The sequence below is a fragment of the Sorex araneus genome, chromosome X (assembly GCF_027595985.1).
Source record: "Sorex araneus isolate mSorAra2 chromosome X, mSorAra2.pri, whole genome shotgun sequence".
Taxonomy (NCBI): Eukaryota; Metazoa; Chordata; class Mammalia; order Eulipotyphla; family Soricidae; genus Sorex; species Sorex araneus.
Window position 1 is genome coordinate 245,390,052 of NC_073313.1, and position 72,089 is coordinate 245,462,140.

The window sequence follows — 72,089 nt, forward strand, 5'->3', positions numbered from 1 at the left end:
ACTGGCGGCAGATTCTTCAGGTGTTCGGGTATGACCTTGTCCGGACCAGGTGCTGTATGCATCTTTACCAACAAAATGACATGTCAGATTTCAGAAGGGAGAACGTTGGGAACGACATATTTATTCTGCAGAATTTGGTATGTGGGCAGGTGGACATGGATGTCAAAGAGATCTGAGTAGAAGTCGTGAATAATTCTCTCCATAACTCTTCTGGAAGATGTGATAGATCCATCGAAACGTCGGAGGGCAGTCATCTTAGTCTTGTAGTTGGCGAAGGACAGGCGAGCATTGTGAATACTTTTCCTGGCTTCTGCTGCACTGGCCAACACTGCTGCTCTTCTCTCTTTGAGGTCTTCCTTTCTCGCATCTCTGCACAGCTTTGTGAGCTTGGATGTTAGCTTGTGGTCGCCTGAGGCTCTCGCCAAACCACGTTGATGAATGAGCTCGAGTTTCCGAAAACAGGTGTCTGTTTGTGGCTTTCTCACTCTCAGCGTTCTTCACACAGTCATGGAGGTGCTGAAACAGTCAATCATATTTTTTGTCAATGTTGTCAAGGACAGTATCTTCCCACATTGCTGCAATAGTGCCAAAGAGCCCCCAGTTGGTGGTCATTCTGGGAGTTACCTTTTTAGACTTAAATTTTGCAGACCTTTCTCCCCGCTCTGTGAAATAGAATTTTGCATGAAGGAGACGGTGGTCCAATCCCATTTGGAATTTTGGGACAACAGCGACAACGGTCAGGCAAAACCTTCGATTGAATATGATGTCATCAAATTCATTGTGGAACTGTCCACTAGGAGACTCCCATGTCCAGCGTTTAGATTCAGCCTTCTGGAACATGGATGGTCTTGGTCGACATGATAAATTCAGACAGTCTCTCACCGTGATCGTTCCATTCTAGGCCATGGGTCCCAATGTGGAATTCTTCGGGTGACCTTTTTGGACAATCTTGGCATTAAAATCACCAAATGATCATCTAGAAAGTGTGTTCTTCTTTATAGAATGTCTCCAGTTCCACTTAGAACCTCTCAATTTCTTCTTCATTGTAGTTGGAAGTTGGTGCGTAGACGACGAAGATAGAAACTGCAGGCAGTAAGCCACATCTATTCAAGTAGTGACATCCACTACCCAGCCACTGCCATGTTCCAGGCCACTCTCCGAACACTTGGGCCGAACCTCACACACGAGTGAATTCCCACAAAACCAGGTAAGCATAACTTTGCAACCTTGAACTCTAGGTTCAATGAGACCTGGAAACAAGATCCTCTGTCTGCCTCCTCCAATATCTGGCATCTGAGGGAGGTATCAAACCCAAACACCCCACCCTACCCAAGCCAGATAAATGCCTCACTGGCCGACCTCCACTATATCCACTACCCAGCCACTGCCACCCTCCAGGCCGCTCTCCGACCGCGCGGCCGCAATGACACTTAATACCCATTATTCCCACACCATATTTGATAGGTTTAAATTTGGTGTGAACCATGTTAACAACTCTAAGGGCTGTTGGAAGCTGCCCTAAAAGCCTTCTTCCCTCTAGGAGAGCCTGGCAAGCTACCGAGAGTATCCCACCCACACGGCAGAGCCTAGCAAGCTACCTGTGGCGTATTCAATATGCTAACAACAGTAAAAACAATTGTTCTCATTCACCTGTCATCGAAAGAGCCCCCAATACGGCAGCGTTAAGAAAGATGAGCAAAGAGAGGCTGAAAAAAATCTCGGGGACGAACTAGACTGCCAAAACAAAGAAAGACTAAAATGATTGTACTTTCAATGCACGTACGCTGGCATTAGAAGCATCCATCGAGGACCTGATGGTGCAAGTGCAGAAGATCAAGTACGACATCATTGGTCTGACTGAAATGAGGAGATATCAATCACATCACACCATTTTTGACACTGGAGAAGAATTGTTCCTCGGAACATGTGACAACAGAGGCATTGGTGGCGTTGGTGTCCTTGTCAACACGAACGTGGCCATGAGCATCGATTCATTGGAATGCCTAAGAACCCGAATTGGACGATTATGCTTGAATATACTACTATGTGTACAAAATTTCTGAAAACAGAGCAAACTATTTTTTGGTTAGTTTAGGTTTGGTTATTCTGGATTTCTTCTTTTTTATTGGAGAACATATTTTTTCTTCCATATTAACATTTGGACCAATTATTTAATATTTGAATACACTTTACATGAATCTATCTCTGAAGGTTGGAGAAAAACATACTTATATCATTTGAAAATGTATTCAATATACATTTTAACAACCATTTCAAATTTTTTGAAGTACCTTACATAATGATAAAAAAAAGATACAATGCAGCTCATGCCAAAAACTAAAATAAAAGCTTTAGCAAATTAATCAGCTATTTTTAACAAAGCCAGAGAAAGGGTTCAAGAGTGTAGGAAGGAGTAAGTTGTGAATGGATTAGGAGAAAAGTAATAAAGAACCTTAAAAAGTTATGTCACAGAATAAGAGATACATTTGGGGAAAGCAAAGAATAGGGTCATTCTAGGGCAATTTGGATCGGAGAACATAGCCTCCCATACCCCAATAGCTGAGAATAACTCCCATCAATGTAACCACCTGCCTTTGCTTTCTATTCTCAGGGAACTCATTAGGATGGCTATTCCTGTTTTCTGTGTATCTCAGAACTGAGACATGGAATACTTTGATCCAGGTTGGGCCTTATCTTTTATCATTTGTGTTCTTATTTCAACTTTCCTCCCTGATGTATGTGACATCAGCGAAGGCACACTTGATCATGGCAACTTAAAGCAGAGTTCGAGTGCTTGTAATGCAGAGATCAAAATGTTAAGCATGTACATCTGGCCCTACCTTTTTCTTTCACTCACCCATAAATGACATATTTCCTACAATTGGAGTTTGGGAAAGAGAAACAGGTCTTGTCCAGGCTCAGTCACAGAAAACTGAGCTCCATCAAGTAAAATATTTCTCTGACTGACCATTCCTAAACCACAACAGCAACTGCTAAACTCTTACAGCTTTTGATGGTATCAAAACACATGTCAGCTAGGACCTTGGTGGAAAGATGCCAGCCAAAGAAGATGAATATCTACTTTACTAACCTGGTAGACAGAGATCTATAACTCTCTACTTCCCAACAAAAAAAAGAAATTAAAGACAGATTGGCCATAGCTAGAAAACTTTGGGCTCTTTACTTCTGAATTATTATTTTGTTCACAGTTATTCCACAAATCTCTCAAGCTTTATTTCCCCCAATGCAGAACACATATATTCAAAATAATGAAGTATGTATGCTCTGATGATAAGCACTTGCTAAGATCATTTTTATCTTAATATACATAAGGAGCAAATCAAGCTGACCTGTAAAAGAGACAGACTAATCAAGATATACCACAATTTAGACATCACACTATCATGATTTTGATCAACACCACTGTGTGGTATCTTCTCTGAGTACCAGTAAATAATTCCCAGATTTGCAAAACTTAAGATTAGCTTCTGTGATGAAATAACAAATCAGCAGACTCCTTTTTTTTTTCTTTTTGATGTCTGGAGTTTTTGTTTTGCTTGTCCAGATTTTATCTTTACAACATTATATATCTATGTGGACTTTTAGAACGACACTTGGACCAAACCCTGGAAAGGATAAAAGCATCATTTATATTTCATGTTTTCCAAAGAAGTAACATGAACTTAAATTTTTTAAGTAAGTGCATTTTGAAAGAAATCTTGCCTTCACATCTGGGACCCAGCAATTTTTTTCTGATCACATTTATATATTATTTATTTCATTTTCCTTTAAATTGGTAGGTGAATTTGACAGGCCTGGAAATAAAGGTCCTAATAGCAGTGTCAAGGGCCAAGGGCTGAACAAGCTTTCCTGCACCATCCCTGGGTCTCAACAAGAGCTGTACAAAATGTCTAATTTTAGTATCTGGCTTAACACCAAACACCTGGGAAATGGCATATAGCCAGAGATGAACACAAAGCCAAACAGTGGGTGAACAGGCGCATCTGTCTCCTCTTGTTTTCCCCTTCTTAGCTATTAGGTAAATAAGGTAGTTATTAGGTAAACAAGGTAGTTATTAAATGATGGTTTGTGCAAAGCCTACAATTTCAGAGTTCACATCTTATCTTACCAACCTTCATCGGGCTCTTCAGAAAATAACACAGTGATATTTGTTATGAAAACCAGTTCAACTTCTACTCATTGCTCTTTGAGGCTGATTTTCAACCTGTTCCCTTCTGCAACCAGAATGCATGCATGAAATATGTCAGGTGTCACATTTGCTGCAGTGGAAAATTCAGAACTGATACATTTTTATTTGCTGGCATCTGCAGGAGCATGTTGTAGGCCCCTCCACACAGGAACGTGTCAGAGCACTCAGGACTCCTGACTCCATTTCTTCACCCACAGAAACCACATTTCCTCTCACTCCTCACTTCTCCTATCCACAAGCCCTTTAACTACCCCTGAAATATGGAGCGATTTCCCGACATCTCCACAAATAAAAACTGAAAGCTTTCGTGGTCTCAGGTAACCGACCTGATAACCATAGGCATGCCTTGTGTGACCAAGAATATCACTCATCACTCTAGTGTGTCCAATCCAGGATTATTCGCAATAGAACATGGTATGTGGGCTTTGTAGACTAAGTCCTGGGTGCCTTGGGTACCACTGGAAGAAGGAACATATACAAAGGCAATGAACAAATACCAGATTTTACTTCATGTTTTATCTTTTCAAGTAAATAGCTTGTTTGCTCTTCTTTAAAGCCCTTAAGTATTGTTTATTCCCTGGAGGAAATGTGGCAATTTTAATTTTGACTCAGAGGAGTTATGCATAAGAATGATTTAAAATGAAATTAAGTAATATAATTGTGAGTGCATAAAGCATACATATCCCTAACAAATCCTCCTTAAATCCATAAAGTAGCTTTAGGTTTATCCTCGATTATATTAACAACAACTTTGCAGCTTTCAAATGACTTTGCCTACTGTATCTGTACTTCCTTTGGACCTCCATGTGTTCTTTCAGTTCTACATATCCTGTTCCAAAGGACATGTGGTCACATGGTGTATGAGACTTCTGAGCAGCATCCCACCATTTAAATGGGCAGCTATCTGCTCCAGAATCCCATCTCATACATCCCACCCAGGAATCTTCAGTTGACACTGCAAGTTGGGGACAGGTGAAGAACCTACTTTCCACTTACATACACACAACTCAGTGCCTGGGGGCGATAACAATTTTTACTAGTTTCCTGAGCTGCTGTGTCAAGAATCACACACTGACGTAAACAGCAGGGGTTTTCAGTGTCCTGCAAGAAGATTTTGTTCCTTCTGAAACTTCTCTCCCTGATTAGCAAAAAGCTACCTTGCCAATATGTGCTCATAAGATCTTTCCTCTATGCACATTCACCCATGGTATCTGTCTGTCCAAACTTCCTCTTATAATAATAAGCAAGACTGGATTAGAGCCTCTGGTCCTCATTTTGACATAATCAACTCTTGCAAGGCTCTATCTCTAAAGACTTTGAGAGACTATGAAATAAAGTCCTATTTCAAAGTAAGAATTTCCAGCTATGATACCACTTAATCTATACCATGGCTCATGGGTTAACAGAAAGAGGTGGAAACTAAAAAACATTTACTTCTCCTAATCAATTGCTCCTGATTCACATTTTATGAGAAGATGCTCAAGACATACTTGGTGATCCAACAAATATGCCCAGCAATGTTCACTGGCTGCTCTTCTCTCAGTACTGATTCTCCCTCTGTCTTTGCCTAACTTCCCCATCCATCACTGCATCTAGTTCCCAGGATCACAAATGTCAACAAAATATTACACTTAGGCTCTGCTCCTCAGAAGCTCAGGCTAAGACACATAGGCAATCTCACTTCCCTTTACAAGTGTTTAAAACATTCCTTCTCACAAAGAAACAGAAAAGTCAGATGACACATGACTTTCCCAGGGTCATGCATCTAGTAATCAACTAGTAATCTACAGAATGGAACTCCGATTTGAATCTTCTAAGTCCATCTCTGCATTGCCCAGGTAACATATTACCCCTAGCAATATCCATGCATGATCAGATAAAACTTAAAATCATCTTCTCAACCACTTAAAAATTCATTTTCTCAACCACTCATCTTCTCAACCACTGATAATACAGGTTAAGTATATAATTTATCTTCAAACTATTTAAGTTCTATTCCTCATCTGGTTTCCCAAACCTCAGGGCTTGGTACTTCTGTTCTAAAGCTTACCTGCTTTCTGAAAGGATTCACCTTTCCAACAGAACTTAAATAAATTACAATCCTTTCAATGGTACAATTATAAGCTATACCTTTCTAAGCAAACCACATCTCACAATCAAATTAGGGAGACTCATATCTTAATCAAAACTTAACAGTTTAATCGTTCATTAAACATGAGAGTAATTTAGTGTCCTGGTAAGCAATCATTATTGTTTCCTGAAAATCTGATGTGATGAGGTACAATAAATGCAAACTGAAATATTGCCTGTGGAAGATTATTTATTATTTCTCCTGGCTAAAAACATTCATAACTGAAATTTATTGGTCCATACTCCCTTCATTATAAATATTTTATGTTCTGCCTCAGGGATCCATGTCTTAGCATTTAAATGTCTCAATCTTGTGTCGGTAACAGGAAGAACAAGTTCTCTGGGTGGAATTTTTGCCCTTTACTTCAGAATGTTACAATAATAATAGGCTATAAATATGTTATAATTATGCCTTTGATCACTGCTGTAGTTTTCAAGTCAGAATGAATTAAACTCAAAACTAAAGCTGAGATGGTAGACAAAAATTACAGTAGTTATATTAATCTAAGACTTCGCTGTAAGCTGTATTAATACAGCAAAAATATTTAGAGTGGCCAGGATAGCATGCCATTTTCCATATAATTTCTACCTTTAGGGTAAGGAATATCTGTACCTACCTAGTACCTTTACATATCAATAGTGGTTCAGATTAAATTAAGTTTTATAGTCTGGTACTATTATATCCTAATCACCATATCAACCTTTGAAGTACTCAGCCACTATTAAAATATCCATTGTTCAAATGAGAGAGCTATGGTTCAGAGAGCTACAGATGTATAATTTTTGCTTTAATTTAAAAATATTCAAGAGGCTTGTTCTTCAAGCCAGGGTTTTCCCTGAACACGTGTCTCACTTGCTTGTCTCTCTTTGCTTGCTTCTTTCTGGAGAAGCCTGTGTTCTCTCTTGCACACACACTTCTTCTTTTTTCTCCCCTCATATCTTTCTTTTTAAAAAAAAATTATTGATAATGGACCAAACATGATGACCTCTCAGTATCTGTGTTGCAAGCCATAATGCCCAAAAGTAGAGAGAGAGTATGGGGATGATAGCTTCCCTTCACATCTTTCTAAATAAGTTTCAATTAAAAATTTTCTTCCTCCCCCAAATAAAATTAAACAATTAAGTCATAGGCTGTAGAAAAATTAAGCAACAATGTGAAATCAGGCTTTTACTCTCCATCCATTTCATCTTGTACAAGGCTGGCCAGAAAAGCTACAGAGAGGACGAATAGAGGGGACGTGAGCAGGTGACAAAGCAGATGATATGCAACCTTGTCAGCAGAAACCAGAATCCGAGATAGAGGGAATGTCCTGCGTGCCGGTAGATATTCCCTCAGATATCTCTCCCCGTGTAATGTCTGCAGAACACATCACTGACTGGTAGACCAGGATATATCTAACATGTTGTAGCTTTCCTGGAAGTCTCAGGCAGCTCTGAGACCAAGAGTTGACCTCACTGATATCAAGCTTATTATATCACAAGTGTGAATTGATATTTGCAAGTTCCAACTGGAGGACCTTTCATAAATCTTTATCTTACTCCTCTCCCAAACAAATTCTGGATATACACTTTTGAGATATACCCTACATGTGGAAAGTCACAGGAGAAAAAAAAAACTGAACTCTATCTTCAATGGAGATTGAAAAGAAATTGTATCTGGGCATGAAATTATCCAACTAGGAAGTACACGAAGGGAAAACTAGCCCCTCTTGATGTATATAACCGTACTGGTGGTTAAAACCTCCAGAGGAAACATTATCTACTCAAACAAAAGATGATTTTGATCACTGGCTTCCAGGTCTTCTCATATGTGAAATTTTCTGGTATAAACTTGTGAGTCTACATACTCTCTAGTATTTTACTTGAAATAATGGTTCTTCTTAACGTAAGCAGGTTTGCGTGTAAAGAGTATTGTGTGATCACAGATGGAAGAGATTGTTCAATGGACTGCAGCACATGGCCTGTATGTTGGAGATGCAGGATTGATCCCTGGCACCATACAGTTCCCTGAGAACTTCCAGAGCAAACCTGAAGCATCAAGCCTGAAGGAGCCCCTCAGCACGCCCCTCCTCCATCAAAACAAAAGGATCATCTGTGACCAGAGTGTTGAAAGCTCATCCTCTCGAATACTGTTGGCAGAACAAAGATGAAGTTGATGCTTATTACTTGTAAAATAATCATTCTGACAGTCTTAGCAGCATCTGAAAATAGGGAAAATGAGGTAAAGATACTCATGTTATATAGGAAACAGGCTAAAATGAGGGCTTGCTTAGGATGGTGGAGGCTTCGTGATAGAATACTGGTAAACACAGCATGGATATGACTTCAAAGAGAATCTTGAAAAGAAGTCTTCCTTTGATGCTAAATTATCCTGACAAAAATCATTTGCTCTGATGAGAGTGAATGAAATATCTAGATAAATGGATTTTCTAGAAGTTTCCTCAAATAAGCAATGAAGTTATTTAAAACAAGAACATCCTGGGAAATTTTCCTGAATAGTAGAATCATATATTAAATATAGTCCACAATTAAAAATGTTAACAGAGTATGCATTACAATAACAATAAACTTATAGGTATTATACCTTTGGTTCTAACATATGTTTGGGAACTCCTGGGCAAAACAAAATTGAGAAAATATTTTTAGAGTGGGACCTTTCAGTGTCTGTTTTGTGTCGATTTTCTTGTAATTTCCAAATAAGGGATATATGATGGAAAGTATTTCCTTAATATTTTTTGTGAGAAAAAATGTTACCCCTTTTTTCACTAAACCTTACCACAATACATTATTATTTTATTCTTCTGGAAATAAAATAAGGCAGGATTAATATCCTAGTGTTGAAGAAACTTTAGCATTTAAGTTTGAAGAATAAATTGTAGTAGCTGGGGAGGTGATTCAGTGCAGGCTACAATCGTCTCATGTGTGAGCCCCTGGATTATATCCCCCAGCAACATACACACACACAAACACATACACACATATGTGAGCATGCGCACACACACATTCATGTTGTAAGTAAAAAGTCAAAGCAGACAGCTTTATTTAAATTTTGGAATTTACTGTGATTTCAGCTTCCTTGCACATATGCTGTGCAAGTATGAGCAAATAATAAGTATGAGGCATCTGATCTAGTTCATGAACACAACCAGAAAACATCAGCGATTAGAATGAAAGTTACAACACCAGTTAGGGAGGAAAGTGAAGCAGATAATACAAAAGGGGTAGGATCTTCCCAGGGCAAACATGTTACTTATCTAATAAAATGAGTCAGAGTTCATTCTAAAGTCTTTAATTAACCCCATGGGGTCAGCTTTCAATAGTTACAATACATCAATAACATTATTGTCAAGTTTCTTTTTATTCTTACTTTGTCTTAAGCAATTAGCTAAATTACAAGATGGAGATTGGTTAACAGAACTTTTTCAATAAAGCAAGGCCAATAAGCAAAAACTGGTCCAAGAAATTGATCAGAATAAGGATCACAGGTTGAAGATCCTGGAAGAAGGGGACTCTGTTTCTTATCCCCACTCCTTAAGCTGGAAAAGGAAATTTTGAAGCTAAAATAAAGCTGGATGGATGTCCTCAAACCATATATAAATGGATTGAAGATAATATGTCTTCCAAACTTCATGTGGATAAAGGACTTATGAACTTCTTAGTGACGAGATTCTTACAGTAGTTATCTAGTGAAGTAAACTCATCCATTGATGAAACAGATTCTACCTGTTTCTATCAAAGGACAGTTAGAGCAGGAAAAACAATTCCTTCTTTCTTTCAAGCCTGTGATGCAGAAATTTCTTCATGATCATGCTGATCTACAAGTTAATACCCTAACTGCTGCTCCAACTTCTAAAAGAGGAGTCACTCTATTATCAAAGCATTTTCATGATTTGAAACAAAGAATTAAGATTGAGTTTTTGAGAAACAGTGCAGGGAATAAGTCAGAAGTTTAAAAATATCGATTCAAAATATTTAAATTAAATATTAACTTAGGAAAATTAAGTTTGATTATTATTCCAGGAAGCACTGGGTCAATTCCAGGAACTGAGATGCTTCCAAGACTACACATAAAAGTAATTTGTTTTGGAAATTACCACAAGTGTGTTGGGGGCAATGGGTAGATAAGATAGAGAAGGGACCAGTAAAACAACAATAGTTGGAAATGATGACTCTGGACAAGAACTGAGTTTGAAAGTAGGAAAAGGGATATACCTGATAACCTTTCAGCATCTGTATTGCAAACCATAATGCCCAAAATGAGAGAGAGAGAGGGAGAAAAAGAGAAAGAGAAAGAAGATTGGTGCTTGCCACAGAAGCAAGCTGGGGTGGGAGGGAGTTGGGGGTAGTGGGAGGTAAACTGGTGACACTGGTACTGGGAAATTACACTGGTGGAGGGATGAGTATTGGAACATTATATGACTGAAACCCAATCATAAATAGCTTTGTAATGTTCTATCTCAGAGTGATTCAATTTTTAAAAAATTAACTAATTTTTAAAAAGGTGATTTTTACTGTTCAATTGCAAATGAAATCACAGAGGAAGAAATGGCGTAGATATTCTGTAGAAATTAGTTACTGAGCTCAGATTTTGAAAGGGAATATGCAATTCTAAATAATGTTGGTTCCAATAATGATTGGTCTGAGAGTGGCAATGTTTGTCACGTAGAAACCTTCCAAGAAAGCAACAAAAGTAATTTAGACCGTTGTAGAAGTTGCTCAAAAGATACTATACCAAAAATGCCATAAACTTTTGCATTTCCCCTTCACCTATCTTCATTTCAACAACTTTCTACCATCTTCCTAAATCCTTCCCTAGAACTTTTCCTGAGCCCTTCCATTTTTCAGTCAAAATCCAAATGTCTATGATCACATATTTTTCTAGATCTTTACCTGTTGAAAATCAGTCTTCCCCCTGCCTGGATCCAAAACAAAATGTCAAAAACCCATTTGAAAGTTGCAAAAATAAAACTTTTTTTCTTAGAGTTTAAAAGAGTGGCAATGAAACAAAATCTCTGAACTTGGGGTATTATTTTCATTATCCTCCTACATATTAAAAAGATAACAAGAAACTGACCAAAAATTTGTATTTGAAGATATCAGGGGATTGTTACACAGTTTCAGAAAGTTATAGAATAAAATAAATTGTGGTTTACCAAAAAAAATGCACAAAAAATTTAATAAAAAATAACTTTAACTCTTTGTGGCTAGAGAGGTAGGACAAGGGTTAAGCCACTTGCCTTGCATGAGGCTGGCACTTTAATCTCTGCTGCTATAAATTGTCTTCCAATGCACTGCCAGTAATAACCTCTGAGCACAAAACTGGAGTACTCTCTGAGCACTGCAGGCTATGACAATCCTGCTCCTCAAGTTAACTCTTTTAAACCTTGATTAGAGGGGCTGAAGCGATAGCACAGCTGGTAGGGTGTTTGTCTTGCACTCGACCAGCCCAAGTTGGATTCCCAGCATCCCATATGGTCCCCCAAGCACTGCCAGGGGTAATTCCTGAGTGCAGAACCAGGAGTAACCCATGTGCATTGTTGGGTGTGACCCAAAAAGGAAAAAAAATACTTGATTAGAGTGAGTAGAAGTTAAAAAAAAAAAGAAGAAATGGTCCCTGAGACCATACAATACTGACTGATGACAATGGAAAAAGCATTACTTCCTGTGGAATTTCAAAGACAAAACAGTGTATGGAGTGATATTCCAGTGGGGGCAAGCACTTGCCTTGCACTCAGCTGACCCAGATTCAATCCCAGCATCTCATATGATCCCCTGAGAACAGACAGGAGTAATTTCTATGTGCAGAGTAACTCCAGAATTACTGGGTTACTCCAGAGCATTACTTCAGGGCATTCCTCCAGGTAACTCCAGAGCATTGCTGGATATAGCCTCAACATTTAAAAATAAAGTAAAAAAATTTAAAAATAAGGCATATTGCTAAGAGGCAATTAAATAGAAGGAATTAAATTACCTATCCTCTAGGTAAGGATAGGTAAGCTGCTGATCTGAAATAATTTGTGAAGTTCTCTAAGACTGATACAATTTGATGATAAATTGTATCATTAAAGCTGGGACCTGAGAGATAGTACAGTAAGGTTAGACGCTTGCCTTACACATATCTGACCCGCATATGGTCCCCAAGCACTGCCATGAGTGATTCTTCAGTGAAGGGGCAAAAGTAAATTCTGAGGACTGTTGGCCCCCCAAAAGGTGAGGAAAAAAAACTTAAACCAAACATTGCCAATAGCCTTTTAGGTGTTATGAGAACAATCAAGAGGGAAGATTTGGAGAGAGACAACTATTATTTTAAGAAAACTTGGGTGAAAGGAGATTTAATAAATTAAAGGCAACTTCGATATATGTTTATTTTAGCTAATATTTTGGGATCCTTTGTAGTAAGGTACTGTGTTGAGAGTTTAAACGATTATTACAAAACAACAAAGGCTCAAAAAAACCCGTTAGACTCCTCTCATTTCCCTCTTAGAGAGTCTCATCATCAATCAGATGACACATACAAACCAATGAAGTAATGTAACTTTCTTACATAGATAATGAAGTTGTAGAAAAGAATCCATAACTACATGCAACAGGATTTAAAGAGACTTAGAGAAATAGTGAACAAGCTATGAAGAAATGGTGCCATCCAACATAGGATAGCTACATAACTCAAGGAGTCAAGGGAAAAACACATTTCAGAACACTTAAGTCAAAGATAGTTTGGGGGGAAAGGAGAGGATCGGCATACCTATCTATACTCAGGGAGTACTCCTAGGAGTACTCTGTACTCAAAGATCACTTCTGGCAGTGCTGGCGGGAACATATGCACAGCCAGGGATTGAACCTGGGTCAGAAACATGTGAGGCAAGTATCTAATCCTCTGTACTGTGTCTCCAACCCCTCTTCTACAATTGGTGACAATGCTGTGTAATGAAATCCATTTAGTACAGTAGTATATGGAGGCTAGTTTCAGGAACATAAAGTTTTGTGAAGAGTGAATGATCGAAGAAAGGAGAATATCTTATATACATGTGTGACATTACTATGCTATTAAATGTGTGAAAACTGATAAGCTTAGTCTATTAAGACTTTAGTAAGATATCTGACATGTTTTCTAAAGAGTTTCTTTTTAATTCGAGGAATATGATCTAGGGGCTGGAGCGATAGCACAGCAATTAGGGTATTTGCCTTGCATGCGGCCAACTCGGGTTCAATTCCTAGCATCCCATATGGTCCCCCACTCATGGCCAGGAGTAATTCCTGAGTGCAGAGCACTGAATAAACCCTGTGCATTGCCAGGTGTGACCCAAAAAGAAAAAAAAATAAATATGACCTAGAAGCAAGAATAATTTCATAAATTAACAGTATGTTATAGAACTATATCCAAAGTTTACTGAAAACTGAATAAATATAAATCTAATGGGAGTTGTAAATGTACTACAATACCTTTAGTCTTTAACATAGCATTTTAACACAGACTTGCGTATATAGAGAAGAAAAGCTAACCAATCGTCATTTGTGGAATTCAGAGTGAGGTAGTGACTAACCAGGATGATTGAATTAAATTAAATAATTAATTGATTTAGCAATGTATAAAAATCCAGCCGGAAAAATGTAATGAATCTAATTTTAGTAAATCTTGGGGTCAGCTCCAAAGTTCAGAAAGTCAGTAGTGCAGGTTTGGAAAAGGGGAGACAATACTGATAAAATATTACTAGGACTCAGACAATTTAGTGTAAGGTAGAGACCATGTGAGTCAGAAGTGTGGTGAACTCTTGAGAATAGTTGACGAGATTTTAGTGGCATTAACTGAACAAAGGAAGTGATAATCAAAACCTGGGATTGTGCTAATCAAACCACACCAAATAAATTGGGCTTACTTTTAAATGTCATTTATGACTTGTGATATATGCTTAGAAGAATAAGACAAAAGTTACACAATAGGACCAACCACAAAAGCTAGTTTTGACTTTAATAACCAATGCACATGACAACTTGAATGTGACAATGTTGAGATTATAGCAAACAAAAGAAGAAGAATAACATATACGAAGGTTATATGTGAGTAGATGAGGTAACATTTGCTTCCTTAATCCCTCCCCCTGTGTTTCTAGGTAAGAATCCACCAGGACAGAAGAAGCAAAGCTCAGAACACCACTGAATTTTGAAAGACAAGAGCAGCATTTTCCCACAGTGATCTACATGGCTGTTACCATAAAAACTTATCATACGACCATAATTATGCATTTTTAACTATATTTCTTGCTATGTTATTATGCCAGTTGAAGATGGGACCATTTAATAAAGCATAGAAGTTATGCCCAAGTAATAATAATTGAAAATATCTGAAGCCTATGGGTTATTATTCAGAAGACCATTGGCATCAAAATCTTAACCAATTATATTATATACCGCCATATGAAGGAATAATTATCATTGACCTTTTATATTGAAAGGGATAATACAAGTTCATCTAGAAAATATCAAAAGAGATTTGATAGCACAGTGGTTGGGCATTCGCCTTTCACTCGGCCAACCTGAGTTTGATTCCTCCGCCCCTCTCGGAGAGCCCGGCAAGCTACCAAGAGTATCGAGTCCGCGAGGCAGAGCCTGGCAAGCTACCCGTGGCTTATTGGATATACCAAAAACAGTAACAATAAGTCTCTCAATGAGAGATGTTACTGGTGCCCACTCGAACAAATTGATGAGCAATAGGATGACAGTTACTGGTGCCCGCTCATTTTCTGAAAACAAAATAAACTGTCATGGACAGCCAAGTTTTCTGCAACTAAACACAAATATCATAGCAATAGAGTTTCAGTGTTTTAGCAGAAAAGTTATTTAAGCAACTCTAGCATCAATGGGTTTTTTAAGTAGTTTGTGAAGATTACTTAAAAATACTGGGCTTTCATAGTTCATTCTTTTTGTTGTTGTTGTTCAATATGTATTTATTGTGATGCAGTAATATAATCAACATAATACAAGACACTAAAGATAGAATCACAAATATCAGCAAAGACCCTTCCTTATTTACCTATGTGATAAATAATAATTAAAAATGTAATTTTCTAGTCACATATGAAGAAAAATAAAGCAGAGTAAGGTGCTCCAGTGATGAAAGAAAGAAACAAATATATGGATAGGATATTTGAGAAAGGCAATGAGGGTCAATGAGTCTACCACTTTAATATAGTAAACTCTAGATTTTCAATTTGGATCTCTTAAAATTAATAATTTCTTTCTTATGTTAATTATCTTCATCTCTTAAACTCATAAAAGTTTAAATCCAGAGTAATAGAGTAATAGATTATCTATGTTGGAATTTCTGTGGTAACATTTAAAGGCAGGATGTCCCTAGTATATAATTCACATCATAGTGTACATATTTTCATACATCTCATATAAAAAACACCTTTTTCCCCACAAAGTAATGTTTTATACTATTTTGAGTCCTCGTTTACTAAGTAAACTAAGTTTACTAAACTAAGTTTACTAAACTAAGTTTACTAAACTTAGTAAACTAAGTTTACTAAGTAAAATAGTATAAAACATTACTTCTAAACTCCTCTTTGAGGATGAGATACAAATGAGTATCTATGGTTCTTGCCCTTAAAAAGAAAACTTTATATCCCTTTAATATACTTAGTTATCTTAATTCAATGAAAATTTTATATTATATTGAATTATAAATTTTTATTTCATGGCATAAGAAGAATCAAGATATTTTGGTGCTGACACCTAATCAATATAAGCTAGATAAAGCAATGTAAGGAACCTAAATAATATTGTATATTAAACTTCTAGACTACAAAATGATTTTCTAGAGTCCATTTAGAAGCACAGACACAGTTATATATAATCAATGTATCATATTGTGCACCTAAAGTTTTCAAATTTTTTTTCCTTTTTTGGAGCTAGTGCTTTTATATTGTTGAAGTAGGATCAGAGACTTGAAAAAATTACTTTAAGAAACACTTTCCAGGTAACAAAAGCTAGAAAGTTGCTTTAACTTTCTAACTAACTTGCTTGACTTTCTAAAATGAATATCACCTTAGAGATAATTTACTTTTCCTGACACTAAAGCCACCAATACTAAGTTACAAAAACAATCTTAACAAGATTGAATTATTGGTGCAAGATCAGATACTTCTGTAATCAAGCAATTAAGTGATTGGTATGTATTCATTTCAAGACTGCACAACAAACATTAATTTCCTATTATCCTCTTATCCCTGGTCACACTAAAATTAAAAAAAAAAACTTAATAAAATCATGATCCTGGAAAATTTAAAGAAACCGCAATGACAATTTTAGACAATTCTACAAAACAAAACAAAGCAAAGAGAATCTGATAAGCAAAACCATGGCAATGATGGTCCAAAATACCTTAAGCTAAAAGGCAAAAGGGAGTTTGGTTTTCGAAGAACTACTCCAAGGTTCTCCAGTTTCAGCTAACAACTGAAAAGAGCAAGACGTGATTGTGCAAAAATAGCATAATCACACTGGGAAAGGCAACACAAACTATTCCTACTGCTGTCCCTCATAACTATAGAGAAACAGTGATGAAATCTAAGACCAGACCTCAGAACCCTCCACATACCTGTCCAGTCACATGCCCGAAGTATCTGACTCCTCTTACTGCTTCCAGACAGAGAGGAAATACCACACTGCAGAGTTTCCAAGCAGCTGCTAAAAGGCCTAGATAACACAACCCAGTTACAGAGGCGGTAAAGCCCTAAGGGACAATTTCTAACCAATGGGAGATAGATGTACGAGGACACCAGGCAGGGGGGAGATATCCTTCCCTTGACTCCTGGAATAAACTTGAGTCTCTGAGTTTTGTTTTCATTGCCCTCTGAGAATATCATCTCATTCTTGGGGCAGAAAGCGTATCTGCCTTATAAACTACTGCGATTTTTTTCTGTGGCTTCTTGTGAAGTATGTCTATAATGACAATATTTCATTATAAATTGTTTCTTTTTCTTCTCAGTTGCACTTCCCGTTTTTCTTTATCCTCTAACCCTGGGGTTGTACTTCCCAGACAAAGCATCACTACTTAAACTGTGACACAATTTTCCTAAGGATTGCTCTTGGTAAAATTGTGTCTCTCAAAGTTATATTGAAGTTTTAACTTCCAGTATCTCAGAATGTGTCCTTGTTAAAAAAGGATAATTTCCGAGAGTTAAAAGAAACAGAGGTCACAAAAGGGTGAGGCTAGCTCTTAATCCATTATGACTGCTCTTCTTATAAGTGGAAGGGGAGAATTATACACACACACACACAAACACACACACACACACACAAACTACTACTACTACTTGACTGAAAAGTCAATTGGAGTTGTACTGCCAAAGTAATTCAGTGGGTAATCAGAAGCTGGAAATAGTAAAGAAGGATCCTCTTCCAGATATTTCATGTTTTCATGAAAACAGCTTTTATTTATACTCTAATGCTCTAAAATTGATAGACAGTACATTTCTGTTGTTTCCAGGTATCCAGTTTGTGATAACTTCTTATCCTAAGAAATTAAGAAAGGATTCTAACAATTAGTATATCTAATGGTCTGGAGCACAAATCATTATTAGGATAGGAGTTTGGAGTCACATATCCATTTTCCTAAAAAGATCATGATCACAGTTATTGGTGCTCAGTAGAATGGTAATAACCCATGGCATATAATAGCATCACAATTAAGTTTTTATCAGTGGTAAACTAGATTGAGGTAGAGGAGGAGGGACAAGGCCTCCACCTACAGTCTGCAGTACTTAAGTTTGGGAATAAAATGGCAAACTAAAAATATAGTACAATAAACTTTTGATTGGGCTTTATAATTTACAAAAAGAAAATAATATTCTCAAGACAGTTAATTACTAACAAGGTGCTCTCTAAATCCAGAGGACCTTTATGGTAGCTTTAATGGAGATTATCTTTGAAGTCTCAGAATAGACTGATGAAAATCAAGAGTGGAATTAGATTAAAACAATGTGAGAGCTACAATGAAAACTAAATGTACAGTCTCAGTAATTTTCAACAACCATGTCAGGGCCCTGATACATAAGACAGACTCTAAGATATGGCAGGGAGATATCTGAGTGGAAAAACATCTTAGGAATTTTGAATTCTTGAATTCCTTTTAGGAGTCCTAGCTGATGCAGGGATCTTATCTTTCTCACCAGAGGTGAAGAGTCTCTGTTTGGCTGAGGACCATAGAATGACTACCTCAACACTGTAGAGTTATAAAATCAGAAAGCCTACTCTAATGTTTGCTCACTGCTTCTGAAACAATAGCCAGGTCCAATCTTAGCACATCTGAGCACAGAAGTACAGTCTTAGCTCTCAAGCCAAAGAACCCTTTAGAATCTAACTAATCTGGAGCAGCAGGAAGCAGATCTCAAGGGAGTGAGAGGGATCAGGGAGAGGAAGATAGTTTTGGATGGGAGAATGGACGTGCTCCTGACCCAGATTTGTGCAAAATGTTTTACTCTTCCCATATTCTCCTTCCTCATTTTCTTCTTTCCCCTTATTATTGTTTAACACAAAGTTTCCTAAATTTATTTAGTCTATTGCTTATGTTCCAGGAGGGAAGAATCATGCATTATAACCTGGAAATCTATCTCTTTTTTTAGGTCTTACTCACTATTCTAGACAGAATGCTCTATGCAATCAATGACTTTTTCTAGAAAGTCATTACTAGAAAATAGCTAGAAATATATTTTTGTCTATTAGTCTAAAGAAAAAAATCACCTAGGGATGAAACAGCTTATAGAATTATTATAAGATCATCCATTGAGTTCTATCATCTCTAGCTGACACCCACAAAGGCTAGCCCAATATATCACAATTATTCTTTATTCTCTTCACATGCTCCTTCTCTAAGATTATAGCTGCAAAAAAATAAGCATATTAGCTTACACTTTGAACTATTTTCTCAAACACATGATTCAAGGCAAATGTTTATTGCAAACTATCACAAATGTTAAATCACCAAAGATTGGATAAAGATCCATGAAATACAGGGAGGCAGTGAGATAGCACAGAAGGTAGGCAATTCCCTTGCACAAGACCAAGCTGGATTCAATCCCCAGCACTCATATGTCTCCTGAGCATACCAGGACTGATCCATGAGTGAAGTCATGAATAAGCCCTGAACTCAACTAGGTGTGGCCCCAAAATAAACAAAATGATTCGTAGTATACAGACACAATGGAATACTATGCAGCTACAAGGAAAGATTAACTCGTGCAGTTGCAATAATGTGATGGCACTGAGTGGTGTCATGTTTAGTGAAATAGGACTGAGGGAGAAGGACACACACCAGATGATCTCACTCACCTGTGGTATGCAGAGATACAAAGCAAGGCATAGACTGTATCCATGACAGTCCCTTGGCCTTGGATTGCAAAGTTGATGATGATAAACCCTGGGAAAAGGTGGGAAGAGGAATGAAGATTAGACTAGAAATGACACAGGGGAAGTGGTGACAGATCTTGAATACTTGGTGATTGGGGGTCACAGTAACATTTTACATTAATGCCATAATTTTATTTTGTTTTGTTTTGTGGTCATAACCTGCAATGCTCAGCAATTATTTCTGGCTCCCCTGGGCACAGGAATTATTCTTGACTGTGCATGGGGAGCAATATGGGATGCTGGAGAATTGAACAAGGGTCAGCTGCTTACAAGGCAAGTGTCCTACCCACTTTACTATCTCCTCAGGTGCAATGCTATACATTTTAACATTGCTCTGACCATATAACACAAAAGGGCAAGCAAAAAGTTAAGTTACGCTATAAGATAAAGAATGACAAATTTTATACAACAAAACATTAAGTATTTACATCGTTTACATGTTAAACACATGTATAAAGAAATAAAGAGGTCTGAATGAATTCACATCCAATTTCTAAGTATAGGCACAAGAAAAGACTTGAAAATTTACATCTTTTTATGGGTTCTACTGTTAGAAAACACAACTAGTGGTACTCAGGGATATTCCTGCTTTCACTTAGAAAATACTCTTGGTATTCCATTGTGTAGATGTACCAAAGTTTTTTTAACCAGTCATCTTTTCTAGGGCACTTGGGTTGTTTCCAGATTTTGTCTATTGTTAACAGTGCTGCAATGAACATATAAGTACAGATGTCATTTCTACTGTGCTTTTTTTTGCATCCTTGGGATATATTCCCAGAAGTGGTATTGTGGGGTCATGTGGGAGCTCAATTTCTAGTTTTTGAAGGACTGTCCACATTGTTTTTCAGAAAGGCTGGACCAGTCGGCATTCCCACCAACAGTGAAAGAGGACACAACTAGTGGTACTCAGGAGTGTTCCTGCTTTTTCCCCACATCCACGCCAGCACTGATTGCTTTTGTTCTTTTGAATGTGTGACAGTCTCTGTGTGTGAGATGATATATCATTGTTGTTCTGATTTGCTTCTCCCTAATGACTAGTGATGTGGAGCATTTTTTCATGTGCCTTTTGGCCATTTGTATTTCTTTTTGGAGGAAACTTCTATTCGTTTCTTTTCCCCATTTTTGATGGGGTCGAAGGTTTTTTTCTTATACAATTCTACTAGTGTCTATCCTGGATACTAATCCCTTATCAGGTGGGTATTGGGTCAATATTCTTTCCCATTCTGTGGGCTCTTTCTGTATTTTGGTCACTGTTTCTTTTGAAGTACAGAGCTTCTTGGTTTGATGTATACTATGTTTGATGTATATTTTATGTATACTATGTTTGATTATATAGTTTGATGTATACTAGTTTGATGTATACTATGCAGCTGTTAAGAGAGATGAAGTTATGAAATTTGCTTATAAATGGATAGACACGGAGAGTATCATGCTAAGTGAAATGAGTCAGAAAGAGAGGGACAAACATAGAAGAACTGCACTCATTTGTGGAGTATAGAATAATATCACAAGAGGCTGACACCCAAGGACAGTAGATATAAGGGCCAGGAGGATTTCCCCATAGCTGAAAGCCTGCTTCATGAGCAGAGGGGAGAGGCATATGGAATAGAGAAGGGATCACTAAAAAAAATGATGGCTGGAGGAACCAGTTGGGATGGAAGATGCTTGCTGAAAGTAGATAATGGACCAAACATGATGACCTCTCAGTGTCTGTGTTGCAAGCCATAATGCCCAAAAGTAGAGAAAGAGTATGGGGAATATTGTCTGCCATGGAGGCAGGGGGAGGGTGGGAAAGGGTGGGGGTATACCAGGTATATTGGTGGTGGGGAATGTGCACTGGTGGAGGAATGGGTGTTTGATCATTGTGTGATTATAACCCAAACATGAAAGCTTGCAACTATCTCATAGTGATTCAATAAAATTTTTTTAAAAAGAAAATACCCTTGGTAGTGCTTAGGGGACTATATGGTGCTTGTAATCAAACCAGGGTTGATTACATGCACAGCCTTACACACAACTATATCTCTTGTCCTCTATTTAAGAAATTTTAAAGATTAATATACTTGCAACTTTGAAGAATATTATAATGGAAAAATAATAACTTGTATGATAATATAACACATAACTGGAAATGTTATTGATTTTATATTATTGATAAATAATTTTAAGTATTAGTAAAAAACAATTAAAATTTGTCATATTGGAAAATGAGCTAAAGAAATGATATTCGCATATCTTTAAAATCTACTTACCCTTCTCCTCCTTATACTCTAGGACCAAGAGCAATCTAGACATCCCCATTTCAAGCATTGCATTCCTTCCTCCAGAGGAAGAAAGAAAACAAGCAGGAATGAGACATGGACGTGTACCAGTGGGGAGTAAGGGTTAAGAGGATCCCAGAACATCAGTGGTATATAGCTAAATATTCAGAGTGAACAATGCTGAGACAAGAGATCCAACTTTTAAACAACCAAACTAAAAAAAAAAAAGAGGGTGACAGGTAGGGGATGGTGTGTGTGTGGGGGGGGGTTGGATGAAGGGGTGTGGGAGGGGGAAAAAAAAACTGAAAGCCCTGTGAAGGGAAGACACTAGTTATTAAATTGGTGCTGGAACTTCATATGCCTTAAATCCAACTATGAGTAACTTTGAAGTCATGGCGATTTAATAAATTTTCTAAAAATTAATGAATGAATAACATATGTTTTAACATTCACAAATTCGAATTGGAATGTTTCCATACTTATTGTAAAGAGTATAGCACAAAGCAATGTCTTTCAAGGTTATATTTATATAACACAAAAGGTAACGCATATGTTTCAGATAAATTATTTTTAAATGAATTTGAATAAATGAGGATATTAAAAATAATCTTGGGCTGGAGGGATAGCACAGAGAGTAGGGCATTTGCCTTGCATGCAGCCGGCTGGGGTTTGATTCCTCCATCCCTCTCAGAGAGCCCAGCAAGCTACTGAGAGTATCCTGTCCCCATGGCAGAGCCTGGCAAGCTACCCGTGGCATATTCGATATACCAAAAACAGTAACAACAAGTCTCACAGTGGAGACGTTACTGGTGCCCACTCGAGCAAATCAATGAGCAACAGGATGACAATGACAGTGATACAGTGATTAAAAATCATCCTAGGGGCCAGAGTGATAGTACAGTGGGTAGGGCTTTTGCCTTGCATGCAGCTGACCCGGGTTCATTCCCCAGCATCCCATATGGTCCTCCAAGCACTGCCAGGAGTAATTTCTGATTGCAGAGCCAGGACTAACCCCTGAGCATCGCTGAGTGTGACCCCCCCCCAAAAAAAAGAAAAAAAATATCTTAAAGATTAACTGGCTAGACATTTTTTTCCCCAAACTGGGACAGGTATTAGATGCTTTGGGCCAGGAAGTTCAAAGAATTCCAACTAAAATTAGTCTAGACAAATACCAAGAAAAACTATAGTTAAATGAAAAATAATTAAAGATAGAGAGAAGGTCCTAAGAGCAGCAAAGGAAAGCCAAAGAAGCTCATGTGGAGGCCTTTATCTCATTAATACGATAGGCAGATTGAGAAGTAGACCAGAGAAAGTAAAATGGTACATTCAAGTGCTGAATGCAAAAGCCACACAAAAATATTCTACCCAACAAGGTAATCACAATGAATTGAAAAAGAAATAGATATTTTGGAAACAAACATTGAAGGGACTCAATCACCAAAACATTCCTTCAAGAATTATGGAAGTAACTGAATTCTTTAAAACATGGGATGAAAGAGATTAATAATGCTTAATCTAAGAATTTAAGAACAAGTGCCTTATAGTACACCATGCCTTGCATGCAGTCGATCCAGATTCAATCTCCAGCAACACACATGGTTTCCTGAGCCAGGAACAATCCATGAACACAGAGCCAGGAGTGGGCCCTGATCAAGTTGGACTCCTCAAAACACAAAAAAAACAAGAAGGTTTTAGGATTTACTTATTTTCAACGGGTATAAGCTTAAGATGTTAGATCTCAACTTCATGATCCTCTCAAAATGAAAATAGTTAGGAAAAACAAAACAAACAAGAAGTAAATAGGAACCAAATCACTTAACAAAAGGCAAACGTCACAGTAAGAGGAAAGAGGGAAGAGAAGTACAAAACAACAGAGACATACTACAGTAGTATTCACATCCCAAATAGAAAAATAACAATAAGTATTTTTTTTGTTTTGTTTTTTGAGGGCCCTGCACGTGTCGATGTTCAGTGGTTAGTCCTGACTCTGCACTCAGGAATCACTCCTGGTGGTCCTTGGAAACCACATGCAGTGCCAGGGATTGGATAGAACCTGATCCTGATTTGGCCATGTGTAGGACAAATGCCCTACCCTCCGTACTATCTCTTTAGCCCCAACAATCAATAATTTTTATGTCAGTTCATTAAGTGTCAATAGCCGAACTCACCAATTAAAAGGCACAGAGTGATTTCAATCACAAAACCCAAACTTTAATAACCCAACTTAAAAGGTACCCATCAAGATGACAAGCAGAAGGCAGGTGGACATTCAGGATTGGGGGAGGGTAGAAAGGGAATCTGGAACCTCATGGAGGAAAGTAGACACTGGTGGTGGGATTGGTGTATGCCTAAAGACTACATGCCTTACCGTTTAGTTAGAGAAGGGATCACCAAGTAAATGGTGCTAGGAGGATCCGCTCAGGATGGGAGATGCACCCTGAAAGCAGACTATAAACTGAACATAATGGCCACTTAATATCTTTATTGCAAACCACAACACCCAAAAGGAGAGAGCCCAAAAGGGAAGGTCCTGCCACAGAGGTGGCATGGAGGGAGGGAGGGAGAGAGGGAGGGAGGGAGGGAGGGAGGGAGGGAGGAAGGGAGGGAGGGAGGGAGGGAGGGAGGGAGGGAGGGAGAATGGGGTAGGGATGGTGGGAGGGATGCTAGGACCATTGGTGGTAGAAAATGGGCACTGGTGGAGAGATGGATACTTGACCATTGTATGACTGAAATGTAAGCACGGAAGTTTGTAAGTCTGTAACTGTACCTCACGATGATTCACTAATTTAAAAAAAAGACTAAATGCCTTATAGTACAGCATGCCTTACATTCAGCCAATCCAGATTCACTATCCAGCCACTCATATAGTTTCCCAAGCCAGGAGTAATCCATGAGCACAAAGCCAGGAGTAGACCCTGACAACAGTTGGATGTGGCCCAAAAGCACAAAATAAACATGCATGCCTAAGACTCAATTATCAGTGATTTTGTTAATCACAGTTATTTAATTAAATAAAAATTTAAATAACAAATCATTAACAAGGTATTTGGCAAATGTTAAGGTGACAAATTCTTACAGACTTTGACTTTGTTATTTAAATTTTACATGAATTTAGATAACAAGATTTCTACCCATTGACTTACTTAGACATCATAACTTTTAGGAAGAAGTTGTAGCTGACATAACTTTTGTTCTAAGACCAAATTAGCCTTAATTGTTAAAAAGGTGATACTGATGCCACTGATACAAATATAACTTCTATTTGTTGACACAATACACCCATAATTTGACTATATCAAACATATATGTTCAGTTCCTGGTTAAATATATTTTCTAGGCATAAGAAATTTACATTTAAGTAATAAAAAATGAGTAAAAATATTTTTCCATAAAAAATAAAATAGAATGCAGTATATTCACAATATGCCGTTCACAATATCTGGAAGCAAAATCTGGATGCAGACCACATGCCCAAGAGCAAAGGAGTTAATAAGGAAACTATAGCAGCACTGTAGCACTGTCATCCCATTGTTCATTGATTTGCTCAAGCAGGCACCAGTAACATCGCCATTGTGAGACTTGTTACTATTTTTGGCATATCGAATATGCCAGGCTCTGCCATGTGGATGGGATACTCTCAGTAGCTTGCCAGGCTTTCCAAGAGGGATGGAGGAATCGAACCCGGGTCGGCCGTGTGCAAGGCAAATGCCCTACCTGCATTCCCAACAAGGAAACTATGGTATATATTATATACTCAGTGGAATACTACTCAACTATAAGAAGAAATCTTTTAGTGTGCTGTTACATGAATGAAAGTGGGGAGTGCTAAATGACATCTGTCAAAAAGAGAGGGGCAAATATTGAATGATCTCTTTTAGGTGCAGAGTATAAAAAAAATAGTAAGAGAACAAAATATCTGGCCAATGATGATAGGCCCTGAGAGTTGGTGTTCAGAACCAAGCTTGCTCTGGGTTTGGGAGACTTAGAGGTAGTGGTGGGCTGGAGCGATAGCACAGCAGTAGGGCATTCGCCTTTCACGCAGCTGACCAGTGTTTGATTCCTTTGCCCCTCTCAGAGATCCCAGCATGCTACCAAGATTATCGCGCCCACATGGCAGAGCCTGGCAAGCTACCCGTGGCATATTGGATATGCCAAAAACAGTAACAATAAGTCTCACATTGAGAGACATTACTGGTGCCCGCTCGAACAAATCAATGAACAACGGGATGACAGTGACAGTGACAGAGGTAGTGGTGGGGGTCACGAACACGCTGATGGTGGGTGTGGTATTCTAACAGTGTAAGCTTGAAACATCACTACTATTATTTCTGCACATCACAGTCCCTAAATGAAAATTAAATAAATAACATACTGTACGCAGATATACCACTTTTGTTTTCATAAAGTAATAAAGTGTGGGGCAGTTATCTTAATTCAATATTAGATCAACTCTGTTTACTTAACAGTCAGAAAAAACAACTGACCTTAATGGACCAACAGAATTTGCTAAGAAAAAAACAACTTTTGTTTGTTTAGAGTAAATATAAAATAACTTGAAGACTTCAAAAATGAATTTGTAAAATATAAGAAGTCTCAAATTAGTTGATTTAATACTCATTTTATGAAAAATATGAAACAAATAGTAAGTGTATAAAATATACTTATTTTTCTTTAATATATAGACAAGCACAGTGCTATTAATATTTATATTTCCCATAATACCACATATACCTATTTACAAAATTTATTAATGAATAAAATAATAAATAAGATTAAGTAATTTTACTTGCCCTAGAATAAGCTACTTCAGACTAAGGTCTTCATGATTAAAAAATATGACACTGTGAGGCATTTTTAAAGAGGATTCCTTATTAACCTGTTAAAAATAAGTTCAGGAAGTTTGTAATGAAAACGAATGTAAATTTAGGAGTTTCCTGCTCATAGGCAAGAACAGGAAATCAGCAATTATTCAAAAGGAAGCTCCCACACCTAATCAAAGATGGAAAGGCACAGAGTAGAATCCCATCTACAGGACTCAAGATGAAAGAGGCATGTACTTATTTTATAGCTTTTAAAATTTACATCCATAACCAAGGAAGCAGGAGGACAGGGATAATACAAACAGGAAGGTCATTCTCAGGATCTTTGTATCTATCTCCCAGAAAAGGAACTTGCTCACTTAGACATTCCTCCTGGGAATGTATGGTGATATCCCTGTTCTGAAAACCCCCTCTGAACATCCCTCTGAAAACCCCTCTGAACAATTTGCAACCAGCTTAGCCACTGTCCCCTCCGTGCTTACCCCAGAGAGATGAAAAATGAGGTCTCTCTCCACAATTACCACATCAATGTTAGCTGAAAATTACTCTGGTCCTTGAAGGTAGTGATTGGATAAATGGATATGGTACATCCAGACCATAGCATGGCACTCAGCAATAAAAAGAAAACAGAGTACTGACATTTAAAGAACTTCCTAGCTACTAAACACGGGTTAGGAAATATAAAGTAAGCAGGTGGAATGAAACTCCGGGGAATCACATTGAGGAAGAAAAGTGAATTCTCCAAGGTAACATCCTGCACAATTCCGTAAATACAGAATTTTTCCACTGGCAATGGGGAGAAGTTTAGGAGCATTTTCAGATGAAGAAAGGAGGAAAGAGAGAGAGAAAGAGAGAGGGGCAAAGAGAGAAGGAAGTAAGGGAGGGAAGGAGAGAGGAAGGAAGGAAGGAAAGAAGGAAGGAAGGAAGGAAGGAAGGAAGGAAGGAAGGAAGGAAGGAAGGAAGGAAGGAAGGAAGGAAGGAAGGAAGGAAGGAAGGGAGGAAGGGAGGAAGGGAGAGAGGGAGGGAGAGAGGGAGGAAGGGAGGGAGGGAGGAAGGAAGGAAGGAAGGAAGGAAGGAAGGAAGGAAGGAAGGAAGGAAGGAAGGAAGGAAGGAAGGAAGGGAGGGAGGGAGGGAGGAAGGAAGGAAGGGAGAAAGGAGGAAGGGAGGGAGGGAGGAAGGAAGGAAGGAAGGAAGGAAGGAAGGAAGGAAGGAAGGGAGGGAGGGAGGGAGGAAGGAAGGAAGGAAGGGAGGAAGGGAGGGAGGGAGGAAGGAAGGAAGAAAGGGAGGGAGGAAGGAAGGAAGGAAGGGAGGGAGGGAGGGAGGAAGGAAGGAAGGGAGAAAGGAGGAAGGGAGGGAGGGAGGAAGGAAGGAAGGAAGGAAGGAAGGAAGGAAGGAAGGAAGGAAGGAAGGAAGGAAGGAAGGAAGGGAGGGAGGGAGGGAGGGAGGAAGGAAGGAAGGAAGGGAGGAAGGGAGGGAGGGAGGAAGGAAGGAAGAAAGGGAGGGAGGGAGGGAGGGAGGAAGGAAGGAAGGAAGGAAGGAAGGAAGGAAGGAAGGAAGGAAGGAAGGAAGGAAGGAAGGAAGGAAGGAAGGAAGGGAGGGAGGGAGGGAGGGAGGGAGGGAGGGAGGGAGGGAGAAAGGGAGGGAGGGAGGGAGGAAGGAAGGAAGGAAGGGAGGGAGGGAGGGAGGGAGGGAGGGAGGAAGGAAGGAAGGAAGGAAGGAAGGAAGGAAGGAAGGGAGGGAGGAAGGAAGGAAGGAAGGAAGGAAGGGAGGAAGGGAGGGAGGAAGGAAGGAGTATTTGGGGGCCAAGATACAGACTAGCAGTAAAGCCCAATGCGTGAGGTTCTGAGTTTGATCCCAACAGCACAAAGTACTAAATTCTCTCTGAGCTGCCCTTCCAGAGGCTGGAGTCCGGGTCTGCCCACAGTCAGCATTCTCAGGGCCTGCCTGATAACCTGTGAGGCCAAGGCAGCCGTCCCGCTTACTCCTGGAGCACTGTGTCCAGAGGAAGAAGCCAGTGCTCCCCAGCAGACAGCCTGCAGCTCTTTTCCAGCCGAAAGGAGCGGTCAGTCCCTCTGGCCCAGGCCTGCCCTTGTCCACCTCCTCCTGCACACACGAGGCGAAGAGCAGGCACGAGCAAACCCAGAGCGCCGTGGCCCTGACCTCCGCCTCTCGGTCCTCTCCCGGGAAGGCCATGCCTGTGCGGGCAGGGGGAGCTTGGACATGTCTGAGCACGGGAGCTGAGTGCTGGAGGTCAGCCTCCTGTTGCGCGGCTCGCGTGCAAGACGGGACCCCACTGAGCAAAAGGCGCTTCTTCCTCTGACCCTGGCAACGGCCAGCTTCTCCCGCTAGGAAGAAGCCAGCAGGCAGGGCTCCAACGGGCTGGGCATAAACGTCCCTCGGCTTCGGGCACGTCCCTGCGAAGACTAGGCCCACAGGAACCACCTGTCATCGCTTGCAGACGGTTGGCGGACAGGTGAGCGCTTTAGGGCTCTTGCCACCGAGGTCCTAGGCAGGTGGTGGGAGGCAGCCCAGGTCACTAGGTGAGAGGGGAACACATCCTGCAGGGGTTTGCAGTCTCCCCTGCCAACCACACCCTCTGTGCCCTGGCTCCAGCCTCCAGCATCTGTGTGCCCCTGCATCTCTGTGCGCCCCTGGGTGCTTCCTCAGGCCAGCTCCAGGGCTGGGCTCCAGGCACTTCCGGACCCCACCCGCACAGCCTCTGCATAACTGACACTAGATGAGGACATCCTCTTTTTATAAATTAACCTCTTGCTAGCTCTTTGTTTTGGTCCCCCCCTTTTCTTATCACCATGAGATATACAGTTAAAAGTTAAAAAAAAAAAACACGTTTTTCTTGATGGAGTCTCAGTCATGCAATGTTCCAACACCCATCCCTTCACCAGTGCACATTTCCCACCACCAATGTCCCCAGTTTCTCTCCTGCCCACCACTTCCCCACAGCCTGTCTTTGCAGCCTCTCTCTATGGCTGTCTCGTTCCTTTCTCTCTCTCTCTCTCCTCTCTCTCTTCTCTCTCTCTTCTTTCTCTGTCTCTCTCTCCCTCTCTCTCTTCTCTCTGTCTCTCTCTTCCCCTCCCTCTCTCTATGTCTCTGTCTGTCTGTCTGTCTGTCTGTCTGTCTGTCTGTCTGTCTGTCTCTCTCTCTCTCTCTCTCTCTCTCTCTCTCTCTCTCTCATTTTCCGATGAGGAAGTGGAGCGCAGGAGAGAAAAGGAGCACTGTGACAATGATAGTTGGGAATGATGACCCTGAACACAAACTGGGTGCTGAAAGGAGGTGTAGTGACTTTCATGATACCCTTTCCATAACAGCCTTGCAAATCACAGTGCCTAAGGGAGAGTATCCTCTTTACCTTGCTCTGGCTCCTGCATCTCCCACAGGGAAGATGCTCTGGCTCCTGCATCTTCCCTGTGGGAGATGCAGGAGCCAGTACAGGCACGAGGAGCAGAAAAAGCAAGCCAGGCTGCCTTACCTAGGTCCAGTTCCTGGTACCGAAAGGTAGGTGAGCTCAAGAGCCTCTTGCTTTCCTCAAGTCTTTTTTGCAAGTGCAAAGCTTAGAGCACTGTCTGTAGCACTCTTTTCCCGTTGTTCATCGATTTGCTCGAGTGGGCACCAGTAATATCTCCGTTGTGAGACTTGTTACAGTTTTTGGCATATCAAATACGCCACAGGTAGCTTGCCAGGCTCTGCCGTGCAGGCGGGATACTCTCCATAGCTTGTCGGGCTTTCTGAGTGGGACTGCGGAATCAAACCTGGGTCGGCCATATGCAAGGCAAACGCCCTACCCGCTGTGCCATAGGTATTTTTATTTTTCCCTAGAGGAAACTAATTAATGTACATGACCTGGTGTTTGCAACTTCAAATTTGTTGCTGGTAGATTGGAAAGCAGCTTACTTCTCTTGAAGACTTCATTATGCACTTCTTATCAAATTTTAGACATCTTAATATTTTTGTTGAATCCTAATTTCTTTTAGAAAATAACATCCACTGCTAACAGTTTTTCAACCTGCCTAGCTTCTATTTATTTTTCTTATTTTATTATACTAAAACTTCTGATGTGATGTGGAAAGTGAGCTTTTGCCTTCGTATTGATCTTAGTCAGAAAACATGTAGTTCCTACCCACTAATTAACATGTTCTCCATAAGTTTCCTGTGGAGGGGTAGAGAAATAGTACAGAGGCAAGGCTCTTGCCATACATGTAGCCAATGCTGGTTGGATCCCACACCACCACCATCTCCTGCCCAGCCTACCAGGAGTGATCCCAGAGCACAGAGCCAGGTGTGTCCCTCAAAACAAAAAAAAAAAACAAAAATTTTTGTTTTTCTAATGAAACATGAAAAAAATCTCCTCAATTTCTGTTTGGCTGAGTTTTAATGATGAAAGGTAGTTTGATTTTTTTTAATGATTTCCTACATTTATTGACTGGAATATACAATTTTTCTGTAACTTGTGATGTAATAGTTGCATTATCTTACTTTTTTTTTTCTTTCAGGTCACACCCAATGATGCACAGGGCTTACTCCTGGCTTTGCACTCAGGAATTACTCCTGGCGGTGCTGGGAGACCATATGGGATGATGGGAATTGAACCTGGACCAGCCGAGTGCAAAGTAAATGCCCCACCTGCTGTGCTATCACTCCAGCCCATTACTATTTGATGTTATACTAGCTTTGTACATCTGGAGTATCATACCTGAGCACACTATGTTTACTTCATTTGTAAACTAGTGAATATGACTTTCTCTATCTCTTGTGTGTGTGTGTTGTTGTTGTTGTTGTTGTTGTTGTTGTATGACTTCTGGCTGGTATTCAGAACCATTTGCTGCACTGGAGATCTTGCATACCAGGTTACCCGCTGTATTATCTCTCCAAACTGTCTTTTCTCAAAATTTTCTGAGGATTGTTACATCTAGGTTCAATGGGAAATGCTGATCTGTGATTTTATTTTTTTTTGTAATGTCATTGTCTAGATTCAGTATTACAGTCATTCTGATTTCTTAGAAGACTCTTCTTTTACCCACTTTCTAATTCTTTTTTCTTTTATCTTTCAGAATAAGTTGTAAAGAATTGAAATAATGTCTTCTTAGAACATTTAGTATAATTACCAGTGAATGTATCAGCGCTTGGTGCTTTCTGTTTTGAAATATAATCATCAAATGAAGTCTTTTTTAAGCATGAATGAATATTTGCATAGTTCTATTTTCAGCAAAATATCTGTACTCCCAAGTAGTGTTGAGGAAACCCAGAGGCCTTCCTGGCCAACAAGGTCGTCAGTTGGATGCCAGGGCCTGAGGATGCTGCCCAAGCCCTGTGTGCAGGAGATACGTGGGCCATGCAATGGAGCTAGGGACCTGCGTCCGGCAATGATGAATAAACAGGGACCTGCGTCCGCCAATGATGGATAAACCAGGTGAGGCAGGGAATCAAACCCAGATTGGACACATGCCAGGTTTGCTCTTAACAGCTGTAACATCTCCTGGCCCCTCTTTTTACTTTTTGAATAGTTAATCTGGAGATTTCTCTATGCCTTACAAATTACTTACATCTACTTATGAAGAACATGACACTATTTCATAGTATATGGTTATTCATAAACTAAAGTCATCAAATAATGTTACTATATTGCTTTGAACACTTTTGGGCTTAATAAAAAATGGAATTAAAAAGTGTTTTACTTTTACTGATCTCATCAGGAATGATTTTATCAGTATATGGATCTGAGTTTATACATATAATTCTCCTGCTCTATAGAGAACATATTTTGACATTTTTCACCATCTAAATTTAATGGAAATAAATTCCCTCGAGTTTAGTTTTTCTGAGAAAGATTTTGAGTTTTCTCCTATTGATGTATTTATTGGTTTTGGTGTCACATATGGCAATGCTCAAGGGATACTCCTGCTCTGCACTCAGAAATTATTCCTGGCAGTGCTCACGGAACCATGTGGGAGGCCATGGACCAAATGTGGGTAGACTGTGTGCAAGGCAAGCACTCTACCCACTTTATTATCTCTCTGGCCTCCTTGAATCTTCTTTGAAAGAATAAATGTTAAAGAATAAATTAGTATTTGTTTATTTCTCTCATTGATACATCTTAATTTATTATCTCTTTGTTTGCATGATTTCTGAGGATGACTTTGAACTAATTCTGATCCTTGCTTCTCTATAGGTGATGTGTTCCCTCCAACTTCTTTTCTGAAATTTAACTATGTACTACGTGTTGTTTGCATGCATCTTGCTTGATGCACTCAAAAGTTTTCCATCTCTGCTTTGGTTTTGGGTATTATTGGTGAATATCCCTAGTCTTTCTTGCTTCAAATATTTCTTTCTCCTTTTGCTCTTTTTGCCCTAAGGTATTCTCATTATTCCCATGGTAAAACTTTTATAATTGTCTGATTATTGCTAAGAGCTCTGATATATTTCCCAACCTTCTTTCCTTTTTATTTCTAGAATTTCAATTTTCTCTTTAAGCACATACATACTTAGCTCAGTTATCCACCACTGAGCAAAACAAAGTTACTCTTGATTTCCATTACAAAATTTTAATTTCTGCATTAAAAATTATTTCTTAGCAAATAATTCTCTCTGGTTACATCACTTAACTTTTATTGCATGCTTTCTATTAGAACCTTAGTATTTTAACCATTGTAACATTAAGTTTCTGCTCTGATAGCTCTAACATCCCTGCCATTTCTGATACTTATTGCATCACCATAAAATATTCATTTGTCTATTAGAATACTTGTAATTTAGGGGATGAGCATGCCCAGATGTGTTGATGTATTACTCTGCATTCTAATATTACACCTGTTGGGCTCAGGGGACCAAATGGGGGGCCAGGTATCCAACCAGAGTCAGCTTCATTAAAGGCAAGTGCCTTACTTGTACCTTCCACCAGGCCCCATGCCATGCAAAATATTTATGCTTGAAAATGAGGTATGATATATCACATAAAGAAATTATGATAAATAAGTCTCTAATGATATAGTGGTATGGTGAAGTTGTGGGAGGAAGCACAACTTCTTTATATCCTGGGAATAAATCTTATTCTTTCAGTGAGCTCAGCACCTGAACTGTGGCCTTCACACATACTTTTAGTACTCATCTGCTTAGATGGGACAGGATGTCTAGAGAATCTCAAGTTGGAGATTCCCATTCTGTTTTATTGGCTTGTCACATATAAAATCTCAGTTGATGAGACTCTGGTAAAATGTTTTTGCTTAAGAACAGATCGTGGAGGGGCCAGAGTGATAGTACAGCGGGTAGGGCTTTTGCCTTGCATGTGTGGTCGACCTGGATTCGATTCCCAGCATCCCATATGGTCCCCCAAGCACTGCCAGGAGTAATTCCTGAGTGCAGAGCCAGGTATAACTCCTGTGCATCGCTGGGTATGACCCAAAAGGAAAAAAAAAAAGAACAGATCTTGAAAGGACAGAAGACTGTATACATTTTCTTGTAGCTATTTTTCCCTACAATGAATTTTCCTGTAGGTAAAACTTTAAAAAGTTTGGGAACTATTTTGTGAATGAACTTTCCAGGAATTTTACATCCATGCATACTGATTTTCCAGCAATTAGACTATTATAATTTACTTTTTCCTGCCATAGTACCATCTCTGACAAAAGTTTTTGTTACAGTTAAGTCATGATTCCCTGTATCTGCCTGTCTACAAGTTAGAGGGTAGCAGTTTGCCTTGTAACTTCAATTCTTTGGCAGAATTCAAGATTTGTAATTTTTAAAATGTATTCAGTTTATTTATTTTCCAAATGGAAGGATGCATTCCAAACTCCTTACATGTTGCACTAGACACCTGAAGTCTGGTTTAGTACAATAGACCAGAAAACTGGCTCAGAGAACTGAAGAGTAATGTAATCTATTCTCAGAGTACTCACTAAATAAAAACCCTTAATGATAAATAAGAAATTGAGAAGGTGATCTCATTACCTAACTTGAAACTATACTATACAGCTATAGGGATCATAACAATATGGTACTGGAATAAGGATAGATTCTCGAACCACTGGGATAGAAAATGAATCCACAAAAAGAACATTCTAAGATTATTGTTCCACTAATTCCCCTACAAAGGTGCTGGACAATGAAGTTGAGGTAAATCATCCACTTCAGTAAATGACGCTGGGAAAAACTGGATAACTATATATTTTTTTTAAAAAATGAACCTAGATCAATATCTTAGACCCTGCAAAAAAGTCAAATCTGTGTGGATCAGAACTTGAGACTAGACCAGAATCTTTAAAATACACCAAGGAAACTATAGGCAGAACATCAAGATTTGAACCTAAAGGTGTTTTAAATGATAAGATTCCTTTGGCAAAGACAACAAAAACAAAAATAAACAAATGGGACTACATTAAATTAAAAAAGTTTTTGCATGGTCAGAGAAGCACATGCTAAAACTAAAAGACATCCAGTAGGATGGGAGGAAATACTTGCACTCAACACATAAAAGGTTAATATCCAATACCCATAAAGTACTGACAAAGATCAACAAAATGTTCTGTCAAAAGTGAGGTGAGGACATGAACAGATAGTTCTCGAAAAGAAGGACGGATGGCCAATAAACACATTCAAATGTGCTCATCATCACTCATTATCAAGAGAACAATGAGATATTATCTCTTACCAGTGACAATGGCACATACAAGAAAGAAAGAGAGAAAGAGAGAGAGAAAGAGAGAGAGAAAGAAAGAAAGAAGAAAGAAAAGAAGAAAGAAAGAAAAGAAAGAGAGAGAGAGAGAGAGAAGAAGAAGAAAGGAAAGAAAGAAAGAAAGAAGAAAGAAAGAAAGGAAAGAAAGAAAGAAAGGAAAGAAAGAAAGAAAGAGAAGAAAGAAAGAAAAGAAAAGAAGAGAAGAGAGAAGAAAGAAAGAAAGAAAGAGAGAAGAGAAAGAAGAAGAGAGAGAGAAGAAAGAAAGAGAAAGAGAGAGAAAGAAAGAAAGAAAGGAAAGAAAGAAAGAAAGAGAAAGAAGAAAGGAAAGAAAGAAGAGAAAGAAGAGAGGAGAGAGAGAGAAAGAAAGAAAGAAAGAAAGAAAGAAAGAAAGAAAGAAAAGAAAGAAAGAAAGAAAGAAAGAAAGAAAGAGAAGAGAGAGAGAGAGAGAGAGAGAGAGAGAAAGAAAGAAAGAAAAGAAAGAAAGAAAGAAGAAAGAAAGAAAGAAAAGAAGAAAAGAAAGAGAAAGAAAGAAAAAGGAAGAAGAAAGAGAGAAAGAAAGAAAGAGAAAGAGAGAAGAAAGGAAAGAAAGAAAGAAAGAAAGAAAGGAAGAAAAGAAAGAAAGAAGAAAAGAAAGAAAGAAAGAAGAAAGAAAGAAAGAAAGAAAGAAGAAAGAAAGAAAGAGGGAAAGTATGCCCTGGAAACAATCTATGGGGGCGAAGGGGGGAGGCCGGGGGGGGGTGGGGCTAAGGGGAGATGGGGGTGAGAAAGGAACTCTCCACTGTTGATAGCAATGTAGCCTGGTTCAACTCCTGTGGAAAACATTATGGGGATTTCTCAGAAAGGTAAAAATAGAGCTGTCATATGACCCCAGCAATTCCACTTCTTAAGCTATGGAATAAGCCTTCTTGTCCAAGGGTCAGATGAGCAGATAATGAAGATGTGGTCTGTTTACACAATGGAATACTATGTACCTGCAAGGAATGATGAGATCATGCAATTTGTTGCAACCTGAGTGAAACTGGAGGATATTGTGTTAAGTGAAGTAAGTCAGAAGAGGGACCAATACTTTATCGTCTCAAGAATCTGTGGTATTTAGAATAACAGGATGAGGGAATGCAAAGTATCAAAGGGGGATACCTAGATTACCCTTGTTCTTGATTATAGACATGAAAAGAACAAGCAAGGAAACAAATTGAGAGGGCGGGAGGTAGAAGTCAGGATTCTTAGGCATTTTGCAGAGTAAAGGTGAGGTATATGTATATATCTAAACCACAGAACCAACACTGAAAGTGTGAGATCCAAACCACAAACAAACAAACTTAAAAATGTGCCTAGTAAGGAGGCAGGCTTGAGGAGTGGGTGTTTGGCTGAAGATCTGAAGACATTGGTTTAGGCAGTTGATACTGTTGATGGGATTGGTGTGAGAATTGTATTTCATATTTCATTTTATGCCTGAAACTCAACTATGATTAACTTTGTAAAACATGGTGACTAATCAAAAATTAATTAAAAATAAAACAAAATTCTTTTACTTATTTATTTTTTAATTTATTTATTCTTTTATTGAATCACCATGTGGAAAGTTACAAAGCTTTCAGGTTTGAGTCTCAGTCATATAATGCCCGAACACCCATCCCTTCACCAGTGCACATATTCCACCACCAAGAATCACAGTATACCTCCCCCCTCCCGCCCACCTCTCCAGCTTCCGAGCCCCCCACCCTGCCTGTGTAACTGATAAATTTCACTTTACTTTCACTTTACTTTGATTACATTCAATATTTTAACAAAAAAACTCACTATTATTGTTTGGAGTTTCTCCCCCCTAAAGTCGGACCTTCTGAAAACAAAATTCTTTTATTTTTTACAAAGTATAAAGGCTATTTTACAGCTTTTGTCTGTATATGACATTTCTATCTTTCAGAGATTTTATGCAATTCTTTAATTTCGTTTAAAATATCTATATAAGCGCATCAACTATTCTTGGATTTTACTACTAATCATTCTTGCTGGAAGTACTTCTCCCATAGAGAAAAAAAAAAAAGAAAAAGAAACATGAATTTACACCTGGTCATCCTAAATCTCTGTCTTTGTATCCATTCCCACAGCTTAAATATGGTCATCATTCTGAGTTAGAAACCTTTCTGGCAGGCAGCATACATAGTTCAGGCACAGTAACAAAATGACTAGTATCACACCTTCAGCTCCATGATATGAATGGGAAATTAAAATCAACATTTCCATCACGCTCCCTCAGTAGTCAATACTGCAAAGCTTCTCTAATGAAAGAGGAAAATCAGTGCACTGTGAAGTAAAGTGTTGTCAAGAAATTAGGATACTGCATGAAAATAAATATGATGAAACATCTCATTGTTATAAATTTATGCTGTGTCATATTATGCCTCACCTATCACAATGGTCTTGAACAGATAGATACCTTTGGCAAAAAAGAATCAATTTTTCCCCAGTTTTTGTTAGACTCCCACCAATTATTTGCAGGTCATAACTAGCTTATACATGTACATGGCAAGTGCTGTTGTCTTGTATCAATGCATCTTGTGTTCAGGGCACCCACCAATGCACATGCATGGAGAAAGGAACTACAGCATTACAACCTCTTAACTGCGGGTTTGTGATGCTGCTTCGTTTTGCTGTGTCTGTCAAGTCATTCTTTATCAGCGAGCCTAACAGCCTCTGAGTACACAGCGCCCTATCACTTATGTAGGGGTTGTATTGATCTTGCTGGTGTGTGAGCTAAAGTGGCTGGCATCGCAGCCTGTGAGGCAGCCAGTTCGAGCAGTATGGGTCATTTACAAACTTCAGGAGAAGCTGCCGCAGGATGCCAGGGAAAATGTTTTTGTTTTTCCAGAGGGAACCATAGTTCATGAAATGTGGTTAACGGACCGTATTTGTATACCCTTGAAATCATTTTATAACCACACTGAGTGCCTCTAAACATTAAATATATTTTATAAGTAGTTGGTTAACTAGCTGTTGTGTGCTTTAAATAGTAAATAAAATGGAAAGGCACTAAACAGTGACTATATTTCATAGAGTGAGATGCTTTTCTAGCCACTCAATAATTCTCAATGCTAAGAAAAATTGATTTTCTAACTGCTGAGAGTCTCTAAAAAATTAGCATCTTATCTTCCTACATGGGAGGCTTTTGTCATTTAGCCTCTTTGTCCCCAGCTTTTGAATATATGATCTCCAAGGTTCCCTTCTTGCTAAAATATCTTATAGGTTCTCATGGGCTATATACCCTATAGGATTTAAAACTTCACTGGAATGCATATGTAACCAGGTAAAATATAAAGCTGGAAACAATTTTACCTTATTTTTCTGAATGTTCTTTTCAGAAATAGTACTCCATGCTCAGTCTTTTGCTCAGTCTTTCATAACTCTCACGTCTGCTCCTTCCACATACAAAAGCAGAGCTAAATGGAGGGACACAGGGCCTAGTCAATTAAAAAAGATAAATTCTGGAGGTGTAAGTTAAGAGTACTGATTTCAAATTACCTTCATACAACACATCTGCCCAATAGATGACTCTTCTGTTTGTGAAAACCTAATGAATATAGTAAAGGAATTCCCTAAGAAGTAGTAATAATCATATATCCTTATATTGATTTAAATCATTTCACAAATTCATTATAAACTGGCCTTTTTAAAAAAGGACAAATTACAGGAGCTGGAGTAATGATATAGCAGACAAGGAGCTTGCTTTGTATGCAGGTGACCTGGGTTAGATCCCAGGCATCTCACATGGTCCCCTGAGCACCACCAGGAGTGATTCCCAAACAATTCCCGAGCATTGTCAGGTGTTATCCCTTCAAAAGCATCAAATTGCAGGCAAAAGAGGTAGTACAGATATTAAGGTAGTTGTCTTAGAAACTGGTTACCTCAGGTTTGATCTGGGCACTGCATATAGTCCCCTAAGCACCACCTAGTATATATCCCTCACCTTAACAAAAAAATCAGATGATCAATATTGAGATCTAATAGATATTAGCATCATAAGAATTCATAATGGAACTAATCATATAGTCCACAGTAACAGCAGCAACATTAAAACATGGCTCAACTTTTATGTTTGCTTAAACTACAACCCACCGCGTTACCTCTGGGCTGTCCACGTGCTTCCTTCAGGAATCATAGATAATCTTGTCAATACAAGCTCACTTGGGAAACACATGGTTTGAGCTGGATTATAGAGTCTGGCAGCTGGATAACGTCTATGGACTTGACTCTAGATCTAATATTTTAATTTTTTTCCTATCAACTTAGGGCACATTCTGAAGAGCCATGTGTCTCAAATGTGCTCACTACTTCCAAAGCAGTAGGTGGTTAGCATGTTGAAGCTTGAGGAAAAGGAGATAAGTATCGAACTTTCTGGGACATGTACTTCTACTTTGAAAGAATGCGAAGGGTGAATAAAATTCTTCTCAGATACACCCTCAAAATTCCCACTAATGTCACTGGGAACCATAAGAGATCAGATGAGGACAGGTTGCTGACTCCGGGCCAAACACAGCAATGAGCTGGCACTGACTTATCCATGTTAGACTGATGTGGTCTCCTGGTTCACAAGCTTGAGCAGAGATGTGGCCAGGAGCAAAATGATTCCATGGAGCTCTAAGCTCTCTGGTTAAACTAGAGTCTGAGTCACCATCCCCTTGTACCCTGCTCCCTAGTCAATAGTATTAGCTCATTAAACATGGAGATCTGGACTGAATCCCATAAGCAAACGTAGCCTACCAGACGGAACATACAAATTTCTAAATTGAAAAATAGTGGCTACCATTATCCGTGCATGTATGTCTATATCTATCTATCCAGGGAGAGAAGCTCACCAGTATCTTTAAAGAACCTCAAAACAGAAACATGCCTGAGTGTGTTTGAAGAACCTCAGAGTCTAGATGGCCTGCAACAGATAACTGTATCTACTAGCAACAGTTGCTATAGACAATTCTGTATTTCAAATCTGAACTTCTAGTGGTCAACCATGATGCAAATAAGAGTATTCTCCAATAAATATAAGAATGCATGTGTGTCATGGTGATTCAATAAAATAAATTTTAAAAAAAAGAATGCATGTGTGAAAGTATCACAAAAAAGGACAAAGTGAAACACAGGAAATGAGTCAGTAAAGCAGAAGGCAAAGATGATGTGTCCAGGAAAGAAACTATTACCCATAGCCACAGTTGAAGAAAGATTTTTGGTTTCTTCCTTTAGGTATGATCTCAGTGAGCACAATCACAGTGAATGGGTTATATACATATACACACAGATATATAAATATATATCAATTGATTTTACTTTGGTTGCATTAGCAAAGAGAAATAAGCCAGTGATTGTTTACAGAAGGGAATGAATTTTTTCTCATCTTAGGCCTGGGCAAGATTATTGCCTATGATTAAAAAAATAAGTAAGTAAATAATTAAAAGGTGGGTTTATATTTTAGATTGGGTACAAATTTTGACTCTGTAACAAATTGGTCATATAACCTTAGACACAGTTACTAAATCTATGTCTAAGTTTCTATCATATAATACAAAGAAGACAGGAGTTAAACAGCTCAAAGGCTCCTTATAGCCTTAATGTCCATGTTTTGAATGGCTGGTTTATCTTGGTGTTTTCCTGGGTCCTATTTTTGATCTATGATCTAAATCCTCCTCTTCCTCCTCCTCCTCCTCCTCCTCCTCCTCCTCCTCCTCCTCCTCCTCCTTCTTCTTCTTCTTCTTCTTCTTCTTCTTCTTCTTCTTCTTCTTCTTCTTCTTCTTTTCTTCTTCTTCTTCTTTATCTTCCTTCTTCTTCTTCTTCTTCTTCTTCTTCTTCTTCTTCTTCTTCTTCTTCTTCTTCTTTTCTTCTTCTTCTTCTTCTTTATCTTCCTTCTTCTTCTTCTTCTTCTTCTTCTTCTTCTTCTTCTTCTTCTTCTTCTTCTTCTTCTTCTTCTTCTTCTTCTTCTTCTTCTTCTTCTTCTTCTTCTCTCCTCCTCCTCCTCCTCCTCCTTTCTCCTCCTCCTCTACCTCCTCCTCCTCCTCCTCTGCCTCCTCCTCCTCCTTCTTATCCTTCTCCTCCTCTTTCTCTTTCTTCTCCTTCTCCTTCTTCTCCTTTTCCTCCTCCTACTCTGCCTCCTCCTTCTCCTTCTTCTCCTTCTCCTCCTTCTCTTTCTCTTTCTCTTTCTTCTTATTTTTCTCCTCCTTATCCTTCTCCTCCTCCTACTCTTCCTCCTCCTTCTTTTTCTTCTTCTCCTCCTCCTCCTTCTCCTTCTCCTTCTCCTCCTCCTCCTTCTTCTTCTTCTTCTCCTCTTTCTCCTTCTTATCCTTCTTCTTCTCCTCCTCCTTCTCCTTCTTATCCTTCTTCTTCTTCTTCTCCTCCTTCTACTTCTTATCCTTCTTCTTCTTCTTCTTCTTCTTCTTCTTCTTCTTCTTCTTCTTCTTCTTCTTCTTCTTCTTCTTCTTCTTTTTCTTCTCCTCCTCCTCCTCCTCCTTTCGCCTCCTCTACCTCCTCCTCCTCCTCTGCCTCCTCCTTCTCCTTCTTCCTCTCCTTCTCCTCCTCTTTCTCTTTCTTCTCCTTCTCCTTCTTCTTCTTCTCCTCATACTCCTCTGCCTCCTCCTCCTTCTTCTTCTTCTCCTTCTCCTCCTTCTCTTTCTCTTTCTTCTTCTTCTTCTCCTTCTCCTTCTTTTCCTCCTCCTCCACCATCACCTCCTCCTCCTCCTTCTCCTCCTTCTCCTTCTCCTCTTCCTCATTTTCACTCCTTTCTTCCCTTTATCCTTCAAATATGTTTATTGTTAGGAAACATGGTCTCAGTCAGGGTTCCAACTAAGAGATGTATAAAAGGAACAAGGAACAAAAGTGTTGGAAGGTGTGCAAAAAACACAGTATAATTCTTTAGGTGAAACAAAGTTTGCCAAACGAGAAAAAGGAATATAGAACATGAAAAAAAGAGGTGAGAATGACCCCTGGACCGACCAAAGCCCATATGCCTCTGCATCTCAGCTTGTGCAACCAACAGGCCCTAGAGAAAGGCTGAAGAAGATGCTAAAGAAGAAAGCCAAAGTGAAGGATGAACCACAGAGGAAATCCACAGAGGAGATATCAGCTCAACCTCTTTCCCCAAAGCAAAAGTCCAAGCTTTAAAAGGCCCCTGCAAAGAAAGGAGAGAAGGACCCCAAAGGGAAAAGGTGTAAAGCTGATGCTAGCAAGGATGGAAATAACCCTGCAGAAAATGGGGGTGCCAAAACAGACCGGGCGCAAAAAGCTGAAGATGCTGGAGGTTCTGAGTGAGATATGTACATTTTTGATAACTATGTACTTCTGGTGATTATACACTTTGAAATGCTATTTTTTATCAAGTTTTATTAAAGTGTGGGATTTTGTTTTACTTTTTTCTTAAAGCTATGTTATTAACACACAGAACACTTAATTGTTGTTTTGGGGGGAAGAGCAGACATGACTAATAGAATGTCCCTAAAACTGGATTGCTCTGGGGAGAAGCAACTTTCCCTACTAGGTTTGAGAGATTTCCTCTTGGTTTCCAAGAGAAGGTGGTGACCCATTAGTCTCCTTGGCACCCAGGGACTTGTGGTGGGGAAAAACTAAAGTGAGTTTCTATTTCCTATCTCCCTCTCTGCCTTCAGTCAACTTGACACCCTTAAGCCCAAGGAGATCGGTTGAGCTGGACTCTCAAAAAGAAGTAGCAGGGTGTCAGGCTATTTGGACTTTGCAGTGCAACTGAGATGTCAGCCCTCGAAAGAGAATGGTTCCTTTTTCAGATTTTGGATCTTCAATTGATCATTCTGCCAGTTTTCTTTCGTTTTCTGAAAGTCAGATTCGGCTTGTAAAAAGTTGTTAAACAGTGTACTAAATGTGAAATGCCAACCCAACTCTAAACGTTCCCTGTTCAGATCATCAAATGAAGATGTCATTGGGTTTTATAATGACTTTCTGATTTTGGTAGTCTGCTGAAGAAGGGAGTTTGAAAGTTATTGTACACTGTTAACAATCTCTCCTCATGTCCTGCCTGAAATACCACAGCTGTTTGTGAAAAGCATCTTCAATAAAGTTGGATACAGTTTGGCTTGGGAAAAAATGGATATAGAGAAAAGAAAACATTGGGAAAAGCATATAACTTCTAGCAACTTATAGCATTCAGTGGCAAGGGCATAGGTAAATGAAACACTTACTCCTCCTTTCTAGTATTCTGTGAGGTTTCACCTTAAATGAACCAAAATAGACATCAAGTTAAAGAAACTTGGTCCTGGAATTTAGACATGACAACCATCCAAGGAAGCATAAGATGTAGAGGGTAGAAAATAGATCTGGACCCAAAAAATGGAAGATATCCAGCAGACCCATTCTTAGGGCAGGCTCTGCAATTGATCCCTCTGCTGTGTTTTAGGGTAAGTTATGTCAATGCGCTGATGATTTCACCAGTACTTTTCTCTTTTCTTAAAAAAATAGATAACGCGTATACATAAGAAAGAAATAAAAGATAGAACTTCAAAGAGTATGAAAGTAAAAAGGAGATTGTTTTTCTACTCTTAATTCCCAGTGCCCAACTGTTCAGCTCACTCCCATACTGCTTCTCCCACCACAATATTGAGTAGCTTTGTGAGAAGTTGAAAAACCTTCTGTCTGACTTTGAAGGCTACAGCATCTAATCAGACCTGAACTTATCTAGCGAAAATAGGCAGGATTTCACTTATGCCTCTTTCAACTACCACATGTGTGTATATCTGTGGCTATACTGACAGAGACGCATATCCTCTTCTTAAAGAATTATCACGGTTAACTCATATTTTTTTATTTTACTTTTTACTGAATCACCATGTAGAAAGTTACAAAGCATTCAGGCTTAAGTCTCAGTCATACAATGCTCGAACAACCATCCCTTCACCAGTACACCTATTCCACCACCAAGAACCCCAGTATACCTCCCATCCCACCCCCAACCCCTGCCTGTGTAGCTGATAATTTTCACTTACTTTCTCTTTACTTTGACTACGTTCAATATTTCCAAAAAAAAAAAAAAAACCTCACAACTATTGTTTGTAATTCCCCCCCCTCAAATCAAACCTGCTGAAAAGGAAGCATTTGATAATTTGTTTTCCATTGCTGAGAATGAAGAGATATGAGGTCTCGGATTTCTGTATTTTAGTATTTTAGTACTAAGTCTAGTGAAATTTCTGCCAGAAATTGCATCATTGCAAGCTCGTACCTCTCTTTGGTGGTCCTTATAAGATAGCAGTCACCACACCTTTCTCCCCCTTCTTCCCCTCCCCCCCCCCCGCGAATGGAAAGGCTGAGAGAGAAAGAAAAACCTTTCCCCTCCTGGGGCAGCATGGGGCCCTGGCTTAGTTCACAGTCTAGAGACATTTCTGCAAGAAGCTGCTGGTACCAAAAGTAGTGTAGCTGGCCTCCAGGATCATGGTCATCATGGTCATCCAGAAACGAAGAGGCTGCACACGTGCGGCCACCCGGGTCACATCTCGGCAGAGCCAACTACAAACCCAAGCTTCCTGTCATAGTGTGGACAAGGATAGTTTAGACAGAAGTTGTGAGAAGGATTGATTTGGGATATTTAGGGGTAAAAGTCTCAGACTGTGCTGATAGATTAGATTCAAGGTGTGAGAGAAAGCAAACATGACTTAAGTTTATTTGTTTTTGCCTGAGCAACCAAAATAGTAAATGATTACAATATGAACTTTATTGTGTTTCCACTACGAGTGTAATTTGGGGGATAATTAGAGCAACACCCAATTGATCAGCACATGCAAAAGAGAAAAAAGAAAAGTCTGCATTTTATTTATCTCTCATTTCTTTTTTTTTTTTTTTTGCTTTTTTTTTTTGGGTCACACCTGGCGATGCGCAGGGGTTACTCCTGGCTCTGCACTCAGGAATTACTCCTGGCCGTGCTCAGGGGACCATATGGGATGCTGGGATTTGAACCCGGGTCGGCCGCGTGCAAGGCAAACGCCCTACCTGCTGTGCTATCTCTCCAGCCCCCTTATCTCTCATTTCTTAAGATATGTTGAAGTCATTTATAATATTAAAACCAAAGAATCGTAATGGAAATAAAAACAAAAGCAATTAGAATTGGAGATTTAGTGGGAAGCCATAAAAATCTTGTATATATATCCCTGATTTTTTTGTTTCTGTAGTAAAGAACAAGATACATTATTTGGATCACAGAAATTAAAACCAAGGGTTATGTTTTATTAGATGTTCTATCCTTGTTTTAATAAATTTCTTTGCCCACTTAAGAGGTCCACAATAAACAGAATTTACAAAAGAAGGCCTATATCTATCCAGAGGCATCAAGGACAAACCTTCCAGGGTGAAGGAAAAGCTCCTTGTCCAGAGCTGGATAGGTGAAGAAAGTTAATCATCCACTCCTGCACCCTTGAAGTCGGCTACTTTCCTGCCAACCCCCTTTGCCACTCAGCGACTGAGAGGTCTAGTGTCAGATTCCTAGATGAAGAGTCCTTTTTCTCCCACACTCATTTCCTGATTGCTGGAAGGTTTAAAAAATAAATTTTCTTCCCAATCTATTGTCTTCAGATTAATACCTTATTGAGCTCAGATTCTCCCAATCCATTCTCCTATTAAACCTTTTAGCATTCAGAGAGAAAGGGGGGGGGGAGAATGTGTGTGAAGAAGAAGAAGAAAAGCACCTGCCATAGAAACAGGCTGAGAGGTGGGGAGTGGGGGGTGATGGGAGGGAACCTGGGGACACTGGTGCTGGGAAATGTACACTGGTGGGGGGATGGGTGTTGGAACACTGCATGACTGAAAGCTAATCATGAACAGCTTTGTAAGGGTGTATCTCACAGTGACTCAATAAAAAATGTAAATATTAAATAAAATAAATAAAACAAAATTTTTTAAATAAAGAAGAAATAATGTGTTAACAGGCAGCAGGATTTTAGTTATTCCAGTGATATGAATAAAATATATAGCCATATACCAAAAATAAAGATTCAAGAAACTGAAAACATGAGATCTAAGTGGCAACCACTGAGGGAAAAAATTGGTATAAATTTCTGGTATCAAAAATTGAAAATAAATAAATAAATAAAATTGTCTCCCAACCCATTTTCTTTAGATTAACACCTTACTGAGTTCTGATTCCGCCAAACCATTGTCCTATAATTAATACCTTACTTAGTGGAGGCTCCTCAGTATTTTCTCTAATCCCTTCTCTCCTCTCAGGGACCCTTGGAATGCACCTAATATAATGGGAATGAAACCATTATGCTTCTCTTTACCCCTTAGAGGAATAAATAACAGTCATTTACTTTCTTTGAGGCCAACCTCACACATAAAGTTTTCATTAAGAATCAACGAGTTTCTAGATCAATCTCTCCACACTCTTCCTAGGTATCTTCAGACATTAAAATCCCCCAAACTAGAGTTACTTCCTTTGCAGAGAATCTCTCATGGGCACTCAACACCCTGATTGGGTACTGATCCAGAATGGTGTAATTTATAGTAAGCACTTCATGAAGGTAGTGCAGAATTAAATGGAGCCCTAAGATTTTTGACTTAGGGGAGATTCAGAAAGCACTATCTATTTCATAAGATTTCAGGATTAGGTGGGTTTAAGATACAACACAGGTGTTACAAGGCAGGTGCTGACACTAGTTTGATGTTTGACACCAGATGATCCCCCTCAAAACCCAATGGGTGCAGACCTTCTATCCTTTTATCACAAAAAGACTTTCCTTCACCTAACTCCAAAACTGCATGTCCATATTGTTCTTCTGATGTCTAGGAGAGCAGGAATCTCTCTTAGTGAAGTACTGAGTATTTGAAAATCTCACAAAAATGATTTACAGACCATGTAGCTTAGATTCTGATTCCTAATTTTGAGTCTTACTCTTATTTATAAATGATTACAGGTTCCCTATTGTCTCCTTTTTGGTTTGGGTCATATCCAGCAGTCCTCAGGGCTTGCTTTTGGCTGTGCTCAGGAATCACTTTGGGATGCTCAGGATACAATGTGGTGCTAGGGATTGAACCCAGGTTGGCCACATGCAAGGCAAGGGCCCAACCTTCTGTAATGTAGCCCAGGGCCTTCCTACTATCTCTTAAAATAATTCAAATTTTATATCCATTCTGAAATCCAGACTGGATAATATTAATTAGTTGGGTCTATGAAGATGTTCCAGTCTAGTTATATTGGGTAGACTATAATCCCTATTCCAAGGATAATATTACTAGGAGACACCACCTGGGGTAAAAGTCTTCTAAGAACCCAAATTATGAGTATAACAGATACTTCCCCCACCCCGCCCACCCCCGCCCCTGCTTTCTAGTGTCTAAGCTGTCAAATTGTGATTCCTAAAGATTCCAATTATGTCTCTCATTCAAGGACAGAACTACTTCATTTTCCTTTGTAACCCTATACCCAGTACAGGACCTGACATGCAAAACACTCCCAGCCATGTTTGTGGAGAGAAGGGAGGGAGGAGGTGAACAGAGGTTGCATGTTTAAACATAGGACTAATCTAAAAAATACATTTGTGAATATTGTCCTCTGATATTTCTTCAGTTTTTAATCTCAAGGTGATGTTTCAGTCTGTCATTATTTATCATTTTATCCTTAGGGGAATGAACTATAAGAACTGAAAATTCTTTTTTTCTTTATTTTTTTAAGGCTAATATGAGTCTAGCAGAGGCTTTAAAATCCTATGGCACAATGATTAACTTGCCACAAATACTTTAGCGTGTTACATTCAATTTAAATTAAAAAACTAGAGTAAAATAGTTTCTAATTCTATCTATATGGGAAGCTTTTCCATCTGAGTGCTTGAAAGCCAGCTTCGGATTCTACAGAATCATTGATTGGTAAGCTTTTTATGTTTTTAAACAATTATTTAGCATAGATTTCACATAAATTTTACAAGTGGTTCACCATTATACTATCTAAATTGTAATCTTAAAAGTCTATGTCTATGTGTGTATTTAAGTGTCACATTTTAAAGAAACTTCTAATTATTCCTTATGGGATGCATTTTTACACTTTTATTTATTAGCAGAAGGATAAATTATTTTAAGTATGTTCCAGAATTGTTTTACAAAGCATATGTATGCATGAATCCAAAGAAACTATATCTTTATTCTAATTGCCAAAAATATAGATATGCAGAATAGAATAATTTATAATAAATTTGAGGAACAAGACTATTCTTGATTTTCTTGCAGTTTCTGGACAAAATACCTATTAATATAATTGGGACAAGTCAACACTTCATTCCTATTACTATATGTAAGAACAGGAGAATAGGTAATGGACTGGAGCCATAGCAGAGCAGTAGGGCGTTTGCCTTGCACTCGGCCGACCAGGGTTTGATTCCTCCATCCTTCTCAGAGAGCCTGGCAAACTACCGAGAGTATGCTACCCACATGGCACAGCCTGGCAAGCTACCCATGGCGTATTCAATATGCCAAAAACAGTAACAAGTTTACAATGGAGACATTACTGGTGCCCACTTGAGCAAATTGATGAACAATGGGATGACAGTGCTATGATGCAGTGCAAGAATAAGCAACAGTCAAAACCTAAATAATTAATAGGATTAAAGAAATACTGGTGAGGGTAGAGAGAAACAAAGATTTGTGCCAAAAAGAATTTTTATTTCTAAATTTGATAAGTTAGTTTTATTCATTTCTAAGTTGCTAGTTATTTCCAATATCAAATTTCTAATATCTATAGATTGTATGCCTGAAACACTGATTACCTAAATAAAGCATTAGAAGAAAAATATTTATTCATGAAAAGGAACAATCTTCTTAAAAGTGACAAGCCATGAAAATTATATGTGTTAAATCTCAGATGATTGGAAAAATCACGAAGAAAGATTTAAACAAAATTTCAATATAACATTCTTGGAAAAAAGCAACATTGGTACAAGGATATAGAATCAGGACTTGGAGCACAGGATTTTCTTTCTCTCTGAACCCTAGAGTATAGAAACTTCATGGATGAAATTTTATTTCTTCATATAACACAAAAACTAGAACTAGCTTTGAAAGCTCAGCTAAAGAATATACCTTCAGGTTCAAATAAACATATATTAGAAGTCATTTTCCACTTATGATAGCAGAGACTGAACTAATCCACAATTAAGAAAGTAATAAGCCAGGAACTTCCCCCAGAGTCTATCAGTCATTATCCTTGCCACAATTTGGGTAGAGGCAAAATAACCAGCTGTTTTCTTATAAAAATCTTATTACTGAGAAAGGACCCTTTTTATTAGCAATTTCACAATTTTCTTCCTTCAGGAAAACATCGTATTTAGGATCTGTGCATGGAAAACCTGTGTACATAGATGGAAAATATTAGGCAGGTGATATCAGGTGTGAATCTTTACTTCCTATTAGAAGATAAGAAGTGATGGGAAATGCTTACTTATCAAACAAGCAAATTAAGTGAAGATGAAACTTAATATAACTCTATTTTGAAAACAGAAACAATAACTAACTTAAGACATCTGCAGAAGTATTATTGCAACTAAAATTGATTTGAGATATTGATGAGGACAGAGACAGAAGTTAAGTTTAAGTGATTCCACTCCAAATTTGGAGTTTTTTAGTCTCCCTACACAACAGCTAAGGCTAAGGAGTGGAGCCAGTTGGAAAATGAAACTATTACAGGAAGATTTGTCAATATATAACTCCAATAAAATGTCTTTCTCTTCATCTTCTCTTTCTTTCATTCAGTGCTCAATTCATGATCTTGCCTGTGTTCCACCATCCTTTGAACCCTCTCTCAATTGGTTCAGTAGCCACATGATAAGAAATACAGTGAATGTATTGCTGATTCTGTGACATTTAGTTGGTCACCAAATCTTTGCTTCTTTTTTTCAGACATCTCTGCCATGCTACACTGTGACTTTGGCTTACACTCTCTCATCCCTCAAGGGTTGCTATTTCACTGGAATCTTCCTTGGCTTCTTCTCAAGGCTAGTCCATACTTTTTCAGTATCTTAACTTGTTGATTCCCGGGTAATGGTTAGAGTAGCCTAGAAAGATTTTAAAAGTACTAAAGCATAAAACTGTCCTCTGGAGATTCCAGTTCTATGAGCTTGCATTGAAGACCAGGCAACAGTCTTTTTCAAGTTTCCTGAGTGATGATAATGTGTGTGGGGCGGTTTTCAAACTACTCCCTTCATCCAGCTTCTCAAGTTTGTCTCAGAAAACTCAACCTGGGAAAATTGAGAAACATAAGTATATTCACTTCCCATATTTCTGACATACCAGTTGGCTAAAACTTCCTATGTAAAATGTAGCTAGAGTGTCAGAGAGATAGGATAGCAAGTAGGGCACTTGCCTTGAACACGACTGACTGGGTTCAATCCCTGACACCTCATATGGTCCTCTGAGCCCTCATCTGTTCCTTTGAACTCCACTGAGAGTGATACCTGAATGCAGATCCAGGAAAAAGCCTTAAGCACAGTTGGTGTGCTATCCACCCTCCCCCCACACCAAAAAACATAATAATAATAAAATAAAATGTGACTAGATTATTTCTCTTTCACTTATACCTATTGGACAACAATGCTAAGTATAGTTTTTAATAAGAGTGTATTGTATGCTCAGTAATTCACATTTATTCTCTAATGTAGGTAATCCTCAAAATTCTCAAAATATGGGTTGTGATATGTGTGTGATATGGTGAATAACACCTTTTGTGTGTGATCACTGTATCACTGTTGTCCTTTTGTTCATCAATTTGCTCAAGAGGGCGCTAGTAACGAACATCTCCATTTGTCCCTGTCAAGTTCAGGGTCAAGGAGATGAGGCCCATTATTATTACTGTTTTTGGCATATCTAGTATGCCATGGGTAGCTTGCCAGGTTCTGCCATGCAAGATTCTGCATCACTCTCTTCCAGGAGCTTTGTTTATAGTGACTGGATCTTGGCCATTGATGAAATTACATGGTGGGGGGTGGGGGGCAGTTTGTGGGTTTGACTGCCTAGCTACTGAAAAACTAGGGATCTGGCTGGAGGAGGCCCAGTCTGATCCTATGCAGGCTTAGAGTACTCAGTCACGAGTCTTGCAAACCTTGGTTCCTCTGTCGGTTCCTTCGTGGATGATGCTTGTCCGAGCATGTGGAGAGTGGCCTTGAGCATGGCTGTGGCTGGATTCTGGAGGTTTTCAGCTGCCGGAGCTCTGCTTTGGGTGGGGAGGAAGACTCAACCTGCTCCCCTCCGAGGGGGCACTGGTGAAGACAGTCTGTCATGAGGGCAGGAGATTCTGTCTGAGTGTGTTAATGATAAATAAATAGGAACGTCTATATATATGTGCATATATATATATTTTATATATATATTAGCATGGCATCTGTATAAAGCAATAGAAATAACATTGCAAAACATATTTGTTTTCTTGACATAAAAACTAGGTAGTGCTCGAAATGATAAATGAGAATAACCTGCAATCTATATTTTTTTCTATAAGATATTTTTGCATTATGAAGTGATTTGGTTTTGTTTTCCCTTCCCTGCTTGATTTTCTCAGTAGCACCACAAAATGGACCAAATAGCTGTACTTTCATATTATATTTGGTAGCCCTTTCTGTAGCAGACACAGAACATTGGACATTGGCATCAAGAGTATTTGTATTTCTCTGTCTTTTCTTCATATTTATAAATGGAGCTAGCACAGAAATAATTGTCATGATGGAAGGTGAGAGAGACGCTTGTCAGAAATTTTAAAGTTTTCTTGTCAGGGTCTCTGCTCTCATGAGAAATATCTATACATCGCTATAAAATGCAGGAGATAGTCTTCTTAAAAGCGAACATTTCATCAGACGCTATCTCTCCTAATATGTGTCATTGTATCTTCACTACCCCTGTTTACACCTCAATTCCAAAATTCCAAAATAAACCATATATTTAATCTTCTACAATGTGGCATTTCCTTTGTCTGCCATGAAAACTCTGATTTGTCCCTTATAACCTCCCTGACACAGGGTAATTCATTTTTCCTCCAAATTTTACTACCTATCTAGATATAGACATTTCTCATCTTACACTTATCTTGTAATGGATTGTAATTTGAGCTGTCTAGTAGATTTTTTGAAGTAAAATAGTCTTATTTAAAGAAATTTACTAAAGAAATGTAAGGATGAAAAAGAGAGAGATGTGTTTCAAAGAAAATGTAAGCTTCTGCAGAAAGGAAAAATCCTGTCTAGTAGATTTGAGCTCCTTCTGGCAAAGATAAATTTTGTATTAATCAATTTCCCTCCAAGGGTTAGTGCAATGCTAGGTTATGGACACAATGTGTACAGAGTGAAATTACTCCTGAAACTAGACTTCATCTTTATCACTACATCTTCCCAAACTCACTGTTTTCAACATTAACTTTTGGAGTGAGAGTGGTTCCATGTTCAAGAATTTATTGATCCATGAGTTCTTAAAAACTGTGAGACAGAGATTGCTACATCTACCACATGTGGTGATTTTATAACTAGGTGAACAAATGGATATAGACTTTAGCATGGTAAGTATTTAGGTCATTATGTAGTAATTACTCATAATGTGGTAGGCCGCATAATTTTGCTGCAGTTTTTTCAGGCCATTCACTAGAGATTCTACCAGGAAACTGTAGTACTGAAAATGTGAATTTCTGTTCATCAGTCAAAGATTTAGTAAAACTAAATCTTTCTTATTTGTCATTTATATAATAAATTTTTTAATCCCTTTTCTCAACTTTCCATATTTTCTTAATCCTTTCTGTACATAACAAAGTATTATTTCTGGTCTAATTCCACCTTGCTCTCCATTCCTGTTCACTAGAGTTACCCCAAAGAACCACAGGTAACTTATTACCTGAACTCCCATCTTTCTATCACCCAAATCATTTCCTAATCTGGAACAAGGTTTCATATCCTCCTACATCTTCAAACATTTCCATTGTGCCATCTAGAATTCCTGGTAACTCAACAAAGTAATTCCTAGGAGTAAAGAGAACCTTTATGTTTCCTTGGCAGAAAGGTAAATTGGTCAATCCATTATGGAAATCACTATGGAAGTACTTCAAACATGTAAAGATAGAATTGCTCTATGGTTCAGGAATCCCACGACTGTGTATATGTCTAAAGAAAATGGAATCAGTTGTCTCAAATAGGTATTTTCACTCTTATGCTCATTGAAGCATTACTCACAATGCCAAGATACAGAAATAACTTGTGTCTGTCCCCAGATTAAAGGATGAAAAGGCTAGAAAGGGAATCTTACCATTTCCAACAACAGGGACAAACCTGGAGGACGTTATGACAAGTGAAAGAAGACACAAAAAGATGAGAACTTGGTGATCTTGCTTACACCTGGAATCTAAAGCAGGACTGGAGCAATAGCACAGTGGGCAGGGCATTTGCCTTGCACACAGCCTACCTGGGTTCAATTCCTCCGTCCCTCTCGGAGAGCCAGGCAAGCTACGAAGATTATCCAGCTCGCATGGCAGAGCCTGGCAAGCTACCTGTGGCATATTCGATATGCCAACAACAGAAACAAGTCTCACAATGGAGACGTTACTGGTGCCCGCTCGAGCAAATCGATGAATAACGGGACAACAGTTATTCAGCTAGAGCAGCTGAACTCATAGAAACACAGATTAGGAAGTCTGTTAAACCAAATCTCCACCGTGGCAAACTGAATATAGGCAAATTGTTGTCCCAAACCCTTTGTTGATGTTCCCCCTCCATCCTAGTATTAAAACTATTGATTCATTTTAAAACTCCATTTCCCACAAAATGCAGGGTGGCTAAAGTCCAAAATCAATAAAAATAAGAATGTAAGAATGCTTAGTTCAGGAGAGAGAGAGAGAGAGAGAGAGAGAGAGAGAGAGAGAGAGAGAGAGAGAGAAAGCACATTGTGAGAAAGCATAGAGAGGGAAAGAAAAGAAAATCTGCAAACCATATTTGGGAAAAGAAGATCATGCAGAAAAAAATTTGAAATAAAAGACTTCCATTAAAGTGTGTTCTTGCTCTTTTCGCCTTTTTCTAGCAGACTCTAATTAACTCTTGCTTAAGCTGGACTGTGCTCTGTCATGCAGAACAAAGGACAGATCTTTTGGCCTCAGCTTCTGGTTATCTCAGCTCAGATAAAGACAAACAGGATAAGCCCAAGGCAAAACTGTCAAGTGGAAAAACTTGGCTTATGTTTGGAAATTCCCCTTTCCCTGTTCCCTCCCATCTTGGAGATAACCTCCTTCACCTCCAGTGCCTACTTCTAAAAACTTCCTTCTATCAAAAAATAGGAGGATTGTCTGATGATATTTGTATTTCCAGTTAATTTGTAATTTCACCTTTACTGCCTGTAAGTGCAAAGGGAAGATCAACTTTTGAATTTCGCCAAGTGATCTGATCACATGCTGTGCAGCCAGCAAAACATTTAACCCAACCCAAGAAAGCTCAGGTCCAGCTAGACTCTGCAAGCAGTAGTTTCACTGAAATCATTAGTATTTCTAGGGAAAATAGAGGTTCATGGTCCTCTCTTTTGGATGTAGATGGGTGAGGCTAGGTGGCTGAAGAGAATATGAGGACATGAGGTGTATCATCCCAGCGTTTGCTTTTGTGTTCTCTCAGATTCTGTTTTTGGAGTAAAGGTCATATTCTGTTCCTTGGATTGGTGTTTTGAGGTTTTTGGGGTTTGGGGTTTTGTTTTGTTTTGAAGCCACTCCCCATGATGCTCAGGGGTTACTCCTGGCTCCGCATTCAAGAATTGCTCCTGGTGGTGCTTGGGGACTATCTGGAATACCAGATAGGGTTGGAACCTAAGTTGGCTGTGAGCAAGGTCAACACCCTACCCACTGTATATTCTATCCCGCCCCTGTTTCTTGGGTTGATGATGAGTTTCAAAGGCCCACTGCCTCTTGGTGGTAGTACTCGAAACACAGTTCTTTATCTCGGCTCCCTGGGTTGTTTGAAGTCTTTTTTCTAAAATCAGTTCTCTGCCCAGTCATCCACTTTCTCAGAAGCTCCAGGGCTTCAGCCAGAACTGTAGGAACGTCTGAATTTCATGTGTAGGAAACAAAAGAAGTACAGATTTCTGCCACAGGCTTTTCTCTCTATCTGTGTTTCTGTCTCTGTCTCTTTCTCTCTTTTCTCTTCTCCTATCATCCAGAAAGCTCCCCGTCCAGTAATCTGACTGGCGGTGGAAGTTTGTGAAACTTCTCCCCATATTTTCAGAAGAATACAAGTCCCATTGTGGTTGTAGGCTTCCCCACCTGTTTATTTATTTGTTTGTTTATTGTTGAATCACCGTGAGATACAATTGCAAAGCTTTCATGTTTGAGTTTCAGTCATACAATGATCAAATGCCCATCCCTCTACGAGTGCACATTTTCTACCACCGATGTCCCCAGTATCCTCCTCCCCACCCTAATTCTCCCCCCTCCCCCGCCTCTATGGCAGACAATTTCCCCCATACTCTCTACTTTGGGGCATTATGGTTTGCAATGTAGATACTGAGAGGCTATGACATTTGGTCCTTTATCTACTCCCATCCCGAACAATCCCTTCAACCATCATAGACTTAGTGGTCCCTTCTCTATCCCAGCTGTCTTCTCCCTCAGCTCATGAGGCAGGCTTCCAACTATGGGGCAATATTCCTGGCCCTTGTGTCTACTGTCCTTGGGTGTCAGTCTCATATTATGTTATTTTATACTTCACAAATGAATGCAGTCATTCTATGTCTGTTCCTCTCTTTCTGACTCATTTCACTTAGCTTTCCCACCTGTTTAAACTGAACATTTCTATGGCCCATTGCATTGAAAATGTGAGCCTTGAAGTGTGGGGATAGACATAGAGGACCGGTCAAGAACTCTGACATCTGCTTCCTTACTCTGAATCCCCCTCTCCCGGAGTCCCATACTCCATACACCAGGTCACTGTCATCCTACAGATCTAAATCTCTTTTTTTTATAATTGATAAGTACCTTTGCTTTTCTGAAATAAAAATGATAGATAATATTGCCTTCCTATAACTCAAATGATCAACATTATAACTATAAAAAGGGGAAAAAGCAACAGTAATATCCTTTCTATATTTTCACACTGTGAACACATACTTGATGATAAATATAATGAAAGACATATTGAACTGGTTCCAGTGGTTAAATCTCTGAGTCACCTAAATGTGACTTTTCAATTCTAGATTAGAGAGAGGAACACCCTGAATGCTTTGTGGAGGATATTCTGAACTCAGTCAAGATAGAATCTCAGTACAATGTATATTGTAGTACACTTTGGGAGAATTAGGTATGTATTAAAATCAGACCAAACTATTTATTGTTTCTTTGTCAGATGAAGTTAGTTTGGCTCACGTGAACGTGAAACAAATTGTATATCTAATTCATATCCATTCACAACTTAAGATAATCCTATTTTTCAGAGAACACCACCAGAGAACAGTTCCAGATGTCTAGAATCCCTTGACTTGACTCATTAAATTTAAAAAGTGTTGTATGACAATAACTACAGAAGGGTCCCACAATTTTCCAAAATGTTCCCTAAATAGTGATTTCTCCCCTCCTCCCACCTGCCCCACCCCACACTTGGAAGAATAAGTTCTCTGTGTGATATTCACTAAGGAAATAAGACGCACAGTCCAGCTCTAATTTCAGAGGAAATAACTGCTCTTTTCTCATCAGCAAAAGAATTGCCAATGGATGGAACTTTCGAGGCCGGCTCTTGAGCTGGGAGCGCACTGGCTAAGCATGATTAGATTAGGGCATACTGATTTAGTATTACCCCCAACATACTAAAAATACATTATTCAATCACCCAGATATTAGCACCTAAAAACTTTTTATTCTAATTCTAAATTTGATGTTTTCCAAACTACAAAAGCAATGCATGACAGTGGTAACAAATATGAAGAAGGTTGAAAGAAGTCTTTCTCTCTCCTCTTATTTAATTTCTTTTCCATTATAAAATATTTACAAACTGTCATAGACATATACACTTACATTCATATTCAAACACACATATGCACACCCAGGAGTTTGGTCTTTTTGATAAAAGGACAGCAATACAGTACCATGGCTATTCTTTTATTTAGTTAGTAAGACCATAACACCATTTGTAGAAATATTTTTTCATTGAATAATATATAAATACCTCACATGTACTCACATTTAAGTTATCTATGCATACTAATAGGTCATTATATTTTTCAAGAGAGCTATTCCTTTGTCTTCACTCCACTGTCCTCCCCTCATTTTGACTTATTCCTGGTGACAGCCTCCTCTGACCTGCAGTTCTGCCCCCTCTCTTTCTCATTCTATAAGGCTCATTACTTACAGCATGAATCACTAGTGTCAAATCTACCAGATTGGGTGCATGAAAGGCTATACAATATCCATAACCCTATATTTTGCTTCTGAGCTTCTGGCTTCTGGGTAGGACGTTTGCCTTGCACGTAGCCAAACCGGGTTCGATTCCTGTCCCTCTTGGAGAGCCCGGTAAACTACCAAAGAGTATCCTGCCCACACGGCAGAGCCTGGCAAGATACCTGTGGCATATTCAATATGCCAAAAATAGTAACAAGTCTCGAAATGGAAATGTTACTAGTGCCTGCTCAAGAAAATCAATGAACAACGGGACAATAGTGCTACAGTGCAGTGCAGAGCTTTTGGGGAAGGGGTAGGGGCCACAAACAGTAGTGGCCAAAGCTGACTGCTAGTTCTGTGCTCAGAGATCACTCCTGGCAGTGCTCAAGGCATCATGCGGGGTCAGTGATTGAACCAGGGTTGGTCACATGCAAGGCGTGTGCCTTAACCCCTGTACTATCTCTCTGGCCCAGCTCTGTTTTCAATTACTTTCTTCTCCTTTATTTTTATGGCACTACACAGTACCTAACACATTTATATCATATACTGTTCTATTTCACACTGTTTGACTCTTGTTTAAGAGAAAATATTGTAGTGATACAGTATCAAGTCTCTTTAAATGCTGCTATGTGTTTTATTTTTGTTTAGAAAACTTCCCTTTGCATCTTTTTTATTCCCCAGGTCCTGAAGTTTTCTTACTCTTCCTATTCCTGGAAGCCAGGTCCCTTCCAGGTGATTAACTAATTTCCCTGTATATGTTCATTTGAGGATCCGACAAGCTCTGAAGTTCCTTAAGTTGCTATAGTCACTTATTTTGTGAAAAACCTAGCTGCTTGAGTCATGAATTTCCACCTGCACATAACTGAGCATGAGGATCATGGAAAAAATTGCTTTGGAATACATTTTAAATTTATTATCAGTCAATCTTTGATTTGCATACCTATTTTATATATCTGGGGTGACATAAAAATGATTCAAGCAAAAAAAGCTTGGGTGTTGGAAAAGTTGAAGAAACCCCAGTATACTTCTGAAACTCAGGGATGCAACCGTACATGGGCTTGTGTAATTGAGTGGGGGGGGTTCCCAGATTTGGGTAACAAAATAAAAGATGTGAAAGTCCACAATGACTCCAAATTGATTCAAAATGAGCTATATAAAAAATATAAGGGTTTTCTGCCAGTATTTTTTTTTTTGCTTTTTGGGTCACACCTGGCGTTATACAGGGGTCATTCCCGGCTCTGCACTCAGGAATTACCCCTGGCGGTACTCAGGGGACCATATGGGATGCTGGGAATTGAACCTGGGTCAACCGCATGCAAGGCAAATACCCTACCTGCTGTGCTATCGCTCCAGCCCCTGGGTTGTATTTCTTGGCCTAAAGGAGTGGTTGATGAATGGAAAGCATTTGAGAAGTACTATTTTGAAGTCCTGGCCTGGCTGCTCTCACAGGCCCTCAGTAAAGCCAGACAGACTGCTAGCTCCCCGTTAAGGTACCAGGAGAAGGAATTTAGTTCCAATCTCCTCAAGCCCTGGCAGACCCAGAAGGATGATAACTCAGTCATTTGTTCAGCTGGTCCCCAGTTCTTTGAAAGCTCTGGAAATTATACTCTGGCATGAAGGTTTGGTAGCCATTTTCATGGGGTCTCAAATCCCTGCATCCCAGCTTCTCCTCATAATCTAATAAACTCTCTGATGCTCCAGCCCTGCTACTGCCCCAGGAGGAAAAAGTCCACAACTAGAAATAAGTGAAACTGGCATGGAAAGTTCCTTGTGTGCTTTAGTATTCCACGAGAATCCTTCAGCATGTAATAAAGAGCCAGTGTACAGAACTCAGTGGTGAAGTGTCTTCCTGGCATGCCTGAGGTCACAAGTTCAAACCTTGGCACTGCCCCACATTATTGCTATGTGTTATCTCTGGCTCTGACACTGAGGTCCTCATCACAAGCAAATGTATGATTGCCAGCAAGCACTGCAACCAAGTGTGTGAGCTCTGAAACCAATCACGTGACAATGCACCACCAGCAGCACCGCTACGCGAGCTACAAAGAGAAGATCAACAGCAAACAAGGAGGTAGTTTGAAAACAGGAATATGGCATGTTTTTCCATTTCCATTGCTTCTCAGCCTTTTGGCTAACATCAAGTGTGGCATTAATTTTCATAACATGTGAGCATACCCATCTCTTAATGCATCTAATCAATCAGGAAATGAGTAATCAGTTACTCCTCATTGTAAGCTCTTGACTAGTTATTTATTGGGTGGGTATAATACTGTAGCACTGTCGTCCCATTGTTCATCGATTTGCTCAAGCGAGCACCAGTAACATCTCCATTGTGAGACTTATTGTTACTGTTTTTTGGCATATCGAATACACCATGGGTAGCTTGCCAGGCTCTGCAGTGTGGACGGGATATTATCGGTAGCTTGCCAGGGTCTCTGAGAGGGATGGAGGAATTGAGCCTGGGTCGGCTGGGTGCAAGGCAAATGCCCTACCTGCTGTGCTATCGCTCCAGGGTTGGTATGGGAAAGAAAAATAATGTTGCAGAAAAAAGTGACTGTTTATGACTCATTTTCCAAGCAATGGGGAAAATACAGCTCTAGGAAGTGCATTGAGTATGCACACATTGTTAGCATTTTCTGATACAAAATTATCTCAAATGACACTTTACCAAGAAAGGTATCCATTAACTCCTCTACTATTAGGTGGACAATATCAATAAAATGAAGTGAAAAACAATCATGTGTTGAAATAAGAGTGGGTACAAAAGGAAGTGGGCAATATAAAAACAATCTATTCCATATGCTTGAGCCACACTCCTCTAATCCAGGACAAGTAAGGAAAATTCAGGGTGAGTTACAGTAGGATGGCTCCTATTTCCCTGTAGCAAAGCAATAGCCTCTCCACTTTTCCTACTCTTCCAAGTAAATTTCTCTCTTCAAAAAATGAGGTGCACCTTTTACCTACTATATACTACTCTAGGATTCAGGGAAACTAATAAAAGCCATAGAGCTTCTCCTTGAGTATCTTCATATATTTAGAAGGACAGAAAATAAACAAAAGGGTCTATAGGATTACTGTTATAAATTATTCAAAATATTCATAGGCACATACAGAGGGGCATTTAAGGATGCAGTGCACAATAAGGACTCGATACATACTGAACAAAAGCATAAGAGAGAATGCATTTATGACCTTAAGAATCAGGGAAAGTTTCACAGAAAAAAAAAAGATATCATTTGAAATGAAACTTGAGACAACAGAGTTTTATGAGAACCACAGGAAGAGAATTCTAAGAGGAGGATGCAGGTGCATATACAGAGGATAAAGACATGGCAAGTTTAAGGAACTGCACATAATTACAGTTGGGAGCTGAAGATCCAGCCTGCTGGGCAAATGGTAGCCTAAGAATTGAAGTCGAATAGCTGGCAATGATTGAGATCACTGAAGGTCAGATAAAGGACTATATTTCGTCCTGTTGACCAACTAGTGACCCCATAAAATGTCGAAGAGGGAAGTCAAATGCCAAAGTTACCTCTATGAAAATTACTTTTGGTAGCTGGATCGTGGAATGCTTTGAAAAGGAAGAGACGAGAAGCAAAGTGACAATAAAATGCCTGTGTAAGAGTTCCAAACTCGGAGGATTAGTGCCTGCACCTGGTTGATGAAAGTAAGGATGGAAAGTCAGGGAGATGTTTAGCATAGTCATGAGGAAGAACGAAGAAGTCTGATGGTACATGAGGGTGAGAGAAACCTAGACTCACTGTAACATCAGCTCATCTTGCTTAGGCAAGAAATAAATCAGGACTAACAGCAAAAGGATCTTACAGAAATTGGACTATCATACTAAGAATGGGTTGGAGTGGGTCTTAAAGGGGTTCAGATCATGGGAAGATGCTGGTAGTATATTTTCTGGAATGGAAATTTCCCTAAGCAGTCACTGCAGAGTTCAAGATTTACAGTGATTGGTAGAGAAATTTTTCTAGGCTATTGGCTACATGCTGAGCAGTACTGTAGAATGTGAGTCTCTCCTTAACTACCTCACCGAACTCCCCCCCACCCGCCCCCAACACACAATCCCTCTTCCAAACTCTCTGTAGCTACAATGAAGGGACAATGAAGAGATAATTCTCTTTGAGGTTCTTTTAGCTCAGACTCATCTATAAACTTTTTTCAGAGGTCATAAAATATATTCAATATACATTCACATTGGTTTGACTGCCTTAATTCATGAAAATTACTCTATTGGAAAATGCATGATTGAGAAACTGCATCTCAAATTGAAAAATTTAAAGTTAACCAGCAGGGTCATAAGTGAGGCCATGGAGGCTTTCATCCATTGTTTTATAATAAAAGGAAAACAGTTTAGAAGCACAGTTAAGCTCAGTGTAATTTTAAACAATTATTGAGGGATTTCTGTGAGTCTAGTATTGAACTCCATCATTTCATTCAATCCTCCTCGCAACCCTATGAGTTAAATAATCCTAATGCTCTGGTTAGTCATCTTTAGCATGATTAAAATTAATTAACACAAAATTCATACATTTGCCATTTTGATCAGCATTTTATATTGCCTGCCTAGGAGTTAAAACATAGAAGCAAAATTGAAAACTGAAACCTGTTTTGTCAATAAATAAATTGGATTCCTGGTAACTTTGTTAGATAGTCTAGATCCAGCATATTTAGGGACAAATACCCCCCCAAATTTACATTCATGGAAATAAGTACATTTTATGCCGAAACCTGTTTGAATGTTTGTCACTTGCAACCAAGACTCTTAAGATGCCAAGTATGATAAAAATTCTTCAGACCACCATTCGAGCAAAATGTTCCTAGTTCCTGTAAATTTGGATTATTATATAGGGAATTGGGAGGTGGATATAATGTCTTCTTCAAACTGTGGTTTATAAGTTGGTGGCATTGCATGTTTCAAAAATAAGTGAACAAAATTAGGTAAACTATTTGTGAACATTTCTGAACATGAAAAATTAGTGCTTTATTGGCATTATAAAGAACTTTGGAATCTATGTTGTCAGCAAAACACATTATGGTTGCTAGACCACTCAAGTCTGGCAATTTCATCTTAATAGATCAATTCTACCCCACTATTTCTTCTAGGCTATAACTTGGCCAAATTTTACTTTAAAGGACATTTTATGGCCATGATCCAAACCCTTTCACAGCAAAACCTGAATGCTAATGGAATAGTTGTGATTTAAAACTGTGAAACACAATCTATTTTTCAATGGAGGAAACAAAAACCATAACCACAAATATTTTCAGTTTATTAACTCAACCTTGAGGGATATTTTTGCATTTTTATGCATTATTTAATAATGAGAGATTTGTTAAAGAAAAAAAAGGTCATTGTCAGAGCAGCAAATTAGGAAACCTGAGTTCAAATTTTGTTCATAGCACCTACTAGCTAGTGAACAAAATGTGATCTCCAAGTTACTTGACATTTTATAGCACTGAATTAAGTTGCTGTGTGAATATTAAGTGAGAAGTTGTAAAAATTTTGTTCTGAGCCTGATACATAGAGCATATTGAATAAATAATTGATGTTGCTTTTTTATCTATTTATTCATTATTTGTAGTAATGCTAGGAAAATAGTATTACTATTAGAGTTTTAAATTTTCACTTTGTTTTATGATGAGAAAATTTTACATTCATATTGTTTTCTTTCCATTCTTCCTTCTATTTCTGTTCTCTCTTATTCTTCCTTCTGTTATTAATGTCAGTTAATTAGTGCTCTAGGAGAAATTCCAATTATTAGAGAAAGAGGTAGCTCTTTATTACACGTACGTGTGCGCGTGCGCGCGCGCACACACACACACACACACACACACACACACACCAAAAAGACAGGCAGCAGTACAGCAGTTAGGGCATTTGCCTTGCATGCTACTGACCCAGGTTCGATCTCCAGAATCTTGGCATCCCACGCAGTCCCCTGAGAACTATCAGGAGTGATTCTGGAGAGAAGAGGCAGGAGTTATCCTAAGCATTGCTGATTGTGGCCCCCCAATATGACACAAAACAAACAAATAAGCAAGACAATTTTCAAATGGTGAAGGCTAATTTTAAAATATAACTCTATAAACCATTTCAAACATTGAAGGATCCAAAGTGAACTCCTGTACTCAGTTATTGATACATAGACTATTAAGCCTTCATAAGAAAATCAAAATAAACTTTAAAAATAAAAATCTGTTTTAAATTCAGAACTGAGGTAGTGACATTGCTAATTGCATCTTAGTGTAAAAAGATATATCTTTATTAGAATGCAAGTATTTTGGTTAGATAATGAGGAATATAATGTTAAAATGATCTTTATTTTGTTGCATACTTACTGCATATTACAACTTTAAAATATTTTGTAACATTTTATAATTAAAAAACTAGAAATAAAATAAAATAATAACACAAGTTCTCAACATGGGATAGGCAAGAACCACTCTGATCCTGTGACAGGGTAAACTAGGGAAAGAGTGACAATTTAGGAATTCTTGGGATAATCAGTGCAAGATTATGATGATGGTTTGGACCAGGATGGTAGAAGGTGAAGAGCATGAAAAGGAGCTGTTCTTAGGGGAAAATTTTCCAGTAAGATACAGAGTTTATTGTTGTATGAGATATTCAATACTAAGTAGAAAATGAAATCAAGGACCACTCCTATGTTAAGGGACAAGGTATTAGAAAAAACATGATGTCACTAATTGAAATGGAAATTTTATATTGCAAGTAAAGTAGATATTCCCAAACTCATTGGAGAAAAATGGTATTTCTAACTCTTTTTTTTTCTGAAAAGCAGCATCATATGCCAAGACACATCCACACAAGAACATTTTTGAAAATGAAAAAATGGATAGTATGGGTGGGCAGATAAGACTATGACATTGTCACCAGCAAGATATGAAATTGGGCTTAGGTCTAAAGAAGTTACTTTAAAGCAGCTAGATTTCTGCAAAATATATTATTTTAGAGTTGCAGGTAGAGCAAAATACTTCGTTGTATACATACAATTACAATTAGTTGACATATATACAAATACAAATGGTAGTGTTTACATTTCAATTAAAATATGAATATTATAAAATTTGACAAATGAAAAACAATATAATCATGAATCATATTAAAGGAGATTTGGGAGAAGGATGAATGATATCTAGTATTAGCAAATGGCTTACTAATTTTTTAACTGCTTTTAAGAACTCAGTCTTCACAAAGTACTTTTGACATATTTGCTATAATCTCTATATTACTACTAAAAAACTGAGGTACAAAAAGCATGAAAAGTACAACCAAATTAATATAACTTGTATGATGGAGATAAGATGTGTCTGTCACATTTTAATTACAGAATACACAAATTGTCTGGTCTCTAAAGAAACATTGCCAAGTGATACTTAAACCTGAGCTTAAAAGAACTTTCTTTAAAAAAAAATTCTTTTTTTTAAAATATGAATGAACCCATATTATCCCAAATTTAATAACTATTGTAATTTCAATCCATTTTCTTGGCATAAGGATTGGAGGGGGGATGGTCTGGGCCCTACTATTATTGGATCAAATGATACTGAGTCAAATAGTATTTGAGGGAATCTAGGACCATATCCAGTGGCAATCAGAAAAATGCGATGCTGGGAATCAAACCTAGATCCTCAAACAAGCTCTAAATGAGAACTGAATTCTAAAATGAGCTCACACAAGCTCTAAAATGAGAACTGATAAACTTCTTCTAAAAGAAAAGAACCCATTTTTCTTCTTCTACTAAATTTCTTTCAAGTTCAATCAAGTCAAATATTTTACACTTAAATATTTAAATGTTATACAATTGTATAAATTTTCTTTTCTCTTGATTAATATAAGTAAGGGAATATTCAGAATTGAACTTATAAAAGGGTCATAACAGTTGTTACATTTGTGCTTGCATGTCAACTAATTTGTTACTCATTATCATTATATTTTTCTGTCTGTTGAATTTTTTGTCTGTTGATTTCTCAAAAATTGAGCTAATTCTGTTTACAAAACTTTATGTTTTACAGACAATTTCATGGCTTTTCAAAATTTATGTTGTCACACCACACCTTCCATTCAAATATCAATAACCCTCTATCAAAATCCACTGTGATGCTTCCCCCTAACCCGCCGGTGACCTCAATTCTGCAAGTCAGAGACTGTTTTGTTTTCATTGTACTTTGTTCTCTTTGTTTCTCTATATCCCACATATGAGTAACATATTCAGGTATTTCTCTTTCTCCATCTGACTAATTTCACTAACTTCAGTAATCGACTATTCCATCCATGTTGTTCCAAAGCCAATATTCTATCTTTCTCTATAGCTGAGTAATAATCTCTTCTCTTTCTATTGCTCTCTCTGTGTGTCTGATTCTTTCTCTCCCTCTGTCTTTCTTGCATGCACATAAACACACACACACACACACACACACACACACACACGTATACACTCCTTTATCCACTAATTGAGCAAAGGACAAATTAATAAGTTAATTTGTATTCCTCAGATGGATACCTAACATTTTTTGTTAATCATATCGTGGATCTATTTTTGATATTTTAAGAACTCTCCATACTGTTATTTATCAGGCTTACATTACCATCAAAAGTTTACAGGACTGGGGCTGGAGCAATAGTACAGTGGGTAGAATGTTTGCCTTGCATGTGGCCAACCCAGGTTGGATTTGCCGCATCCCATATGGTCCCTGAAGCATCAGGAGTAATTCTTGAGAGTAAATCCAGGCATCGCCACATGTGACCTAAACTGAAAAAAAAAAAGTTTACAGGACTTAGAAAATCCTAGACTCTACAGAAAAGCTCCTAGAAAAAATAGGAGTTTATAGTAAAGTGGCAGCTTACAAAATCAATACCCAAAAGTCCATGGCTTTCCTATATATAAATAATGAAAGAGAAGAAAGAGATAGTTTTTAAAATCTCATTCACATGGATGGTGAGCTGGAGTGATAGCACAGTGGGTAGGCCGAGCTGGGTTTGATTCCTCCGTCCCTCTCGGAGAGGCCAGCAAGCTACAGAGAGTGTCCCCGTGTGCCGCCCCCCTCCTCCCCCCGCCGACACAGCAGAGTTTGCAAAGATACTTGTGGCTTATTCAATTTGCCAAAAACAGTAACAACAAGCCTCACAGTGGAGATGTTACTGGTGCCCGCTCGAACAAATCGATGAGCAACAGGATGACAGTGATACAGTGATTCACAATAATGCCTCATAAAATCAAGTACCTTGTAATCAGCTTAACTAAAGAGGTGAAGGACCTATACAAAGAAAACTACAACACAGCACTTCAAAAAATGAAAGAAGACACTAAGAAATGGAGGCACATCTCCTGCTCATGGATGAGAAGGATTAACATTCTCAAAATGGCAATACTCTCCAAAGCATTATACAGATTCAATGTGGTTTCTATAGCCATGGCACATTTCAAGGAAATAGACAAAGCACTTCTGAAATTCATATGGAGCAATAGACCCCCATGAATAGCTAAGGCAATCCTTGGGAAAAAGAAGATGGGTGGCATCACCTCCCCCAACTTCAAACTATACTACAAAGCAGCAGTACTACAATTCCATGGTATTGGAATAGAAACAGACCCACAGACCAATGGAATGGAGTTGAATATTCTGACACAGACTTTCAAGTATATGAAATGTTTGATAAAGGAGCAAGACATGTGAAAGTGGAGCAAGGAAAGTCTCTTCAAAAAGTGGTGCTGGGAAAACTGGACAGGTACCTGCAAAAAAATGAACTCAAACCTCTGTTTAATGCCAAGTACAAAAGTCAGAAAAATGGATTAAAGACATCAATATCAGACCTGAATCTATATAGCACACGCAGGAAAATTTAGGCAGAACCCTCCATGATATTGAAGCTAAAGGCATGTTTAAGGATGAAACACCACTGAACAAGCAAGTGGAAACAAAGATAAACGAATGAGACTACATTAAATTAAGAAGCCTCTGCACCTCAAAAGAAATAGTCACCAAAATACAGGGAGAGCCCACAGAATGGTAAAATTATTTACCCAATATCCATGAGATGAGGGTTAGTATCCAAGATATACAAGACACTGGTAGAACTTTACAAGAAAAAAAAACAACCCCAACAAAAATGGGGAGAAGAAATGAACAGAAACTTCCTCAAAAAAGAAATACAAATGGCCAAAAGGCATATAAAAAATGTTCTACATTGCTAATCATCAGGGATATACAAATCCAAAACAACAATGAGGTATCATCTTACACCACAGAAACTGGCACACATCAATAAGAACAAGAACAACCAGTGCTGGTGTGAATGTGGGGAGAAAGGAACTCTCATTGTTGGTGGGAATGCTGACTGGACTAAACTTTTTGGAAAAAAATATCAACATTCTTCCCAAAACTAGAAATTGAGCTTCCATATGACTCAGCAATACCACTCCTGGGAATATATCCTGGAGACGCAAAAAAAAGCATAGTAGAAATGATGTTTGCACTTGTATGTTTATTGCAGCACTGTTAACCATAGTCAAAATCTCAGAACAACTCGAGTGCTCAAGAACAGAAAATTGCTTATAGAAAGTTTGGTACATCTACACAATGGAATACTATGTGGCTCTTAGAAAGGGTGAAGTTATGAAATTTGCTTATAAGTGGATGGATATGGAGACTATCATGCTAAGTGAAATGAGTCAGAAGAGAGGTACAGACAGAGAATGAATGAATCTACTCATTTGTGGGATGTAAAATAACAGTATGAGACTAACTTCACTCCCATTCCTTCCCATTCCAGTCGTCGCATGATGTTCTTGAGGGTGGCACTGAAGAGTTTTGGTGAAATGGTATCATCCTGCCACACCCCTCTCTTTACATCAATGATCACTTCCTTGTAGAATGGTGAGATCCTGGTGGTGAATCCACAATACCGCTCACAGAGGATTTTGATATACTGAGTTTGAAAACCCTGTTTGGCCAGTGCTTCGATGACCGCTTCAGTCTCAACAGAATTGAACACCTTCTTTAAGTCAATGAACGTTAGACAGAGTGGCATCTTGAACTCTCGCGAAACTTCAATGAGTTTGGTCACTGTGTGGATATGGTCTATTGTGCTGAATACCCTTCGGAACCCAGCTTGCTCCCATGGTTGTCCTTCATCTAGTGTTCTGCCTATTCTATTCAGGATGACACGAGTGAACAACTTGTAGATGACAGACAGCAGGCAGATTGGGCGATAGTTGCCAATATCGTGGATGTCTGCCTTCTTGTACAACAGAACGGTCCTACTGGTTTTCCACTGAGACGGAACCTTACATTCAGACAGGTAGCATGTGAAGAGTCGAGGCAGTGTATTGATGAGTACTGGCAGCAGATTCTTCAGGTGTTCGGGTCTGACCTTGTCCGGACCAGGTGTTGTATGCATCTTTACCAACAAAATGGCGTGTCAGATTTCAGAAGGACGTTGAGAATGACATATCCATCCTGCAGAATTTGGTATGTGGACAGGTGGACATGCCTATCAAAGAGATCCAAGTAGAAGTTGGGAATAATCCTCTCCATTGCCTTTCTGGGATCCATCAGGACATTGGAGGGCAGTCATCTTGGTCTTATAGTTGGTGAAGGACAGGCGAGCATTGTGAATACTTTTTTTTTTTTTCAGCTTCTGCTGCATTGGCCAACACTGCTGCTTTTCTCTCATGTGATGACTGGAATGGGAAGGAATGAGAGTGAAGATAGATGGTCGGCAAACACCTCCGCTTCGCTGATGACATCGTTCTCATAATGCCAAACATTAGCCAAGCGGCACAAATGCTGGCGGACTTCGATCATGATTATGGAAAGTTCGGATTGCAGCTGAATCTCAACAAGATGATGATCATGAAAAACTAACTACTTCCTGATGCTCCATTTGCTCTCAATGGAATGAACATATCCGAATGCAGCAGCTATGTGTACCTGGGTCGAGAGATCAAATGAGGAACGAATTGGCGCCGGAACTGCGCAGGAGGAAGAGAGCAGCGTGGAACGCCTTCAGGAGCGTCAAAGAGGTGGTTAAAAGGATGAAGGACCTCCGAATCTGGGCACATCTTTTCGATTCCACTGTTCTTCCTGCCCTAACATATGCCTCAGAGACCTGGACCATATGCAAACAGGATGAGAGCGCTATTCGGGTATCCCAAAGAGGAATCGAAAGAGCTATGCTAGGAGTATCACATCTCACTCAAGTGAGAGAAGGAATCCGGAGTTCTGACCTCCGTTGATGGTCAAGAATCAGGGACGCTGTCTCATTTGCCAAGGCATCAAAAATCACATGGGCTGGTCATGTAATGCGATTCAGAGATGACCGCTGGACTAGAGCTATTACCGACTGGATTCCACGGGATGTCAGAAAACCTCTCGGCCGCCCACCAACTAGATGGTCAGATTTCTTCGTCAAATCCCTGAATGATTTGAGGCTCTTCCTGTGCCTGGAGCAAGCAGATATCATTGGGCTGCACTGGCACGTGACAGGGACAAATGGCGATGTTACTGGCACCCACTCAAGCAAATCGAAGATCAATGGGACGACAAGTGAAGTGATACAAGTGATGAGACTAACACCCAAGGACAGTAGAGAAAAGGGTCAGGAGAATGACTCCCAGTGTTTGGAAGCCTGCCTCATGTACTAGGGGAGAGGCAATTGGGATGGAGAAGGGACCCCTTAGCCAATGATGGTTGGAGGGATCATTTGGGATGGGAGATGTGTGCTGAAATTAGACCAAACATTATGGCCTCTCAGTATCTGTATGGCAAACCTGATGCACCACACCGAGAGAGTTAGAAGGAAGGAGTCTGCCAGAGAGACAGAAGGTATGGAGTGGGTATGGTGGGAGGGATATTCCGAACATTGGTGGTGGACTGTGTGGAGAGATGGGTGTTTGATCATTGTATGACTGAAAATCAATCGTGAAAGCTTTGTAACTGTATTTTATGGTGATTCAAAAAATATTTTTAATAAAAGTTTACAGAATTTTATTTCTCCACACTTTCACCAGAATTTATCCTTTGTTTCTAGTCTTTTTATATAGACTATTCTTACAGGTAAGAGTTTTATTTTCCCGTCACTTTAATTTGCATGTTCCTGGTACTTAGTGATGAAGAACACTTCCTTATATGCCTTTTGGCCATTTGTATTTCTTCTCTGGTAAATTATATTCCTATTTCAAAGGAAAAGCATACAATATTCAACTTTGAGAATGATATTAGCATGGGTTTATTACATAGATGTTTTATAATGTTGAAATTCCTTCCTTCCTTCCTTCTTTCCTTCCTTCCTTCCTTCCTTCCTTCCTTCCTTCCTTCCTTCCTTCCTTCCTTCCTTCCTTCCTCCCTCCCTCCCTCCCTCCCTTCCTTCTTTCCTTCCTTCCTTCCTTCCTTCCTTCCTTCCTTCCTTCCTTCCTTCCTTCCTTTCTTCCTTCCTTCCAAGTTCCTCATTTTGTTGTTTTATCATAAGTGGATGTTGACTCATCATTTTCTCTGTCTATTGATATGACTATATGGGTTATTTTATTTTATTTTTACAAAGCTGCTCACAATAATTCATTACATTTGATATTCAAACACCAATATCACCACCATATTTTGAATGTTTCCACCCCAGATCCCAAACCGTGCCCCTCAAAGAAGAACAGAAACAATTTTGCATTGCTTGTTATGAATATAGTTCACTAAAAATGGTCAATAAAGTTTCCTTAGAGGAAAGTGTGTCAAGATTGTTGTATTTCATCCTGGAGCCATTAAACCCTATATAAAAGATTACTGACATGTTTGTTAAAGGTTGAGCCTTGTGTGTTTACACACACATAAACATACACACACACACATACACACATGTGGACTGGAGCGATAGCAAAGCGGGTTGGGCATTTGCCTTGCACACAGTTGACCCAGGTTCAATCCTCCATCCCTCTTGGAGAGCCCAGCAAGCTACCAAGAGTATCCCGCTCACACAGCAGAGTCTGGCAAGCTACCCATGGCTATTCAATATGCCAAAAACTGTAACAACAAGTCTCACAATGAAGATGTTACTGGTACCCGCTCGAGCAAGTCAATGAACAATGGACAACAGTGCTACAGTGCTCTCTCTCTCTTTCTCTCTCTCTTTCTATATATATGTATATATATATATTTTTTTTTTCCCATGAGATTGGATACCTTCTACTTTAAACCCCATCGAATATTA

The 72,089-nt window shown here is 38.8% G+C and overlaps 1 pseudogene; it reads left to right on the plus strand.

Moving 5' to 3' along the window:
* Positions 1-8,556: 8,556 nt before the first annotated feature.
* On the plus strand, positions 8,557-42,801 carry LOC129399874 (non-histone chromosomal protein HMG-17-like; annotated as a pseudogene).
* The last annotated feature ends 29,288 nt before the right edge of the window (positions 42,802-72,089 follow it).